Source organism: Lycium barbarum, chromosome 1 (genome assembly GCF_019175385.1).
Source record: "Lycium barbarum isolate Lr01 chromosome 1, ASM1917538v2, whole genome shotgun sequence".
Classification (NCBI taxonomy): Eukaryota; Viridiplantae; Streptophyta; class Magnoliopsida; order Solanales; family Solanaceae; genus Lycium; species Lycium barbarum.
In genome coordinates, this window is record NC_083337.1 from 10,731,604 (window position 1) to 10,803,692 (window position 72,089).

At 34.7% G+C, this 72,089-nt stretch overlaps 2 protein-coding genes and 2 non-coding genes across 4 annotated transcripts; all 4 read left to right on the top strand.

Annotated features, from left to right (window-relative positions):
• Positions 1 to 1,833: 1,833 nt before the first annotated feature.
• On the top strand, positions 1,834 to 40,774 carry LOC132609442 (thioredoxin-like protein CXXS1; the record flags this gene model as incomplete). The annotated part of the gene is made up of 3 exons (XM_060323419.1): positions 1,834 to 1,932; positions 32,029 to 32,151; positions 40,610 to 40,774. Coding segments are annotated over 3 exons (387 nt in total), but the record flags the coding sequence as incomplete, so codon positions are not given.
• Positions 40,775 to 42,244: 1,470 nt separating this feature from the next.
• Positions 42,245 to 42,316, top strand: TRNAH-GUG (transfer RNA histidin (anticodon GUG)). The gene has a single exon. It is a non-coding gene; the product is annotated as a tRNA-His (tRNA).
• A 7,994-nt stretch (positions 42,317 to 50,310) lies between these two features.
• TRNAD-GUC (transfer RNA aspartic acid (anticodon GUC)) lies at positions 50,311 to 50,382 on the top strand. The gene has a single exon. It is a non-coding gene; the product is annotated as a tRNA-Asp (tRNA).
• Positions 50,383 to 56,328: 5,946 nt separating this feature from the next.
• LOC132609449 (uncharacterized) lies at positions 56,329 to 57,846 on the top strand. Its single transcript, XM_060323431.1, has one exon. The coding sequence runs from the start codon at positions 56,329 to 56,331 to the stop codon at positions 57,844 to 57,846; it is 1,518 nt and encodes a 505-aa protein (XP_060179414.1).
• The last annotated feature ends 14,243 nt before the right edge of the window (positions 57,847 to 72,089 follow it).

Genomic DNA, 72,089 nt, shown 5'->3' on the forward strand with positions numbered 1-72,089 from the left:
AACAAAATATCAATTCATGATCAATTATTTATGTGTAATTTTTTTTTTTTTTGCGTTATACCCTTCAACACCCAACTAATTGGAGTCCGCAACTTAAAATACTTCAAAAGTGGGTTTGGGTACCAAAATAATCCATTAACGAATAACGAACAATAAGTTAAATCCTGAATAACGAATAGTAAACTAAATCCCGAATAACGAACGATAAACTAAATCCTGAATAACAAACGATAAGCTAAATCCTTAGTTTCATATTGAACATCATTAACAGAATTTCCGAAAAGGATTAGTTAGTTAACATAATTTTTAGATGAAGGATTAGTTAGTTAATATAAAATTTTGTTCGTTATTACTTTAACTAGATGAGTTAAGTAAATTATAATCGACAATACAATATCATGGATTATTCAAAATAACTAATTAAATCCTCCATAACTTATCCTAGTTAAGTAAGTTCTAATTAGATATTTTTTTTAGTTAATTTCAAGAATAATGAATAATTTAGTATTTACAAATACGACACCTCCATGGATCTCCGTTAATTATTTGTTAATTATGGCATTGTTAATATTTCTTAATTATGTCATTGTTAATATATTTATTTCTGAAATTGTTTTTCCCATGTTATTTACTTGTTTATCTCATGTCAATCGTTAAATAAATTAGTTCATTTTTTTACTAATAATATCTTCTCAACGCTCCCGCGGAGGTTTGATCCCTGGTGGATGAGATTAAAAAAAGTCAAAAGCCAAAGGCTTTACCACCATGCCAAGTTGGTTAAAGTAACAATGTAGACACTTTTTATTATTTTGTATGTTCACTAATGCTATCTAACTTGTTTTCTTAAATTGAATTTGGAACCTTGAAATTGACATTGAAAACATCATTATCACGGGATTATGGAATTGAAATATATTTTTCGCCATTAGATTTAAAAAAGAAATAAATGAAAATTGCACACTAATTTGGGGGAAAATTGAAATTGAATGGGATAACTGACGCTTTTCGAAAATTTGGGGCGGCCAAACAGCCTTGCGGCAGTTCAGACGCATAGATCTGGAAAAAAATACCCAAAATAAAAAAAAATCGCATCAAATGGACATCCGAGCACAAATTTATGACCATTTAAAATTTCACCAACTTACAAATAAATTAGTGCGCAAAAGGTTTTTTAATGGTTTATTTTGGTACCCAAATCCACTTTTTGGGTTATTTAAGTTAAAGACTCCAATTAGTTGGGGGTTGAAGGGTATAACGCAAAAAAAAAAAATTACACATAAATAATTGATCATGAATTGATATTTTGTTAATTGATTATAAAAATAAAGTTATAATCACTAAAAATAAAGTTACGCATTAATATAAAAATAATGTGTAACCCTAAAACATAAATAACTTAAAGCTAATGACAACAAGTCTTCAAACAAAAATGGATTTCGAGCACTTTTCAACCACTAAAACGACAATCCGAAGTTTTGTGTATCCTTGATGTGTTGAGCCTATCTTATTAATCGCACAAAAATAAATAGGGTTCTATATAAAATATTCAAGTTTTGGAGTCTCGAAGCATGATTAATCTATGTCTAAAGTATGTAAAAAAGTGTGAAAGAAAGGAAGAAAGAAAGAAAGAAAAGAAAGAAAGAATTGTTTTTTAAAAAAAGGGATAAACCTTTAACACATGAAAATCATGCGTTAAAGGCTATCAAAAAATTTGACAAAAAAGGGACACCTTTAACGCATGATTTTCATGCGTTAAAGGTACTTTTGTACCCATTTTTTTCCTGGAGTATTTTGGTTCATACCCTTTTTTTTTTGGGTTATTTTGGTTCCGAACTCGACCAAGAACAACATGCCAAATCAAGAGTTGTGAAGGTGGACTCTAAGGAGTCATGGGAGTTCCACCTAAATCAGGCCACTAATCAATGTTCTCATGTAAGTATAACCAAAGTATAACCAAAACCCTATAATAAGCAGAAGCTATTTTGCTTGTATTGTTTCAATTATTTTTGCCTTTAGTTTCTTGGTTTTACGAGTAATGAATTCTTGATTTTACCTAACCATATTTATGGATTTAAGCTTCTCTAATGCCTAGTTTATTTTTCCCACAATAGGGGTCTAAATTTGAATTATTTCGTTTTCTGCACATTAATATTTTTTTCCCTTTTATATAAAATTAAGATGTTATTCACTTAAAACTTAAAAGTACCGGCAGATATGATATTTTACCACTGTTTTGTCTAATATCATAATAAAACTATCGCTAACTACCATCACATAACCACTAACTACACAGTATAATTTTCCGACAAATGACATTTATCTGATCACCCTTGGACCACCGTAGCTCCGCCATTGATCACTAACTATCATTGTCCCTAACTTTTAGAGCATATTGATCAAACACACAATTTTCATATAATTTTATTCAAACTTTTTATTTATTACTTTTTATATAAAGTTATATTACGCATTTCTATGCTAAAAATTAAACATTTTTTTTATTATCCGGTGTTTATTTTTAGATATTATCTCTTCAGGTATTTTTTTAATCTTGAAATTGAAAGACAAACAAACGACCCTCAAATGGCCGAGTCCGGAACCAAAAGGCATTTTTTTTCAACGAATTCAACCAAAAGGACAAGTCAAAACGGGCAATTTGCACGATTTCCCTTATTCGGGAGTGGTCTTTAATTTTTTCGCTAGAACCCCTTGGTTTTGGATTCGAAATCCCGCACAGTTAAAAATTAAAAAACAATTCACAAGGTAGAGTTTGGATTCGTAAGACAGAGTTTTGCCTTCACCTTTACGCAAAGTTTGACTGTTTTGTCTTCAGCCATAAGCCAAAATCTACCGTAAGGCAGAGTTTTGCCTTCATGACCTTAAGGTAGAGGTTTGCATTAAGGCAATTTTTTTTTTTTTTTACTCAATTGGAATTTTGTAAAATTCTGCCTAAAGGCCTAACTTTGGCCCGAATAGGCCTAACTTTGCTACTAAACTCTGCCTTGCGAATTTTTTTTTTTTAACTGAACCGGGATTCGAACCCCAAACCTCATGACATTAGGCGAAGGGCAAAATTTAAATACCGTCAATTTGAGGGGCAAAAATTATAGATCAATGCATTTCAAGGGCAATCCGCACAAAAAAATGTGTCAAAATTGGAACAAACCAATAGGGGTTGTTCGTGTGTATCACTTCGAACTGTAAAATTTCAGACGGCCCACATCAAACGTCCATTTGGTCTTTTATAAAAAAACTAGTATTCATACCCGCGCGATGCGCGGACGATATCAAAGGAAATTAATCATAAAGAAATATTAACTTATTTTTTGATATAATAATAATTTTGTCATATGGCATGGACATATTCAAAGTCAATAAATTTGTGAAATAATAACTATGCGTGGTCCATAATAATAATAAAAACTGTAACGTATTAGTGTATATCTTATTTGTAATATTATATCAAATATATGTTTTTTAATATTTAAACTGTCATTTTGCTTAAGGCTTTTATTTTCTTTTTATAAGTCAATTTTTAAAACTTCTACACATGAAAAAACAAAATTGCTAAAGTGATAAACAACAGGCTTTTTAAGTTCAGAGGAAAAAAAAAGAGAGTTTAAAAGAGGCTTTGAAACTCCAAAGAAGAGAGTTTTAAGTGATATTCATTTTTTTTTTTTTTGGAAAGAGGAAACTTTTTTTTTTTATTTTTTATTCTAAGCTCCAATTGATTGCAATATAAAACAGTCACTCTTCAATTTTGCCTCCATAATATTAACCTCCTCCCTTACTGTATGTGATATTCTATTTATCTCCTTATTTTGATTTTCAATAACTATTTGTCATTAATATAAATAATAAATCGATCACTTATCTCTTTAATATAATATAAATAGACGGTATGGTATATATATTAAATTAATTACATCCGAATAATTTTATGTTTAAACTTCTTTTTGTTGCTCAAAATTCTTTCTTAAATTTATCATTAATATCGTTAAGTATTTTATTTAATTTATTCATTTCAAAGTATAGATACCTCATATTTTCTCCTTTTTATTTATTTTTAATGTTTTGTATTTTCATATTTCATTTTTACATTATTCATTACTTGGTATTATTTCATTGTTATATAATTTTTTGAACTTATTATTTGGCTTAATTAGCATTCTTGTCCACTACTTTTCTTTCAATGATAACATAAATTAACTTGTTTAGCTTGTCAGTATTATTTATAATTGTTAAACTATAATTATTTTTACGTCATAACATATAATCTGTTTGTGCTCTCTAACACAAACAACTATGCAATCTAAACAAAATAGATAAGTCCTTTGGTTATTTTACTCGTGAAGCAAAAAGTCTCTGTATTTAAAAAAATTATTCTATTGATTGGAAATTTTTTGGTGTTTAAACTTACCATTCACCAATAGTATCTTTAACATCTACTTTATTTTATCATTATAAACTAATTCAAAAAGTCAATAATCTCACGTTATCTCTATTATTCTATCAAGACTTTAATTATGTGGTCTTATTAAAATGTTTTTTTTAACTCTATTCAATTATTATCAGGTGATTCTTCTCAAAGCGCGAATTTACAAAGAAGAAGAATTGACAATATGAATTCTCCAGAGATATCAATGAAAAGTTCAGAACATGAAAGTGACCTATGCAACAAAATGGTACAGAAACAATGCAAAGTAAGATTAAAACATAACATTACATGGTAAAGCCACATAAAACCGTTCATTCAGAACGGAACTAAAACAATTCCTCATTATCACAAAAAAGTCATGTCCTTATCCCTTCCGATGGCATTTGTGGCATCTAGAACACGATGAAATAAAAAATAATTAAAAATAAATAAGACTCTTTTAATCAATGTACGGATAAAAAAATTTCTGCTAAAAATGAAAGTGGAAGAAAAACCAATTGTTGAAAAAAGTCATGGTTGCAGAAAGAGTAACTTTAAGGAAAAAACTAAATTGACTTATGTGTTACTGGAAGAGTATACACACACTGGGTAAAGCATTATTTTTCAAAAAAATCACATTCCTTATATCTTTACCAATCACATGTGATATGTTTTTCGAAAATTAATGCTTTACCGAGAGCGCGCACGTATATATATATTCCATTGCAATTTTATAAAAATGAAAAATTTAAAAATACCCTTTAATATTCAATTTTGCTTTCATCAAATGATTATAATCATCACTTCTTTTAGAGACCAAAAGTTATTTAGTGTGCTTTTTCTTTAGTCTCTTTTTTTGTTAAAGAAGCGTTCACGAAAAGCTCACGACATTCATCAAAAAAGATTTCACTTTTTCAATATAAAACCTTGTATTTATAAACCTGCAAAGTATAAAGAAAGAAAATAATTGGGGTCTATTCACACAAAAACAAAGATGAATAGACACATGAAAACGTAAACTGATTTCTCAAAATCCAGATCTGATATATATATGTAACTGCCTTAGCATCAGCAGGTGAGGAAACGATATAAAAAAGGCAAACCTTAAACAGCAAAATAAGAGAAAGGAAGAAAAATTGGCCAAACAAAATTAAAACATACATTCAATGCTAATTGTTAGTAACCTGTATTCAAAAATATACTTAAACAGAAACAAAAGCAAATTTCAGAAACGAAAATCAGAAGAACAGTATCTGAAAATATGTGTAGGAATTAAATCGAGCCCACTTAATGCACAGTGTGTCCTTAAGGAAATTATTCCCCTCAATATACCCGAGGTTATGGAATATATCCTCCCAGGATAGAACGATTTACTCACCGTAGTAGCGGTACTGCAAACTTTGGTGACAGCGAACCACTCGAAGGCTGTAAAATCACACAGAATTTTTATGAAGTGCAAAAGAAGAAGATAGAAGAATTCAGAATTTTTCATTAGGAAAATCTGAAGGGATGACTAGATATTTATAACCAACAATAGGTGTCTGTTAACGAAATAGGTGTGTTTTTTCTGAAAAGGCATGTGCCTTTTCGACAAAAAACATATTTTTCCGAAAAAGGCAAAGGAAATAAAACTTTCATTTCCCATTCACACCAAATACCTAACAATCCCCCACATGAATGGGGAATGGCTCTATGATATAAAAATGCACGGACAAGTGTGTGATTTACAAATAAAGATTAATTGCATCTGGATAAGTAGGTGTCCCTTTGAACTTTCCGTAGTGAACATATGTCGGATATACTCGGTCAATCGGTAGATTTGATATCTTTGAACCGTCGAGCTTTGGTGTATACCTAGACAACCATATGTCACACAATTAACCCTTAACTGTCTATGGTTCTCACGGTTGTGTTCGTTTTAGCCATGAACACCGTCTGGTTTCATGAGTGCGTAGAGCATGAGCCTTTACCTAACATACTCCTTGAAGCGGCTTACACTTCACACTCACATAGGTGATTCCTAAACGTGTCATCTCGTAGATACACTATTTGGTCATATGCCAAAACTTAGAAATCATTAAAAAGCTTTAGCTTTATTAACTCGTTAAAAAGCCTTAAGGCCTTATCCTTGTTTTTTAACATTGTCTGATCACGAGAATGGGTTGAGTTATTTGACAATGTTGAACCGTCATTCATAACTTTGTTTTCTCCTTGAACCTAGCTCTTGGGATCTCCAATCTGCTAGGTAGAGTTACCGCCATGATGACTTGTTCTAGGCCATAATCCCATTCCCTTTGTTGATCTTTCAACTACCTCTCTAATTAAGCCTTTTGTAAGCGGATCCGCGACATTATCTCTAGACCTTACATAGTCACTAGTGATAACTCCACTAGAAAGTAGTTGTCTAACGGTATTATGTCTTCATCGTATGTGACGAGATTTACCGTTATACATAATGCTCCCTGCCCTCCTTATTACCGCTTGGCTATTACAATGTATACATATATGTGCCAACGGTTTGGGCCAAAAAGAATACACTCCAAGAAATTTCGGATCCATTCAACTTCTTCACCGACCTTGTCTAGAGCTATAAACTCAGACTCCATTGTAGAGCAGGCGATACATGTCTATTTGGATGATTTCCAAGATACTGCTCCTCCACTATTGGTGAAAACATATTCATTTGTGGATTTAGATTCAGTTCATCCGGTGACCCAATTTGCAACAACATATCCTTCAACAACCGCAAGATATTTATTGTAATGCAATATAAAGTTTTAAGTATGTCGAAGACTCATGCATCTTGAGTTTACACATCTGATTATTAGCTACACTTGATGTAGCATAATTATAACAATATGTGTGGATAGTTGGCAACAGTTGTGGCCACAACTTTTAACAATATTTTTTTTTCCAACCATTCCACTTCTATTCAGCAGCTGCACATTCAATAATTCAGATTTCATTGTAACACTCAAGTCTGCTTCTTTAATACCCAAGCATATAGTCCAATTGAGACTTGCTGTCACCAATATTCTTTGCAATAGCAAGATTTACATTAATCGGCGTTTAATACTTGAATGGTTCAAGTACCATTTTAACATAATGAGACTGAGACAATGCTAGACTTTAAAAAGTTCGATGGTTTTTAATTCTTGGAATTAAATCGACAACCTCTAAGTCTTTCATATCAAAATTTCTAACAAGCATACGCTTAGTAGCATTTATGTCAGTAATGTCTTTACTCATTATCAATAAATAAACAAACAATGACTATATGATTTAGAGAGTTCTTAATGTAAACTCATTTATCACACTCATTAATCTTAAACCATTTGCCAACATTGTTTGATCAAATTTAGCATGACATTGTTAAGGGTGCTTGTTTTAGTCCGTATAACGACTTAATAAGTTTGCACACCTTCTTTTCGTTACCAGGAACCACAAAACCCTTACGTTGTTCCATGTAAATTGCTTCCACAAATCTCCATTTAAGAAAGTTGTCTTAACATCTGTTTGATAGATTTCAAGACCATACACATCTGTCAATGCTTCTAATACCCGTATGGATATAATCCTTGTTACTAGCAAGTATGTGTCAAAATACTCAAGGCCTTCTATTTGTCTATAACATTTGACAACAAATTTTGCCTTGCATTTGTCAATAGTGCCATCAACTTTCATTTTCCTTTCAAAATTCATTTGGAACTCAAAGGTTTGTCCCTAGGAGCAAGATCAACCAATTCACATGCATGGTTGTTCAATATGAATTCAATTTTCACTATTGACTGCCTCTTTCCAATATTAAGCTTCAAAAGAAATCATAGCTTCTTTAAAAAGTATGAGGCTCATTTTCCAACAAAAATATCAGAAAATATAGTCCAAAGAATATAGACATCCTTTGACGTTTACTATTCCTTGGATTTTCCTGTTATAGGTACTTTCCTTTGTTTCTTTCCAAGATCGTTTAGATCATTCACTAGACGTCGCACATTCCTTTTTATACGGATAAATAGTTTCAACATTATATGATTCAATTACCGTATTAACATGAATGTCAGATTTTCTTATTTGTACACCAAAATTGATATGCTTTACAATTTGTGGCATATCCAATCAAAACACAATCAACGGTTTTAAGTCCTATTTTTACCCTTTGGGGTTTAGGAACTTTCACTTTGGCCAAACAACCCCCACACTTTGAAATATTTCAAATGAGGCTTTCTTCCTGTCCACTTTTCATATGGAATAGATTGTGTTTTACTATGGGGCACTCGATTGAGTATTCGACTAGCTGTAACGATAGCTTCCCCTCACAAGTTATGAGGCAAACCAGAACTTGTTTATAAGGCATTTACCATCTATGTTAAATTGTTCCTTCACAAAGCAACGTCATCATTAAACACGTATGGACTTAGTTCCCGTGAATCAGTCTCGTACGTACTAGTCACCCATTAGTAAAAGGAGAACTAAAGAAACTAGCTCCTGCTCCTTGCATCATAACCACTTTATCAACACTTAAATTATCAGTAAGAAATTGATGGCCTGAATCTCTTTGAGACTGTTAGGGAAACAGGAAACGTGACTGATGAAGAAGGCTTTGCCATGAACATAGATAACATGGACACATTTAATGTCCAGCAATTAATATGATCCTCTTCATATAAATTCTTAGCCACTGAATTTTGCAATCAAAAGGACAATCACAAGGAGTTATAGAAAAAAATGTGTCCGTTCACACTTTAAACCTCCAATTAGAATTTTCCTTTAATTTTCATCTCTATCAGTCAGTCGTACCATAGAATGCAATGAACATCCTTACAATCATAAGTTTTTTTTTTTCACTTAACCAGAGAATAAAGCGGTGAAGTTTTTATATCTTCAAACCTAATACTTTCTGGCACAAATAAACTTAATAAATCGGTGAAGATTTTATATCTTCAAACCGAATGCAGAAACTTATATATACTCGATGAAGTTTTTATATCTTCAAATCGAGTAAACAAATGAGTAGAAAGTTACGAAAACTTTCATCTCAAAACTAGAGTAGGAAATCTGAAGATTTTAATTTCCAAAAAAGTAACTTTTTATTCCTGGAAAAAGATATTTTTTTATCTCAGGAAATAGTACTTTTATTTCTGGAAAAATACTTTTTTTTTCCTTCAAAACAATGAGAACCAATGAAGATTTTATTTCTTCAAACCAACACAATTTACTAACTTCAGCAAAGTTTTGATATTCTTTAAACCGAATTTACTAACTCGATAAAATTTTTATATTCTTTAAACCGAGTAGTAAGTTGGAGTAAAAAATCACACAGATTTTAATCTCCAAACAGTGGAGTAGAAAACCACAAAGTTTTTAGTCTCCAAAAAGAGTATTACCCCCCCCCCCCCCCCCCCAAAAGAGTGATTTTCTTTTCTAAGTAGACTATAAAGAAAAACACTTCATCGTTGGTTCCATACTTCCTGAAAATTATAACTGATGATCTCAATGAATGAAATTTCAAGTTAAGTTGATGAGATAAATTTTCAGCACCTTGCCATGTATTACTAATGTTTCTGCCATAGAATATACTTTGAGATCATCAAATAATAAATATCTACCCTAACATGTATAAAACATGAATTTAATAAATCATAAGGGTAGGAGATTAAATGACAAGGGAGTGAAGAAAATATAACTCAATTTTAATGTCATTCCAATCTCTCCCAACAGTAACCATAACAAACAAATTACGCCCGAAAAGTTGCATCGGTTAATTCATTTGATGACAACTCTTCATATTCAGTTAAACATTTGGAGCATATTAATGGAAGAACATCACATTCACTTAAGATCAAATCTTGAGGCATTGCTCCTCATCTGTCACATCAACCATCCTTTCATTTTTTTTTATTTTTTATTTTTAGTCCAAAGCAGGACACAGAAAAATAATATCATTAAATAAAAGACACATGTGAATATCCAGACACTAAATCAGTCTCCCAACAGACATTTTTTCGAATTTAAAACAAAAACTTTCTTCGTGTCTGTTGCAGCACCAACTAATTTCTTTCCGTTCGGTGCCAAATTTCTTTTCCAAATGTTATTAGAGCATCAACGTCTCAAGTCTTTCAAATGAGAAAGCTCAAATGACTTCCTGGTGAATCGCTATTTTTTGTCCCTTCCTACATTACTATTTTGAAATCATAAAAAGGGAAAGCATCAATATTATAGATGCTTATCCGTATACTGAAGGGATCTTTCAGAAGTTGGTATTGTCCTATTTCATAGACAAAAACTTCCTCTTTCTTGTTTAGTTTCCAATAAACAGAAGAGCGATGAACACAGACTATAAAAATTATAATTTCCTTAAGATTGTTAGTAACCTGTATTAAAAAATATACTTAAACAGAAACAAAAGCAAATTTCAGAAACGAAAATCAGAAGAACAGTATCTGAAAATATGTGTAGGAATTAAATCGAGCCCACTGAATGCACAGTGTGTCCTTAAGGAAATTATTCCCCTCAATGTACCCGAGGTTATGGAATATATCCTCCCAGGATAGAACGATTAACTCACCGTAGTAGCGGTACTGCAAACTTTAGTGACAGCGAACCACTCGAAGGCTGTAAAATCACACAGAATTTTTATGAAGTGCAAAAGAAGAAGATAGAAGAATTCAGAATTTTTCATTAGGAAAATCTGAAGGGATGACTAGATATTTATAACCAACAACAGGTGTCTGTTAACGAAATAGGTGTGTCTTTTCTGAAAAGGCATGTGCCTTTTCGACAAAAAAAAATATTTTTCCGAAAAAGGCAAAGGAAATAAAACTTTCATTTCCCATTCACACCAAATACCTAACAATAATAACTACACCTTGTCTTTGATCATTTTCCATATAACCCTCGTCATCTCATCACCTACAAAAAAGATAGTAAAAGAATAAGAGTTAGTGAATGACTAATTATAAGTTCTGCTATTGAAGAGCTGCCAATTGAAAGTAACATGAAAAGAGAGTTATTTTTGCTAGCTGGGGAGCTGATGCTAAGCCGATATATGGCATCTAATGCTATATCTTGCTATTTAAAAGATTTTCATTCTTAACCCAAGATTAAAGTACATACTTATCTTTTAGTTGAAATTCAACGAAATCCTCTTTCAACTCAAATTAAGAAAAAATTAGCTAAATTAAAATTTTGCTAGCCAGGGATAATGCTAAGCCGATAAAGATAAATTATTTATATTTACAGTCAAATTTTGTCATCATTATCCAATCAATGCTTGTATTACTTATCAATTTCATTTTTCAATATATCAACGTTTATACATGGGAGCCTCAATTTTAACATGTTAATTCAAATTGTAAAACTTTATATATCAATTTAAATTTTTTAACTTTATTAGTTTGCTATAAAAACTGCTAACATTTTTAATAATTACTATTTTTGTATTATATACATTAATTAATTAATGAAAAGATAAGATTGAATGAAATATGTCATTCATTTAAATGTGGAATAGTCAAAATTACTTTTCAAAGATTTAGATAATTATTTTTCACCTTATCCGAATCGCTATTATTAATTAATTTATTATTAAAAACATTCGAGCTGAACTGTTAAACATTTAGAAATGTTTAGCTTCAACAATAATTAATTTGAAATGACAATTATTTCATTCTTATCCCAAGATTCAAGTAAATACTTATCTTCTAGTTCAAATTCAAAAAGTTCTATTTCAAATCAAATTCTAAAATAATATCTTTTAATTCAATTTTATATATCAATTCAAATAAATGTTATTACAATTCTCATTAACTTTGTCTTAAAATTGTCAAGTGGCTTGTTATTAGCTTGTCACTTGGCTTAACCACATTACTTGTACCTCTCCTATTTTATATACTAGTATCAGTACCCGCGCGATGCGCGGACAATGTTGAAATATTATGTTAAATCATTTTAGATTGTGACATGCTTTGTATGAGCATGTTAGATCACATTGGCTTGAAAAACAAATCAACTATTGTTTATCAATAAAATCCACAACCCCCCCCTCCCCCCCCCCTCCCCCCCCCCCTCCCCCCCCCCCCCCCCCCCCAAACCCCTAAACCCATGTAATCAAATCTATATGAAAATAAAGACAACGAATCATATAATAATCAAATAACTTTTATGTTTCATATTTTTCCTTATTACATTATTCATTATTTAAAATTATTAGATTTTTAATATGAATTTTTATTAGCTTATATCATTTGACTAATTATAATTATCGATTGCTCTTCTTATCAATATATATACTGTTTAATGATGAATTTTCTTTATTCTTAACTTTTATTTATTGTTCCCATAAATGTGATCTCTAACCACCCCACCCCCACCCCCACGCCCCACCCCCCAAATCCCCCCATGTTTTTTTTTCTACTGCATTTTTATTACTTTTCTCCATTTAAGAATTTTACCTATACTTGAATATCATATATAAACTAAATTATGACCTTGAAATCATCTAAAATATAAATATAGAACTTATTTTATTATTTTATCATAAAGTTTGCTGATTTTTTTTATTTTGTTTTTGGTGTTACACACCATAAGCAGTTGATTTTTCTACTCTTTTATTTCAAAGTATAAAAAAACTGAGTTTAAATTTAAACTATTTAATTTCTTATTTTAATGTGGTAATTAAAATTAATTATTGAATATTTTAACTCTTGACTTTATTTATTGAGATTTTAGTTAGGTATATATACAATTTAAGACTTTCTCGTCATAATTAACAATATTGGACATTTACTTTTTTAGGTTGTAATTTCATTATTGTGGCTTATTCACAAATACTCTAAAAACTATATTTCTTAGTCTTTTTTTATTATTTATTTTAATTATACTACGGAACTACTCAAGCATAAATGCAGAAATACCGTTTGTTAGTATATAAGATAAAGCACACTCAAAATCAGTAGAAAACTTTCTAACATGAATGTGGTTTTGCAATTAAAATCAAGAAAGGATAAATTAATTAGTTAAAATATCTAGATGCCTGCAAATCTATTTCCTAATCATCCTAAAAGAGAGTAGATAGGAGAATGTGATACAGTAATGATGGAGAAAGGCATCTTTTTGCTTAAGAGCAATATTAATAGAAAAAAATGTGACATAATGATATTTGTACATACACAAATACGTTCACAGTCCTTCTTTGCATGAAAGATCGGGTAAAACTCCTTAATAAATTTTGGTTCTCCATCATACTTGTTCATTTTTAAAATATTCATTTCGCGTTTTTGAGATATTTGTATAGATCAGATCTGTGGAAACTTAAGATTCCTTAGTTACATTTGTAACAAAAGATAAATGTAATATTACTTGTAAATTACAACAAAATAATAAAATAACAACAACAACAATAGTGATAAGTTAAATTACGCATGAATAACATACCTTGGGAATTATCCGGAGAAATCCGATGCTCATTACGTCTAATCTTTTTATCCATTATGGAAATCCTCTATTAAAAAAAAATTATATATGAAGATATAAGTATATGAAAAACTATAATAATCAGTTTATTTACTTGACCTGTGTAAAACTTGATCATCTTACAACTTGGTATCCATTATGTTTTAATTAAATGTCACACAACACTTTATTTAATGTTAATTTTATTCCTTTACACCATGATGTGCCGTGAAATTACGGGATATTCGATGCTAATTCCTTAAGCTTTTGTGACTCTTCAAGCACTTTTGTTGTTACTTTGTGTGTATTTATGTTGTTTTGTAGGATAAGATGCCCGGAGAGCATAACGGAGCAAAACGGAGCAAAATAGAGCAAAAATAGAACAATCAACACTTTCTGGTAGCATCTGCTACTGCAGCATGTTGAACATGCGAGCAGCATGTTGTGCAGCAGATGCTGACAGAGAAATTGGCACAACATGCTACGGTTTTGGCACAACATGCGACTCGCATGTTGCACCTGCGACACAAGATGCGAGTAGCATGTTGTGCAGCATATGTTGACAGAGAAATTGGCACAACATGCTACGGTTTTGGCACAACATGCGACTCGCATGTTGCACCTACGACAGAAGATGCGAGTAGCATGTTATGCACGAGGGTATTATTGTCCAGATTTTGTTCCCGTTTTTGGAATGATATAAATACTCTTTTAGGGTTTGTAAAACATATCTTTTGGCCATTCAACACAAGCTTTGGAGCTAGGGTCTTACACAACACCTTTGGAGGAGAAGATTGGAGCTCGTTAATGATAAATTTCTCAATCCTTTCTTCAATTCCTTGCTTTGTATTGCATATTTAAGGGTGTTTTATTTTATTCCATTACTTGAATCTTGTTTATGATATTATTCATTATCAAGTGTTGGATTAAAACTCTTGTTATGCTTATGTATTGAATGATTTTTATTGCTATTGAAGTGGGTTTTTGTTGATATAATTAATCTTATTCTTTAATGTTTCTTAAGGGATTAGCTAACCCTAAGACTCGCCCATTTACTTTGATTGAGCTCGAAAGAGGAAATCTAGGTTGGAAAGATTAATTAACAAGAATTTGGGTCATTAAACCCATCTAATAACTTGAGCTAGGAATAGGAAAGTTACTTGAGAATTAATTGGTTGTGCTTGATATCACACTCTAAGGCTTGGAAAAGCTTAGAGTGAAATTCATTGATCTGGTTGGAAGACTTTCAATGAGATTTTAGAAACCATTATCTATTAACATAAACCCGCTCTTAGTTGTAATATCATAAAATATATTGGATCGTTACTTGAGAGTTCCATGTATCCAAGCTTGTGGCCATTGATCATTTTACCCGCTTTCTAGGTTAGTTTACATTGCCGCATTAGTTATAATTTTTATCAAAAACCAAAATATTATCTATCGTTTGGATTAGCTTGGTAAGTGAAAGTTCCTTACTTTCTTAATCGCCTAGTATATTGTTCCCTGTGGGATCGACCCCGACTCATAGTTGGGTAAATTATATTGCATACGGCCGTGTACACTTTCTCTTTGAAGAGTGGATTTGGACGTTATCAATTTTGGCGCCTGATAACATCCAAATCCACTCCTCAAAGAGAAAGTGTACATGGTCGTATGCAATATAATTTACCCAACTATGAGTCGGGGTCGATCCCACAAAGAACAATATGCTAGGCGATTAAGAAAGTAAGAAACTTTCACCAACTAAGCTAAAGCCAAACGATAGATAATATTTTGGTTTTTGAGAAGATTATAACTAATGCGGAAATGTAAACTAACCTAGAAAGCAAGTAAAATGATCAATGGCCACAAGCATAGATAATAGGAGATTACACTCAAGTAACGATCCAACGTATTTTACGATTTTACAACTAAGAGCGGGTTTATGTTAATAGATAATGGTTTCTACAATCTCATTGAAAGTCTTCCAACCAAATCAATGAATTTCACTCTAAGCTTTTCCAAGCCTTAGAGTGTGATATCAAGCACAACCAATTGATTCTCAAGTAACTTTCTTATTCCTAGCTCAAGTTATTAGATGGGTTTAATGACCCAAATTCTTGTTAATTAATCTTTCCCAACCTAGATTTCCTCTTCCGAGCTCAATCAAAGTAAATGGGCGAGTCTTAGGGTTAGCTAATCCCTTAAGAAACATTAAAGAACAAGATTAATTAAATCAACAAAGACCCACTTCAATAGCAATAAAAATCATTCAATACATAAGCATAACAAGAGTTTTAATCCAACACTTGATAATGAATAATATCATAAACAAGATTCAAGTAATGGAATAAAATACAACACCCTTAAATATGCAATACAAAGCAAGGAATTGAAGAAAGGATTGAGAAATTTATCATTAACGAGCTCCAATCTTCTCCTCCAAAGGTGTTGTGTAAGACCCTAGCTCCAAAGCTTGTGTTGAATGGCCAAAAGATGTATTTTACAAACCCTAAAAGAGTATTTATATCATTCCAAAAACGGGTACAAAATCTGGACGACAATACCCTCGTGCACAACATGCTACTCGCATGTTGTGTCGCAGGTGCAACATGCTAGTCGCATGTTGTGCCAAAACCGTAGCATGTTGTGCCAATTTCTCTGTCAGCATCTGCTGCACAACCTGCTACTCGCATGTTCAACATACTGCAGCATCTGCTACTCGCAGATGCTGCATGCACAACATGCTGCAGCATCTGCCACTCGCAGATGCTACATGCACAACATGCTGCAGCTATTAGCAGATGCTGCCAGAAAGTGCTGATTGTTCTATTTTTTCTCTATTTTGCTCCGTTTTGCTCCGTTATGCTCTCCGGGCATCTTATCCTACAAAACAACATAAATACACAAAAAGTAACAACAAAAGTGCTTGAAGAGTCACAAAAGCTTAAGGAATTAGCATCGAATATCCCGTAATTTCATGGCACATCAGCGCCGTTGCCGGGGAACAATTTGGCGTATTTGAGTTAGTTTGGGATTTAAGCTTACTTGCTTTTGTCCAAACTTGTGAATATTTGTGTAGTTGTTTTCTTTGCTTGATTTTATTTTTATAAAAAAAATAAAAAAAAATGGCATCATATAATGAAAATTGGTTGGATGGTAGTTGTTCATACTTTGATGACCCTTGTCTTTATTGTGGAGGACTACACTCATGGCAAAATTGTTTGAATTCTCCCGGGGGCGGATTGTGCGCACAATCCCAAACCTATGAGTGGAGTATTTGTGATAGGTGTGGTGGTCAAAATGGTCATTGGGATAATTGTGCTTATTTGTCCTTCCCTTCCCCGAACCTCCACTATGACTACTCTAGTTTTGATTTTGATGATAGTAGGGATATGCAAGTGGAAGAAGCCTCAAATGCTCAAAATGAGAGGATAATGCTCATGTTAGAGACCATCCTTGAAAAAGTGGAAAAACAGGACTTAGCAGTTAAGGACTTGAGGCAAGCAATTAATTGCAATGACAAAGCTATTCACACCTTGGAGGATCAAATGAAATTATTGGTTCAGACTCATAATGCTCAACAACTTGAGGGTGTTGAAAGTAGACAAGAAAGTAGCCAAAACATGAATTTCTCCAAGGGTGGATTTTTACAAGTTTTGAATGACTCTCAACTTGAAGAAGGCCTTGACAAAGTGGAAATTATGAGCCAAGATTGGCTTATGACTCAAGCTCAACAACTTGAAGCCTATGGGAATCATCGTAAAGGCATTTCGAGGATGATGGAAGAATTTTTTAAAATCCATGTTGAGCAAAGTCAAGAGTTGAAGAAACTTGAAATTGCTATCCGTGACTTGAAAGCTGAATTGAATGCAAAAGTTGAGGTATGCAATACTCAACATCAAATAGTCATGGATAGTAGTTTTAAGTTGGTTTCCAATGAAAAAGTGGTCAAGATTGATTTTCAAGAACTAATGATGAATTGCCAACTAACCAATCCAAAAATAATGCAAGATGCCGAGATTGAAGAAATGTTACTAGAGTTGCATAAAAAAGTTCATCAAATAATTTTTGAAGACTCTAGTTCATTTTTGGGTGAGGATGTCAAAATTCATGCAAATTTGAAATTTGAGCGCGTTGGACCTCATTCTAGCCATTTTTCAACATTGTGCTTGGTGAATGATATGGAAGCTGAACCAACTAAGCCTATGGAGAATTTTGGAGATGAAAATCAAAGCGTTTTCATTTTGAAGTTTGCTATGCCAAGAAGACAAAATGGCATGCCTCACTTACGGGCCAAGAAGTGCAAAATGTGACACCCGAGAGTTGGCCTCTCTGCTTTTCTACCACCGCCCCATGAGCGTCATCATAATCTTGATTCAAAGTTGGGGCGAAAATTCATATCCTCCAAGTGGAGGGAAAAGTGGTAAAGGTAACCGTCGTGCCGCGACGTTAACTTAAGCGCTTGGTGGGAGGCAACCCATCGTTTTAAAAATTTTAAGTCGTTTTTGAAATTTTCTTTTTTAGAATAGCTTAGTAGATTATTTTTGACTAATCCACAAAGTTTTAGAATTTTTGGAGTTGTTTTGAGCAGGTCGGGTTTTTAGAGCAACCCGAAACCAGTAGTTGCTGCTGAAAAAAAAAAAGTTTTCAGGTGACATCACCTGCGAACCGTAGGTCATGCCTGCGAGTCGCAGGTGATGACAAAAAAATATTAATTGCCCTCAAACTATTTTATGTTTTGTTTTGATTATGTGCAGTGAGGACACTGCAATGTTTGTAGTTGGGGGTGGCATGTGGTAGCACATTATATTTTGGATATGCATAAATTGTGCCCTTGCCGGGCTTTTGTCTTATAAATGGATATTGTGTGCCCTTGCCGGGTTTGTTTTGTGACTATTGGTATGGTTGTGAATAAACGTTGTTACAAATGGAACTTGCTCAAATTTTTGAAGATTTTGTTTTGTTGGCATGTTGTGGATTAGTCACTTTTGTTAGTTTATTTTCTTTCTTAGCTTCTTTAATTAGTCTTGTAGTTTAGGTGTAGGTGATCCTTTGAAGAAAAATTGTGGAACTCTAGGCTTGTTTGGTACTAATAGAATTAGTCTCTTGCATGTGAAGCGTTTAATTGAGCATACCCTTCCAAGTGGAATTTTAAGTGAAAAGAGAAGCAAGATGCATAGAAGGAATGATTTTTGTGACAACTTCTTGGCTCATTTTGTGACTATTTACCTACTAGATGAGTTTTACTTGGGATGATGAGATATTGCTCTATTTGTTCTTGCTTAGGAAGTAAAATCGATCCATCTTGACTAGTTCATATGCCATGTGTGGTGAGTGTTTGTTGAATAATTCTTGTGTTTACTTTTATCATCTAGAACTTGCCCGGTTAGTATTTCAATGCCAATTTTGATTATGTTGGTTGGAGAGATGACCTTGTGCTATCTTTGTGATTTTTGAAAGAGCCTCTTTAGCCTTTCTAGCCTACCATTGCATAAATAATATCACTAGTAACCCCATTCGAGCCTATGACCTATTATTTGATTGCCACATTACAAGCCTTTACCCTTTTTGATGAAAAGTCTCTCTTTTGAACCTTTCCCTCCTTGAACATGAAATTGTGAATTTGAGGCCAAAAGCCTAAGTTGGGGGTGTTAGTGTTGCTTGAGAATGGTGAAGGTTGGTGTTGTGGAAAAGTCAAAAGAAAGGAAGAAAATTTGAAAAATACAAAAAGGTTGCAAAATATTTGTGCAAAAAAATGTATCTTTGTGAAAAAAAAATAGAAATCAAGAAAATGGTTGCACAAAAAGAAGTTGGAATAATTGCGGAAACTAGTATGTAAAGGAAGGAGTGATGTTTTGAAATGAAGAGGAAAGTGGACAAAATGTTTTTTTAGTGTTCAAGGAGGGCATAGTCACTTGTATCCCAAATACTTATCCTACCCTTCCCTAAGCCTACATTACGAGCTTAAAAAGTCCCTATGTGATCTCCAACCGAATGTTCTTGAGTTAGTGATGATTGAAAATAAGGGCAAGCTTATGGTGTGATATTTGTTAGCACTAGAATTTCTTTGTTGAGTGTGAGTGACTTTGTGTATTTGTCCCTTGCGTTGTTGTTGTGAATATAGTGATTTTGGGACTTTCTTTCTTGTGAGGGCATATGGATTACGATAGAGTGGTGATGTTCAAAAATTTCAAGTTGAGTCAATTGAGCATATCTAGTAAGCTAGTGGTTTTGAGTCACTTGTTGAGGCTTGAGTGTTGTTGCTTTATGGTTTTAAATCTCTATTGCATTCTTGAAATTGTATTTTGAAATGAGGGAGTTATTTGGTTGAAGCTTCACATGCTTGTAGCCTAATTGTTGGTACCAACCAAAGTCATGTTTTTGTGCTTAAAGTGGATCCTCGTTGAGATTTTTGTTTTGATTTGCTTGAGGACAAGTAAAGACTTTAAGTTGGGGGTGTTGATGTGCCGTGAAATTACGGGATATTCGATGCTAATTCCTTATGCTTTTGTGACTCTTCAAGCACTTTTGTTGTTACTTTTTGTGTATTTATGTTGTTTTGTAGGATAAGATGCCCGGAGAGCATAACGGAGCAAAACGGAGCAAAATAGAGCAAAAATAGAACAATCAACACTTTCAGGCAGTAGCAGATGCTGCAGCATGTTGAACATGCGAGCAGCATGTTGTGCAGCAAATGCTGACAGAGAAATTGGCACAACATGCGACTCGCATGTTGCACCTGCGACACAAGATGCGAGTTGCATGTTGTGCACGAGGGTATTATTGTCCAGATTTTGTTCCCGTTTTTGAAATGATATAAATACTCTTTTAGGGTTTGTAAAACACATTTTTTGGCCATTCAACAAAAGCTTTGGAGCTATGGTCTTACACAACACCTTTGGAGGAGAAGATTGGAGCTCATTAATGATAAATTTCTCAATTTTTTCTTCAATTCCTTGCTTTGTATTGCATATTTAAGGGTGTTGTATTTTATTCTATTACTTGAATCTTGTTTATGATATTATTCACTATCAAGTGTTGGATTAAAACTCTTGTTATGCTTATGTATTGAATGATTTTTATTGCTATTGAAGTGAGTCTTTGTTGATTTAATTAATGTTATTCTTTAATGTTTCTTAAGGGATTGGCTAACCCTAAGACTCGCCCATTTACTTTGATTAAGCTCGGAAGAGGAAATCTAGGTTGGAAAAGATTAATTAACAAGAATTTGGGTCATTAAACCCATCTAATAACTTGAGCTAGGAATAGGAAAGTTACTTGAGAATCAATTGGTTGTGCTTGATATCACACTCTAAGGCTTGGAAAAGCTTAGAGTGAAATTCATTGATCTGGTTGGAAGACTTTCAATGAGATTTTAGAAACCATTATCTATTAATATAAACCCGCTCTTAGTTGTAATATCATAAAATATATTGGATCGTTACTTGAGAGTTCCTTGTATCCAAGTTTGTGGCCATTGATCATTTTACCCGCTTTCTAGGTTAGTTTACATTGCCGCATTAGTTATAATTTTTCTCAAAAACCAAAATATTATCTATCGTTTGGCTTAGCTTGGTAAGTGAAAGTTCCTTACTTTCTTAATCTCCTAGTATATTGTTCCCTGTGGAATCGACCCCGACTCATAGTTGGGTAAATTATATTGCATACGACCGTGTACACTTTCTCTTTGAGGAGTGGATTTGGACGTTATCACACCACTAAATTCTAAAATTTTAGGCTTTTGTTTAAGTCCTTTACTTTTCATCTTCTCTGTTATAACCAATTTTGTTTCAAAACTAACAGTTTAAATGATTTTAGTGAAAGTATTCAAATACTTGCAAATCTAATTCCTAATCCTCCTAAAACAGAGTAGATAAAAGAATGTGATGTGGTCATGCTGCATAAAGTAGTCTTCCTGCCTAAGAGAAATATTAAGAAAAAGCTTGCAAATTTTTACACTGAAGTGGAGGTCCTTCCACAGTTTTACACAGAGCTAGCATGGCAATTTGATTATAAGAATAAGGGAGGGCATAAATATGACTCTAAATAGTCTAAACACGGGAATGAAAATTTATTGCCACTATGCTGCATTAAGTGTGTACGGAAAAATAATATACGTGCGTAAAGAAAGAAATAATTAATACCTTATGTGAATGAAACGATCACAAAAAATTCTCTTGAGATAAATTTGAAAATGATTAACAATTAAAAAAAAAAAGATAGTTTACATTGATGTTTGTGTCACTTAAGAGTTAAGAGGTATATATATATAAGAGGTTACGAATTTGATCTTCATGCCAACTCAAATTTGTTAAAATTCAAATTTCAATATCATGTGTTTGTTAGAAAAGATAAGATTCTAAAATACCCTTCTCTTATAATCTATGCATATGATTTTGAAAAAGATATCTGAAATCGATAATATCAATTAATTTTTTTAAAATAATAAAATGGATGTAACAGAAGAAGATAAAGTTGGTTATTATTTGCTACCCTTATTTATTTATTTTTTCACATTTTCCCCATACGTTTTTTTTTCTCTTTTTTTTTTTTTTTACAAAATAAACTAATTTGTTATAATATTTAAAACTGCTATTTCAATTTTAGTCTACTCATACAAATAAAAGTGAAAGAATTCCTGTGAAGAGGCTTTATTAAACTTTGAAACATAAGCAATCTGTATTTTTTATGATTACGTATTTTGTAAGTTGTTTTTTAACATAGGTAATATCTTTTAATTATCTAAATGAACTGTATTTTTTGAAATTTCTCCATGCTCCAAAATTTAAATTAAACGCAGTCATTTTTGTTAGAATAGATATACACAAACGATAAAAAAATTACCGCATATATTCAAACACAATTATCTAAAATTCAACTATATGGATTTTACAATATCCATTAGGATAAGATAAGGTAACCGTAAGAGTTCATTTTGAAAAATGAACTCTGCCGTAAATTTTTGTTTCTTAGATCTCCGTGTAGAGGTTGTTGACACCCAATTTTGTCCCACCTTTCCTCGAAATACCTATTTTTTTCGTTTCCAATATTTTGACGACTTCAAAAAAATAATTATTTGCATTTTTACTATAATTATTAGCTTTTATTAATACCGGCATTTCATTATCCTTTCACTATCTTTACTACCGTCACTACTGCCATTATTATTATTATTACTATTATCACCATTATTATTATTTGTTATTATTATTACCAGTATTTGCGTTACAACATCTTACCACCTTCTGCATACGCATCGCATTTATTTCGCGCAATTAAATGATAGCGTTTATTTATTGCTAAAATATTATTGCACGGCTATTACAGCATCATATAATTTTATTACCTGAGCCATAATAATTACATATTTCGTATCAGGTAAAATTTTGTCACACTCAGCATATGGTTAATTAAAATGGGTCTTTTATTTAAATTCAGGAGCCAAAACTATTTCTTGCACTCAGTCCGTATTTTGATTTATCTGACCCAAATCAAAGCCCAATCAACTCATAAACATTTCGGACCAAATAACCAGCCCATTACCTATTTTCCCAACGGTCCAGCCCAATTCTACTTTTACCCGACCCGGTCCGGTCCAATCCCCTTATTTTACCCTACCTCTTTTCTCTTTCACTCCCTCCCTTCTTCATCTCCTGAGCCGCCACACCCCTTCACCCGACACAAACACCTCTCTCCCACGCTCACCTCTGCCATTCCTCCCTGCCACCCCCACTTCGCCTTGTCCCCCCCACGCCACTGTCACCCCCCACACCTTCCTGTTCCCCACGCTCTTCCCTCTCTCGCCTCCTTCAAACAACTATAAAGAAAGGGGAGAGATTCGAAAGAACGGCGGCTTCTTGGACCGAAAAAAAAACCCCACAGAATCTGGATTTTTTTTTAAAACTCTCCAAGTACTGAGGATTTTAGAGAGAAATCGGAAAACCCCCCTGAAAAAAAAAAGAGGTTCTTGAACCATAAAACACCTCAAAATCGAATCCTACCAATTCCTTCAAACCCTTTGAAAAGCTACTAAGTTTCACTGTTTCGAGTCTGAGAATCGAGAGCTCGGAGTTTTGTGTCGTTTCGAGGTTGATCGAAGGCTCGAGGCTCCATTTCGTTGCACCTGAAGAAGGTCCGCAACTCCCTTGTCTATTCATTTCATATTTTCCCTTTTTTAGTTACCTGTATGCATATGTGTTTATGTGCCAGCTTAGTTAGCAAAAACATGTTTTCCTGTGTTAGTTTAGTTTAATAGTTAAGCCTGTTTTATATGTTAGTCCCAGCTTAATTTATCGAATCCTATATATTAGCTTAGTTTAGTTTTATGCAGTCAAATATGTCTTATGTGTTATTATACCCTAAGATATTAAAAATGATCTAGTTGTTTTTTTTTTTTAGCTGGTTTAGTCAAATATGCCTCAAAAATTATGTTGGCTCTAGTCTGCCTGTATTAAGCATTTATATATTGGTTTTTCTTTAGTTCATCATGATTTGTGTGATGTTCTTGTTATGATTAATCGATTAGCTATTGTATAGCAAGATTCAGATGTTTGCTTTTTTTTTACGTAGTCTGGCTGCAAGGTACATGTTGGTCTAGTTCCTGCCTATCGTTCGCTTAAAGCCTGGTTTTGCTATTGTTTGTTGTTGTTCTGTTGCCAGGATAGATGTGGTGTCTTTGCATGTAAATTAATTTGAAGTGGTGCTGAAACTCTAGCATGACTGTCTGATATTGGTATTCATTTAAGTCTGATGTAGAAACTGTTTTGAGTTGTTTTGTGCTGAGTCATGTGTCTTAATCCCTTAATAGATATTCCTTGCTTGTTTTTTCTTATGCCAATTTGAAGATATGCTTAGATAAAAGCTTAACCCCAAAGTGATCCTAAATTGTTAAGAGTGTGCTAGTGAACTCATTTGAAATATATGGTGGTCTGTAATGCATTGGTACTGGGCATAGCTGTTTAGTTTACATATGTGTTTGTTTGAGCATGTTTTGTATGCCCTTTTGACCACTTATGCCCATTTGCACATCTTTCCTTTTTGCCCCCTTAAGTGTAGAAAGCATATCTCCAGTTCCAGTGATAACATTAAGTTATGCGAAGTCAGATGACTGCTAGGATTGAGCCTCGATTCAGAATTTCTATGTTTGTTGTCTCTAACAAGATTGAGAAAGTTTGTTTACCTTGCTCAAATATAAGAGTTCTATATAATGTTTGGCACTAGCATAAGCTCATCCCTCATGCCTGTCCTCAGCAGCCTCAGCATGCCATCCTCAAATCACCAACATGTACTCAATATGCATGAATTTCGATTGCTAGTATGTGCCTTCACGTAATTATATATGCTTGCATATTTTTTTCCTTTAAAAATGACTTGCTGTTTGAATGCTTGTTTGAATATCCAAGGGTGATATGAACCCTTTTCTATGAATTGAATGTGTTTTAGTTCTTTTTTTTCTTTTTGTTGAGAACCTGTTTGGGGGTTGTTTGGTCGTCTCTTTATGCATTCAAACACATGCAGAAATCTCAAACCTGTTTATATAAAGGGGTTCCATAGTTTGATATCTTCTTTTTCAGGGTGTATTTAAGTATACATTTTTTAGCTTTGGTTGTTTTGCTCAAGATAAAAAATCTGGAAAACAGTCCTCATCCCATTCATATGTCAAAAAATGGAATAACTTCTCATCTTATAAATAACATATGTTGAAATTGCTACTTATGAACTTGAGAGTGAGATCCGACAAGGAATCTCGTGCATATCGGCATAGCCAGTTGAAATATTTCAAAACATGAGTTGATTCTGTGTTTCGCATTGGCTGTTGTATGGTGATTGTTTGGGAATATCCTCAATATACTTATAAGTATTTCAATTTTGTTAAGGCAAGGGGCATACACTTGATATACATGTGATATATGCATCCAGGTGTACATATCTTAGGAATATCATGTATACGACTAAGATTGGCAGAATACATAAGGCCCATATTTTCCTCAGTTTAGAAAACTGAAGCCAGCGAAATTGCTATTGAGTTAGATATTAAATTTTCAAGTATCATTCACTATCATGCCGTCAGATCAGCAAAATATGTATTTGTGCAAGTAATAATATGTTGTAAATATTGGTTTGTTTTTGGGAACTTACAATATATATATGTTTAGCATTCGCTGATTACATGCTAATCCTTTTCTTTTCATTTTTGCATGATCACCACATACGAGTCCGAGAGACTCGTTCTTCGGCCATATTCGGTGTTGGGCTAAAAGCCCAACAGAATCTTCTCCGTGTTCGAGGCCCAAATTTCTGCTGGGCCGAGGCCCAACAACAGCAAAACAGACTGTAGCAACTCAAAAAGGGGGGGGGGGGGGGGGGGGGGGGGGGGGGGGCGCTGAGCCCATGCCCGATTGCAGCATTTTTTTCAAATGGGCTGAACCCATTTAAATTATCTATTCTTCTTCTTATTTTATGCATATTAATTTGTACTATACAACTAACTCTTTGTTTGTCTTTTTTCGTTTTCTTAGTTTAAGATAAAACCTTAGCGAAATTAATGGGGTTTAGTTTTGGTAATGGTTAGTTAATTTAAGGTGAACCAATAATTAATTCCATAAGATTCATTTCCTCCTTGGTTTTCGTCAAAACTATTTATAGCATCTGCAATATTTATTTTCATTAGAATAATTGATTTGCAAATAACGTAACTATATATACTTCAAGTAAAGGGAAGTCATATTTCCAAAACGTCACTAATACGCAAATATAAGCTCAAATATATTTTATATAATTCTTTAAGTTTTGAGCCAATTACGCATATTTTTTAAGCATAGTTAATAAAAGGACAAAGAAAGCTCACATAAGTTGTTTTTTTCTATATGTTTGCTCTTAAATCATAAAATCAATTAACATCTTATCATTTTGAGTTGTTTCAAATATTTATTAAAACATTGCACAAAAACTCGTGTTTTCGTCTATTTATATATTCTATGCAAAATCTTGTTTTCAAAAGCATTATCACTTAGAGCTTTAGTAACTTTTATAAGTTTTTATTCGAAATGGCATTTAAGATCTTCTTTTATACAAACCATTGTATTTTCTCTGAAACAACATTTATATCTCCTTTAAAACTTTAGTAGTATCTATAAGCTATTTTTGTTAATTTTAAATATTATATTTGCATCTTTAGCCCTAATTAACTCACCTAAGTTTGGCCGGATAACCGTAGTTAACGGATTCTAAAGGATGCCTAACCCCTTCCCTTTAGGATAATATAGAGCTCTTACCTAGAATCACATTGGTTAAGCAGACTATTAACAGAGGTTTAGTTTTAACTTTACCTTAGTTAACATCTGGGTGTCCTAATTCACCGTTAAATTTAATTAGGTGGCGACTCCTTAAAATAAGCAAAAATAGGAATCACCAATATGTTGTACTCCGCTTCAACCCGGTTAAAATGGGGTATAATAGAGGTCACTATCTCTAATTCTAAATTATAAACTAATGAAAATTATCTCTGTAAATTTCAAATTTCAAAAGCTTAATCCTTTGAATATCAAGTATTTCTATTGTATCTTTCAATTTAAATTGAACAATTTTAGAAATTATTACAATGCTTACTATGTTTGTCTTAAAATTGCCAAGTGGCTTGTTATTAGCTTGCCACTTGGTTTAACCACATTGCTTGTACTTCTCTTTTTTTATATATATATAGACTAGTATCCGTACCCGCGCGATGCGCGGAAGAATCAAAAGACCAATCCCATATAATTGTGATTTTGCTTACTTAATCACATCAGATTATATTGACTTTAAAAAAAAAAAAAATCAAACATTTTATTTTTTTACTTATTATCCTTCTTATTACCCCCCCCCCCCCACACACACACACACCACTAATATCAGAATGTATCAAATTTATTTATTTTGTTTTTAGCTTTAGCTTTTACTACCTCAATTATGTGATCTTATAAATAGAAAGAGTTTTTTTTTTATCATAATTTCTTTATAAAAATTTCTCATCTCAAATTTAGTAGTCTATCCTTATTTATTTATTTATTTTAAAATAAATTAATTAGTACCCCGCAAAATGCGCCGCCGATATTTAAAAAAAAAAAGAACTAATCCTAGCTAATAAATTAATACTCATATCTAATTTATAATATCATATCAGATTTAATTGCTTCCATTTTTAAGATTTCAGTCTTGTGGAGATCATCTTTTTTTTCTTTATAAGTCAATTGCTAATATCTTTCTGCACGTGAAAAATAAATTAAAAATTGTTAAAATGACTCCACACTTTTTTAAGTTAGAAAAAAACAGTTCTGATATCTAATTTTTATAATCACTATTCACAAATATTATTTTCAATTAAATAAAAACATGCTACACTCAATTTAAAAAGTTTATATTTCAAAATCAAGACCAAAGAATATGTTATAATTATTATCTGTTTTAGATCTGACACACCAATTCGCATTAACTTCACATTGCATTTTACTCTCTTAATTTTATCATCCTACAAATATTCAAATTGAATCAACTTGATAAAATCAAAACCAAAAAAATTAAATTTGAGAACCCCAGCCAATGAGCCCAATCTACTTGATTCCTTCGAATCAATCCAACATTTTGAACAAATATATGCCTCTTCTCACAATGTAATGCACCACAATTCCAACAATATACAGTGCACATCAACGACATCGTACCTTTGCGTGCGACCCTTATCCCGATCCTTCTAATGCAAATGTTGTGTGCATTGGATTGTCCTTTTTATAGTACACATCAATAGCGTGTGTGTATATGTAATAAAAATTCTAAATAAATGAAGCAAAAAGAATATCTAATATTATGTGCATACGGTGATATTTACCATATCTATCGAATAAAGGTAGGCCTCTAGAAAAATTCCTCCAAGTGCTACCAAATAACTGAATGGCTCATATTTCAGAGGCTCATGCAATATTTGGTTTTGATTTCTTCAATCTCCATGGTTTTGCTTTTTCTTCTGATAACACATGATATTTTGAACTTGCAAATCATCTTCTTCACTTGATATGTATTTGCTCCCCGGCCAGAACCTGCAACATAAAGTCCAATACAGAAAAACTTGATAATTATAAATAAATAGAGCTAATAATCATCAACAAAAAGAGGGAGAAGAAACAACTCTTGAAATAAGTATGCTGGCAAGAGCAGTAACATATATTGATTTATGTGTTATTGGAGGGGTGTATGTATAAGATGTAGAAATTCAAATTTGAAAATCATACCAATTGATAAGCTTATTTGAAAAGATATGGTTTTAAGATCATAGTAATCCTTATCTTATATCAAGGATTATGGCTAATTTTATCAAATAAAAAATATATATATGGGGATAAAGAGCACCTACATGCGTATTTCACTAATTTGTTTAATTAATGAATAATAATTAGAATATTTCTTTACATAGAAAGAGAAAGAAAGAAACAGGAAATTAGGAAAAATTAATACTTATTTCTATCTTATTAGTCCTCCAAAGTCATAAGGTTACGTTGCGATTCTATATCTACCGAGAAAATTTTGAGGTTTATCCTCTGAAAGATATTTTATCCTCAATTCAGATTCAAAATTATTTTAATTAATTCAAATTACAGATACTTTTTTATCAGTTTGTTCATTGTCAAATAATTATGTCACTTCATTCATCCAAACCACTGTTTAAATTATTATTATTATTTTTTAAAAAAAAAGGAATTTAGTGCTGTTAGTTTTTATCTTTCAATTCGATTTCAAAAAATTTATCTTCTTATTCAAATTCATTTCTAGTCTCAATCGAGTATTTTTATCTTTCAAACTTAATTCAAGTTAAAACTCTTTTCTCTCGTTTCATCAAATATGGAATTAATCTTAATCGAGTATTTTTTTTATCTTACAAACTTAATTCAAGTTAAAACTCTTTTCTCTAAATTCATCAAATATGTAATTCAACTTATAATTCATTCTTTTAATGATTTAAATTTAATGTTTTATTTTTTTCATAATAACAATTTTTTAAAAAGATATCTTTGAGTTTGATTAGTCCCTTTATCACGATATTGCTACGGATAAGTTTAGCACATTTTTATTTTAAATTAATGTGGATTGGTTTAATAAATAAACTTTTTCTTAACAGATATGTTTGAATTTGAAAAAGCCCGTTAATGTGATATTGTTAAGGATAAAGTATATGGCTTGCTAAATGCGGATAATTATAGCTTCCTTAAAAAATTCAAAAGTTTGTTTCTCATAAAATTATTTTTCAATTTTGGAATTTGATAAAAATTATTAGTAAAAGACTTGGTCCTAATTTTGATTAACTTTGTCCTAAAATTGCCAAGTAGCTTGTTATTAGCTTGCCACTGGGCTTTATCACATTGCTTATACCTCTCCTATTTTATATAGATAGATATAGATATAGATAAAGGTTCACACAATCGCATACCAATTCACTTCCTGCGTAATTAATTGTCTTTTAACTTTGTTTGTAGAATAGTTCACAAACTGAAAACTTGAGTAGAAGACCTGAGACCATAGTCCATAATCTAGCCACTTCTTTCTTTTTCCTTTTCCCATTTTATTTTTTTATTTTTGGATAGAACAAAACAATTTTCTGTATTTCATATATTGAAAAATTTAAAAATAAATAAATGTTAATATTTCTCATAAATCATAGGGCTCAAATATGTTCGGGAAAAAATTGCATTTCTTTAAGTGCATATTTTCGAATAAGTAAAAAAAATAAAAAATAAAAAACAGTATTTGTGATATTCTTATCGAAAAATCAACATATTAATTGGCCTAAATCACTAATCATAAGGCTTCTAATATCCACTAGTGTCCACTTAAACGACATATATATGCAATACACGAAAACAATTACAGTAATATTTCATAAGGCCTTTAATATTTATTAATATCTCTCGTAAATTGAACTCGTCACCAACCTTGGATGCTCAGCTTGTTATTATCATATCTAACTTTTATTTTTATATAATTATTAACTACACTAATAATGAAACTAGTTTTAGAGTACACGCTTTGCGTATGACCTATATTAATAAGTATACACTTCAAAAAATAAAATAAATATTATTAAATTATAAAATAAAAATTTAAGAAAATGTAAATCCTTGAAAATGATTAATGGTTATTATATTTAGCTAGATCAATTATAGAAAAACTTCCATCATATAGAAATTCGCAGACACATAACGTAAACACATATGAGATAAAATTTTAAAATAAAATATTAATGAATAACATTAATCCAAATATCATAAACATTTAACCCTGATTCTATTCCAGCGATAGTTTCTTCTTTCACGTCGTCTCACAAGATAGCTCTTTCTGCTGCGGACTCCAAAAGGCCCATCCCTCCACCTTGGCCATCGCTTATTGGAGACCAAAGGTTTAGGTCCTTAATTTTATGAGGAAAGGACACAAATGGCCATCCGGCCCAGACTATTGACAACCGGATGGTTCATGAAGCTTAAAAGATATTTTTAGCCTATGGAAACTAATTGCATGTCGTAGCCTTTTTCTAACTAATTTCAGTATATGTATAGAACTATATCATTGTTGTATAGAAAAAACATCATTGTTGTATAGAATATGTATTCCTACAACATGTGTTTAGAAACTGTATCATTGTTGTATTATTTGTGTTTAATAAATGTATAATCAACGTATACGTACTAATTATAGACATATTATACATGTTTTGGGATATTTTTTGAAGGCTCAATACGATTTTTTTTCGTCGCATATTTGTTTCCTTTTTGTGGCAAGCTTAGTCGCCACAAAATGTGTAGTTCTTGTGGTGATTCCCTGGATTCGTCACAAAAAACGTTTAGCAACAACAGTATATGCAACGACTTTTTTTATATTTAAGTCTGTCCTCTTATAGTGATTGGGCTGTTGGGCTAGCACTTGTCAATAGTTTGGGCCGAAAGGCCAATTTGCGGCATTAAGCCCAAACATGAGCCATTAAAATTTTTGATGGCTAGGTAGTGTCTTTTTCCCTATTTATTTTTTTTAAAGGGAAAATAAACAAGCATTTAGGTTATGGTCAGTTCACTAAATTAACTAATTTAAAGCTTATGTAACCATTGTGTTGATTTTGATATACAAGTTAGTTTCAAATAATGAAAATGGGTATGTTGTAGATTGTGGCACATTTTACGGCTATTTGGTCTATTCCCTCCGTGGCGATGAACCCCTTTATGGAGGAGTCGGCTTCTACTTACCAAGATATATTGTTTCTCAATATTGATGTGGATGATGTCAAGGTAAGTTATTTTTTGGAAAATTTACTTGTCATAGCTACTTCTAAGACCTATTTATGAATAGTAACTACTTTTTATTTTATTTATTGTTCATAACTAAAATATTTTCTTAAATTACACATCATAACTAGTGTTCTGTATTTCACAGGTTTCTCTTTTAAATTGGTTTTCTCTCACCTCTTAAATCTATTTCTCCCTCACCCTTCTCTTTCTCTCTCTCCGTTCCCTCTCCTGCCCCCAGATCTGTGAGATCTACTTCCCTTGGCTGGCCCCAGATCTATGAGATCTGTGAAGTCTTATTTTTTCTAAGTGGAACAATTCCAAATTCATCAGTATCCACAGCCCCACAAGTTATCAAATTCCTAAAAATATATACTTGAAGCCCCATTTGAATAGCTTCTACTCTTGTTCAATTTCGGGTTTTTTGACGTTTTTTCCGAACTCTGAGTACTATTTTATTCTCCATTTTCTTTAACATGGTCATCTGTTTTCTTCTTGATTTTCATTGAGCCAAAAGAAGCAGATGAAGTAGAAGAATTTGACGAAAAAGAAGAAATGTTCTCAAAGTTGTCAACTTTCTCTTCTTCTTGGATTTTTGGTGAATCTGTGGTTAGTGTGGAAGTTGGAGATTCTCTGAAGGGATTTTCTTTGATGAATCCATTGAAGGATCTTGATCTTGTTTGGTTTGTTCCTTACTTTTCCGACACTGCCACTTCTTCTCCGCGACGGCAGCGGTGGTTCACCGGGCATGGGATTTCTACTGTAAGGATAGTAGTGAAGGCGAAGAAAGTGTAGTGTATCAACACGCCCTCAAAATTCCAACGCCCGTCCACCATTAAACTGCTATTTTGATCGAATTGCTCTATGTTTTTCGTTAATAATTGTTGAATCTCTTCTCTCATTGATAACGGTGCTATTCTACCGCCCCTTCGGCATGAATCCAACGCATAATCCACCTCTGATGAGAGTTGTGGAGCTTCATGCTCACCAAGTGTTTGATAAAACGTTTCAGTATATTTCAGTGTACTGTTTCAGTATATTTCGTTGTATTTTAATGTATTTCTAATTTATGAAACAGTTTCTGATATATTTCATTGTATTCCATTGTATGTACGCATACTACAATTTTATATTTTTTAAACAATCAACCATATTTCATTGTATTCCAGTGTATATTTTTTTGTATTTGGAAGTATTTCTAAAAGTTTGGAATAGAGTAATTTGAAGAGAGAAACGTGGGTTGTTATGGAACTTCAACAGTTATGCGTGCGTGATACATGGTTGATTTAATTTAACTTACCATTTAAAATGAAAGAAGAGAATCTGTTCCATAAATACAGCCTATTTTTACTCTGCCAGATTTTGTATTTCAATGTATTTCAAAAATGCGAAATCTGTCGGATTTTGTATTTCAAAAACGCGAAATACAACCGAATACAACAAAAACTAGCTACGATTTGTAAATATAGAAAAGGTAGCTATAAAGTGTTAGAAGCTATTAAAAGGTAGATGTTTATGTAAGTTTCACTTATTTTTTTCCCTTCACAAAGCAAATAACTTTTAAGAATGAAATCTAAATTGTTTTGGCTAGATCCAAAGCTAATTGGGTTACTCCCTCTTATTCCCTCCTTTCACTTGAACATATACCTTTCATAATGTTCAATACCGTAAAATCAATTTTCGAAATACTGACCCTAATTTAAATGCATGGATTTATCTCATATACTATGGGCCAGTGAGAGGAGATACCATTATTTTTAGTACAAAAATTCCTATAAAATGGAAAATGCGCTACTCTGAGTGTAGGTTGAACTATTAATGTGCATCATTAGAAATAACTAAATGTTTACTGATTCAATTTGAGTACCTCCGCATAATAAAACTCAACAAAAAACTGAAGAATAACACCTGCAAGTGATTGAGTTCATTATTCCTCGTATAAAATTATTGCTTTTAGAGGTATAGTATTATGGTGGCAATTGTTGGTGATAATATAAAGAAATTACAATTACAATTGAAAATTAAAATGAAGAAATAAAAATATCTTCAGCTGAGGCGCAGGTATCTCGCTCTCTTTAAGGAGATTCAAGCCCACTGCAGCAAATCTACCGGTCCAGCAATAATCTTTCTGACTTATCCCCTCCAGGATACAACAGCCCGATCACGTCGTACAACTCAACAAACTCTGGACAAGATGTTGAGTCCAAAGCTCCACCAAAAAGAAGAACACCTTCCTTCAACTAATAAACTCTTTTTTTTTCACTTTTCAGGAACTCTCCAAAATATATATTTTTTCTTTCTTCATAAGGTAAGGATAACAAACTATTTATAGTAGAAAAATATTATCCTTGTAATGAATTGATGAAGAGAAGGAATAATGGTGTATTAAAAAGATGAGAATGTGGAGAGTAAATGAGATAATGGGGAGATGAGAGTTTCAAAAGAAGTAATGGCCACATTAAGCCAAGTAACGTGAGAGATCACTTTTGCCTATTATGGCCATTAACTAAAGAGATTTATTGTGATAAATGGAGAAAGGAGTTTCAAAAGAATTAAACTCCACATTCTTCCATGAACTGAACGTGGTAATGGACCATTTCAATGACACTTTAAAGCAGCACTTTTAATATATTATGATGTAATATTAAAATGCAAATCCTTCAATCCCCCACTCATTTTAATATTAATAAGAGAGTTTACCAGCTGAAGGTGAATTATTATGCGTAATGAAGGTGTGCTCTGCATTGAACCTCCACTTAGTAAAACAATAATCTTTACTCCAGAGCCGTAGTGGTCTCAGACTTGAACTATGACTGCTTAAAGGAAATAAAGAATTATTGCTCACACATAATAATCAAGATGTTGACATGAGCTTTCACAACCAGCACATTATGGCCTTGTGCTATCCCGGTTTCATGAGTGCTTTTGAGAATGAGCCCAATTCTCATAGGAAGCGGCCTACTTCCACACTCACATAGGTGAAATCTGTCAAGGGTGCTTCTGTAACTTAACACCCCACTCATACGAGCTACAGAATATCATTAAGAGTTTATAAACCCAACCTCCACAAACTGTTATAGAATAATGCACTCACACCATAGGGAGGGAATAAATAAAATAGTGCATTTTTCATAAGAGGTCATCATATGATTCGTTTTTCCCCTTGAACCTGGTTATAGGATCTCTAGTCTCCAGGTTGGGTTTCCTCATATACGACTTATGAATTTATGAGCTTCAATCTCATCTCCCTCGATGTGCTCCAGACCCTTTCTCTTTCCAAGGCCTTGGTTAGTGGATCTGTAAGATTATCACATGATTTGACATAATCAACATTGATGGTACCACTTGTCAAATAGGATCTCACAGTACTATGTTTTCTCCTTGTAGGTGTAGATTTACTGTTATAATAACATTTTGGACTCTACCAATCGCAGCGGTGCTATCACAATGAATTAAAATAGGAGGAATTGATTTTTCAAAATAAGGAATTTGAAACAATAAATCTCTTAACCAATTCGCTTCTTCACTAGCTGAAGCTAAAGCAATTAGTTCAGCCTCCATGGTAGAGTTAGCAATAATAGTTTGCTTTTTTGATTTCCAACAAATAGCACCACCTACCAACATAAAAATATAACCAATGGTAGAACAGGAATCACCAGACAAAGTGTTCCAATCTGCATAAGAAAATCCTTCAAGTACAGCAGGATATTTTTTATAAAACAAGCCATAAGATTTTGTACCAACTAAATATTTCATAACTCTCGTTATGGCATGCCAATGTTCATTACCTGGCTTGCTTGTAAACCTGTTAAGTACTCCAACTGCATACGCAATATCAGGCCTAGTGCAATTAGTCACATATCTCAAACTTCCAATTAAGCTAGCATATTCCTTTTGATTTATCACTTCATTTTCACATTGAACGGGAAACAAGTGAACAATTGAATCAAAAGGAGTTACAACATGCTTGCAATCAAGAAAGTTATATTTTTTCAAAATTTTCTCAACATAATGTGACTGGTCATGGAAAATTCCATCACATGTTTTAGTAATTTTTATTCCAAGAATAAAATTTGCCTCAACAAGATCTTTCATGTCAAAATGGCTTCTAAGAATATTTTTAGTTTCACCAATAACATTCATGTTTGAGCCAAAGATCAATAAATCATCAACATATAGGCAAACAATAACATGTGAATTATTCCAAGACTTATGATAGATGCACTTATCACACTCGTTTGTTGTAAAACCATTCTCAATCATGCAGGAATCAAATTTCTCATGCCATTACTTTGGTGCCTGTTTCAAGCCATATATGGATTTTGTAAGTTTACATACTTTTGCTTTCTTGGCATGCTTCAACAAAACCTTCGGATTGTTCCATATAAATTTTCTCATTTAGGTCCCCATTTAAAAAAGCAGTTTTCACATCCATTTGATGAATATGCAAATTAAAAATTTCACCAATAGCAATTAAAAGCCTTATGGATGTAATTCTAGTTACCGGCGAAAAAGTATCAAAAAATTCTAGGCCTTCTAGTTTTTTAAAACCTTTAGCAACTAGCCTAGCCTTGTATTTATCAACAGGACCATCCAGTTTAAATTTTTTCTAAGGACCCATTTACACCCAATTGTTTTACAACCGGTGGTAAATCAACTAACTTCCAAGTTTTATTGGAAATAAGTGATTCCATTTCATCATTTACAGCCTCTTTCCAAAAAATAGCATCATGTGAAGATAAAGCTTCTTGTAAAGTGAGAGGGACATCTCCAACATTAAAAACATAAAAATCAGGATCAAAATCTTTTTCTACTCTAGCTCTTTTAATTCTTCGTATTTCAAAATCATCATTTTCTTTATTTTCAAAACAGAAGTAGAAGAACTAGGTAGTGATAAAATATTTTCTTCAGTCCTATGACCCCCACTATTTTTAGAATCAAATGGAAATTTATTTTCATGAAAAATAGCATCACCCGATTCTATTATTATACTATCTTCAAGACCAAAAAATCTATAGGCTGTACTATTTGAAGCATAACCAAGAAAAGCACAAGTAGTAACTTTTTTACCCAACTTAGAAAATTTGGGATCCATTAGCCTTACATAAGCTAGACAATCCAAAACTCTTAGATATCCCAAATTTGTCTTGTGACCTTTCCACAATTCAAATGGTGTTAATTATGAGGCACACGATTCAACACATAACAAGCAGTTAAAATAGCATCACTCCAAAAATTTGAAGGTGCACTAGACTCAATAAGCATGTCATTTGTTAACTCAACCAAAGTTCTATTTTTTTCTCTCCGCCACACCATTAGACGTAGGAGAATAAGGTGAAATAGTTTCATGGATTATTCCTAATGATCTAACAAAAGAATTAAACTCATTAGACTCATCTTCACGGCCTCTATCACTTCTAATTCTTTTTATTTTTCTACCAAACGATTTTCAATTGCATGGAGATAAATTTTAAAATTTTCAAAAGCATCACTTTTATTTTTCATCAAGAAAACATATGAATACTTAGAAAAATCATCAATAAAAGTGATAAAATATCTATTTCCTCCACGAGTTAAAATTCCTCCAAGTTCACAAATATCAGTATGAACTAACTCTAACAATTTAGTTTTTCTTTCAACTTGAAAATGAGGCCTTTTTGTGATTTTGGCTTTACTACAAGCCTCACATTTTTCAAAATCCTTTTTAATCATTGGGATTAATCCTAAACTACTCATGATTCCCATATAATGATTATTAGTATGACACAAACGAGCATGCCAAAGATTAGTAGAAGAAAGCATGTAAACAGAACTAGTAACTTTATTCATCTCAACATTCAACTTGAACATCCCATCACAAGCATACCCTTTTCCCCCAAAAATACCTTTTTTCACTATTACGTATTGGTCAGACTCAATAATTTGTTTGAAGCCTGCCTTATTAAGAAGAAAACTAGACATCAAATTTTTTCTCATAGAAGGAGTAAAAAGTACATCTTTTAATGATAACACCCTTCCTGAGGTAAAGCTCAACTCGACATCTCCCTTTCCAAGCACTTGAGTAGTGTGTGAATCACCAAGCATGATGGTTTTGGGCTCCTCAAATGGAGTATATACTTTGAACCAATCTTTGTCATAGCAGACATGACAGTTTGCACCAGAATTAGCCCACCATCCATCAACATTTTCAACCATATTTATGTCTGTTATCACCGCCGCAAGTGGCTCTTCGGTAACATTCGCCTGAGGTGTAGGACCACATTTCCGAAACTTGCAAAATCGAGCAATTCGCCCACTCTTGCGACAGACAAAACATGGTCCGCCATTTTGTGCTTGTTGATTTTGTGTTTGGTTAGTACCATCATTATTTTTCTATGGAGGTCTACCATTATTTTTCTTGAATATTTTCTTCTTAGGCTTCATAGAGGTATTTTTGTTAGCATTAGGAGCAGCATTATTTGAAGTAATTAAATTTACCTTGTTTGTGACGGGTTGTAAGTTTCTTTCTTCCGTTTGCAAAACTGCATCTTGGCCCCTTGCCTCTTCTTCCATGCGGATTTGCATAATCAACATCTCAAGTGAAGTTTCCTTTTGTTTGTGTCGCATAGTTTTTTGAAATTCCTTCCCTGAAGGTGGAAGTTTATCTATTATGCCACAAACAATAAGGTCATCTCCAATTTTTATCTCCTCGGACCTTAGCTCTCCAACGATCATTATAAAGTCTTGAGCTTGTTCTACCACTGATTTGTTGTCCACCATTTGGAAACAAAAAAAATCTACTAGCAGCATATTTTTTGCTCCAGCCTCTTCGGTATCATATTTACTCGACAATGCTTTCCAAATTTTCTTTGCAGTTGAGTAAGTTCTATCATAATAATCATAAAAATTATCTAATAGACAATTTAGAAGATAATACCGACACTTGTAAGAATCCTTATCATACTTTTCAATTTTTTCTTGAAGAGAAATAAGTTCTTCATCATTCATGGAAGAGTTATCTACTTTGTTTGGATTCTTCTCAGTTAACACATAAGAAACATTGAGAAGACTTAAGTAGAATAGTATTTTATGCTTCCATCTCTTAAAATTAGTACCGTTGAACCGAAATGGCTTGTTAAGATCTCCCACTTTGACATCCGCGAATTTTTCAATTGTAGCCATTTGAATCTCCTTAAAATTGTTGGTGATAATATAAAGAAATAACAATTACAATCGAAAATTAAAATGAAGAAATAAAAATATCTTCGGCTGAGGCGCGGATATCTCGCTCTCTTTAAGGAGATTCAAGCCCACTGCAGCAAATCTACTGGTCCAGCAGTAATCTTTCTGACTTGTCCCCTCCAGGATACAACAGCCCGATCACGTCGTACAACTCAACAAACTCTGGACAAGATGTTGAGTCCAAAGCTCCACCAAAAAGAAGAACACCTTCCTTCAACTAATAAACTCTTTTTTTTTCACTTTTCAAGAACTCTCCAAATTTTGTTTTTCTCTCTTTATAAGGTAAGGATAACAAACTATTTATAGTAGAAAAATATTATCCTTGTAATGAATTGATGAAGAGGTGGAATAATAGTGTATTAAAAAGATGAGAATGTGGAGAGTAAATGAGATAATGGAGAGATAAGAGTTTCAAAAGAAGTAATGGCCACATTCAGCCAAGTAATGTGCGAAATCACTTTTGCCTATTATGGCCATTAACTGAAGAGATTAATTGTGATAAATGGAGAAAGGAGTTTCAAAAGAAGTAAACTGCACATTCTTCCATGAACTTAACGTGGTAATGGACGTGGTAATGGACCATTTCAATGACACTTTAAAGTAGCACTTTTAATATATTATTTTGTAATATTAAAATGTAAATCGTTCATCAACATATCAAATCATGATTTCCGATGTAATTGGCCCCCCATATTATTCTGTTCACGCTCTAGTTAACGAGATCTGAGCGTGCGGGGGAGTTTTAAGAGTCCCATATCAGATACAGGATGGGTAATTGGTCTTCTTATATGGCTTGAGCAATCCTCCTCCTTTTGAGCAGCTTTTGAGGTTAAGTTAAGCCTAAGATCCATTTCTTTACGTGGTATCAGAGCCAGACTCATCCCAATTCTTTGTTTGCCAATGTTGGGGCCCCCATATTATATTGTGCACACTCCAGTTAATGAGGTCTGGGCGTGCCAGGGTGTTAAGAGTCCCACAACGGATACGAGATGGGTAATTGGTCTCCTTCTATGTCTTGGTAAATATAATACTCCTCCTTTTGAGCTAGCTTTTGGGGTTGGGTTAGGCCCAAGAGTCATTTCTCTACCGAATTCATTATTCCTCGTATAAAGCTATTGCCTTTAGTGATATAGTAATGTGGTGGAACCATATCAAATCAGATAGCACGGATAATGTATCAATTATTTCCACTATCAATATATATGAGTTAAATTAAACATAGTATTCTTGCGATTGATAGGATGTGGCTACCAAATATGAAGTGAAAGCCATGCCAGCCATGCCAACATTTCTGTTGTTGAAGGATGGAGCTCCAATTGACAAGCTTGTTGGTGCAAATCCAGAGGTGGTAAAGAAAAGGATTGAAAGTCTTCTTGCTCAGTCCAATCCCATAGATATTGCCTAGTCAAACTTTATATATTCTCATGTACAATGTTGCTGAAACTTTTTGGATTGTGTGACTTGTATAATATCATCTCCAAATGTGCATATACCCATCTCCACTAATAAGCCAGTAATTGTTACAATTGCTTTTCATGCAAGGCAGCGGGGAGATTGACGATGATGTCACACATCGTATTGGGGCAGGGTGGATGAAATGGAGGCTTGCTTCCAGAGTGCTATGTGACAAGAAAATGCCACCACAACTTAAGGGCAAGTTCTACAAAGTGGTGGTTAGACCGACTATGTTGTATGGGGCGGAGTGTTGGCCAGTTAAGATCTCTCACGTCCAAAAGATGAAAGTTGCCGAGATGAGAATGTTGAGATGGATGTGTGGCCACACCAGGAGTGACAGGATTAGGAATGAGGATATTCGGGACAAGGTGGGAGTGGCCTCGGTGGAAGACAAGATGCGAGAAGCGAGATTGAGATGGTTTGGGCATGTGAAGAGGAGAGACACAGATGCCCCAGTGCGGAGGTGTGAGAGGTTGGCCATGGATGGTTTCAGACGAGGTAGGGGTAGGCCGAAGAAGTATTGGGGAGAGGTAATTAGACACGACATGACGCAGTTACAGCTTACCGAGGACATGACCTTAGATAGGAGGGTTTGGAGGACCCAGATTAGGGTAGAAGGCTACTAGATAGTCTCATTATCCTGTCTTATTAGTAGTCGCATTATCGTAGTTTAATTTCTTGTGCTCTGATTTATGCTATTATCTGTTATTTCCTGTGCTTTGATTATTCTATGTTATCTGTGTCGCTCGCGTTACTTCATTCCCATATCGCTTTGAATCTCTTAGCCTTATCTGACCTCTTTTTATGCTTTTTTTATTGAGCCAAGGGTCTTTCGGAAACAGCCGTCCTACCTTGGTAGGAGTAAGGTCTGCGTACACTCTACCCTCCCCAGATCCCACGTTGTGGGATTTCACTGGGTTGTTGTTGTCGTTGTTACAATTGCTTTTCAGTTCTAAAAGATGTTCAGTAACAAATCTTGAATTACAATCCAAATTGGTTACGTTATCTTCCATTTTATCCTCCAAGTATCCAGCTAGTTGGACTTGCACCCTCTATGAAGTGAGATCATTTCTAATATTCCTGTAGTTCTTATTTATGTATGACTACATATTTATCTTAACAACTGCACTTTTAAAAGCATTCATCTTTTGGATATGTTAGGCCTAAGATATTTAGCATGAAATCTCATATTAAATTGCTAATTGCACAACTATTCTATAGCATTGGAGTTCAAATCTATTACATACACTTTTTATTATAAATACTTTTGTAGCATTTTTCTATTCAATCATAATTGTATAATTAATAATCATACGGGTTACATTTTTATTTATATATTTTTTATTATATCTAGTAGAGAGTTCAAACATTAAGGATTTTGATTATACTAATAACATTATCTAAGACTTGTAAACACAAAGTGGCTATAGTTTAGTGGTGAGAATTCCACGTTGTGGCCGTGGAGACCTGGGCTCGAATCCCAGCAGCCACACATCCTGCTTTTAATTCTTTTTTTTTTTGTTTTATGTATTGCTTGTTTGTTTAATATGGAATTCACTTTTTTTTTTAAAAAAAAAATGAGTTTGGGAGTGGTGGGATCTACTTTTTTTTTCATTTTTTTTTTGGGTATTGGACATGAGTTGGAGGACGGACGATGATCCTCCTCCTAACTCATGTTTCTATAATAGTAAAATTTTAACGTTAAATAGCCCTTGTTGCCTTTTTTCTTCTTTTTTTTTTTTTTTTTTTTTTTTTTGGGGGGCCAAATCCCAGCAGCCACACATCCTGTTTTTAATTCTTTTTTTTTTTTTGTTTTATGTATTGCTTGTTTGTTTAATATGGAATTCACTTTTTTTTTAAAAAAAAAATGAGTTTGGAAGTGGTGGGATCTACTTTTTTTTTCATTTTTTTTTTGGGTATTGGACATGAGTTGGAGGACGGACGATGATCCTCCTCCTAACTCATGTTTCTATAATAGTAAAATTTTAACGTTAAATAGCCCTTGTTGCCTTTTTTCTTCTTTTTTTTTTCTTTTTTTTTTTTTTTTGGGGCCAAAAAAACAAATCATTGTTGTAAACTTCTGATTTAACCAAAATTAAGTTTAAAAGAAAAATTGGAACAAGCTATGTATTTACATAATATTCATTTGGATCATTAACATCCTCTTCTTAATAAAATACTCAAATCAAGCACGAACTGGATTAATTTTTTAAAGAGATGACTTCATTATCACGATTTTAATCATGTTGACAAACCTTTATATTAAATCAAGGATCTTAATTAGCTTATTAAGTAAACAAACAAATAAAATGAAATCGTTAAAGCCAACAATTCATTTTTTTCTTCTCAAAAATCATCATTATTGGTAAATCATAACGCCCCCCCCCCGAGGTTTCTTCTTTAATTTTTGGCAAAAAAATTATAGTTTTTTTTTTTTGGGTTTATTTTATCTGTCTCCCCTCCTTTTTGGTCAGATAAGCTACATGATATGCAAATCACTTATCATTGTGCACTTTCGAAAGCTAATTCAACAAACAAATAGCAAAATGTGGAAAGTGTGATCCACATATGACATAACGTATAAGAAAATCCAAGTGAACCCTTAAAGAGAAAGAGATAAAATTAGACCAAAACAATAACTAGTATATGATGGCAATATATAGGGAAAATACATTAATACCCCCAACGTGTACTCGGATTAATTATGACGCACCCAACCTTTGCAGGCTCCCTATTACCCCCTGACCTTATTTTTTCTGTATTTTTGTACCCCTTTTCGGCCATTTTTACACGATTTCCATTTTTTAGTGTTAGGTGAGATACACGCGCCCAGTCTTCTTCTTCATCATTTTTTTTTTCAGTTTGCTCAGGTCTTCTTGGATTTGACTACTACAAAAAAAAAATCTAAGAATAGAAACCACTGTTGTTGGTGATCTTCTTGAAGTAGCGTGTTTGAGTTTATATTAGTCACGAAGAGATCTAAAAAGTTCAAAAAAAAAAAAGTATCAGCATGTTCTTGGTCTGTTCGTTGATACTATTCCAAAAAAAAAATTGCAAAATTAGCATGTATTGGTTATACAGTGGGGGGAGGGGGGGGGGGGGGGTAATAGGTCGCTGATACTATTGAAAAAAAAATTGCAAAATCAGAAAATCTAAAAATAGTAGCTGGGTGTGTTCGGGTCACTATTTCGGTCTCAGATCTATGCAAATCTATTTGATTTTTGTGATTTAGATTGGGAGCTATTGTTTGAAGTATGAATTTGAGCTGAACCTAAGTGAACTATTAGATTTGAAAATTGAATGTGGGCTTGAAAACGTGAACCACCATTGCTGGTTTCCTCATTGTCCGAAAGCTGCGGATTGAAATTTGGGTGTTGCCCATGTGTTGTTGAAATCAGCTTGTCATGATAGATTGGAGCTAAAACTCATTTTATTGACTGATTAGAGAAGCTTGGAAGTGATAAAGTTTTGAAAACCTCCATTGTTGAAATTTTGAAGAAGCCGGAAAGATGAGCTAGTGTTTTTTGGATTCATTTGTTGGATTGAGCCTATTGGAGAAGGACGTCGAAGCTAGAGAACGTAATAACCATGGAAAGGTGAAAAATTCAAAGCAAAGCAGTCTGCCATTGACGAGCTCCATTGAAGCTTCGAGTTCGAAGTTTCGGGTTGCCACAAACGAACTCCGATTTGAATAGGTAAAATCTCAAAAGAACTGAAACGTCGAGAGGAGTTTGAAACCTGAAATTTGGGGCTATTTGGTTGAGATTTGAGGTGTATTTGGTTGGATTTTAAGCAGTTGTTGTACGAAGAAGATGAACAGTAAAATGCCATGTTAAAAAAATAAGGAAAAGACTAAAAATAGTTTTAAAAAATCTGACATGGCGCTGACGTGGCCATGTTAAAAATTACCCTTACGCGCTGCTGCTTCGTGTTGACACGACCATGTAAGAAATGGCTGAAAAATATAGAAAAGATAAGGCCGGGGGGGACGGGACGGGGACGGTAAGGGACATTTTGGGGTGACGGGTCGGGACAGGGACTTCTTAAAGGGGGACTTTGGGGGGACGGGGACTTTAGGGGGACGGGCTTTTGGGGGACTTTTTGGAGGGCCCGTCCCGACCCACTCCAAGGGGGGACCGGGGGGGGGGGGGGGGGGGGGAGGCTTTTTTTTTATAAAACTTAAAACTTAACATTCAAATTGATAACTTATTAGCTAATATTAAATTTTCAAGTCTTTATAAAAAATTTAAAGACTTGGATTTATTTTTAGGTATTTATATTTTATAATAGGAGAAAATAATTTCAAGTAAGAACTATTTATTTTTTATAACTTATAACTTTAAAGTCTTTAAATGTATTTAACAACGGCTATTTTTTGAACTTCTAAGGGCTATTATTTTTGATTTATTACATAATATTAAATATACTTTCAAGTCTTTATAATCTTTATAAAGACTTGCATTCTTTTTTGTAGTTATGTAAAGAAAAATAATTTCAAGTAAGAACTTTATGTTTATTTATTAAAAATAGATCTTTTAAATTTCATAAAGCTTGACTCAAAGTCTCAAATACAAGAAGATCACCTAATCTACACAGCCACCTTCTACGAAGGGTTCTGTTTCAATTAGGCCTCTAAGTTACAATAAGATCACCTAATCTACACAGCCACCTTCTAGGAAGGGTTTTGTTTAACTAGACATCTAATTAGTTAATTAAAAATTATCACACTAAAACTTGTACGGTTCCATGTACATTTTTTCTAATTTTCGTATCGCTTCCGTTGCATTCAATTTTGGAATTGTCTATCTCCTTGATGGTCCATAAGTTCCATGCCATCATCGCTATTAGTGTTGATTATCTCTTCATATTCTTCTTCTTCTTGACGGGTTAATTTTGGTAGCCCACGATTTCTTCTTTCTGCGTTGATCCAATCCCTAAATAAGACAGAAATCTCCAAGATATCTTGTGCAAATGAATGTTTGTGATCTCCAAGTTGAAATCTTGCTCCGCTAAAAGCTGCCTCCGAAGCTACTGATGATGATTGAATAATTAGGATATTTCGAGCCATTTTTTACAGTAATGGAAATGCCTTGCCACGCTCCCTCCACCATCCTAAAATATCTTCATTGTCGTCGTCGTCCACAGTGATGCTTTCCAAACTCTGATCAAGATAAGATTCAAGATCAATTTCATTTTGAGTATTACCAATACCAAGCCATGCAGCATCCATTGATCTATCAAATTTTCTATTGCCAAATTTAGCCTTATTTTTTTGTGAAGGACGTTGATTTCCACTTCTACTTTTTTCATTTTTATAATTATTATACATTAATTTAGCTTTTAATTCTATGCTACATTTACACTCTTCAACATTTGGATGTTCATTAGGAGGAATATCTAACTGCAAATAAATTTTGTCAACAAGTCCATGAGCACCTCTTAATTTTAAAGATGGGTTAAGTATACAAGCAATCAAATAAATATCGGGAATAGGAAAAAAATACTTTTTAAATTTGAAAATCATTTCATCAATGGCTTCCTCATGTTCGTTTAATTCTCTATATTCCGCAAATAGTTTTATAAGCCCACAAATATAAAATAACATTTGTGCAATTGTAGGATAGTATTGACCGGAAAATTCTTTTGTTGCAATATAAAAATTTTCTAAAAAAATACATAGTCCTTCAATTTCATTCCAATCACTATCTTGTATTTATTCATGGGGATGATAATGATGTGCATTAAAAACATATTGAAGGGGTTTTTGATATTCGTGAGCAACAAGTAGCATTTCATATAAAGAATTTCACCTAGTACAAACTTCTTTTGGAATTTTCCTAACAGATAAATTTTGCTCAACACAATATTTTTTAAACAAATTAATTCTACTATGCTTATGAGCGCTAAAAACATATTGACAAGCATATCGTATTTTTTGTAGAGAGCCCTCAAATAAATCAAGACCATCTTTTACAACTAAATTAAAAACATGGCATGCACATCGGACATGAAAAATATCAAAGTTAATTGGGAAAATTCTTATATCCATAAGTTCAGCACTCTTAGTCATGGAAGAAGCATTATCAAATGTAACAGTTAATACTTTGTCAACAAGACCATATAATTGCAAAATGTCTAGAACATTTGTAGAAATATAAGAACCCATTTTTTTCTCATCAATATATTTATAACCAAGTATACGCTTTTGCATATTCCAATTATGATCAATCCAATGTGTCGTAACACATAAATAATCATTACCATTAACACTACGACCTATATCAGAAGTGACAGACACTCTAGTATCTAGGTGATGGAACACACAACGCATATATTGACAATAATCACTTTGAAATTTAAAAATGTCGGCTCTAACAGTAGATCTAGGAATGCCTTGAAAAGTAGGATTATACATAGCTCTAATATAATGCACAAAACCGGGGTTAGAAGGAAAACTAAAAGGCAAGCCACAAACCGCAACCATTTTAGCTAGTTCTTCACAATCTCTATGTTTACTATAAGCCATTTGAGTAACAACAGGGTTAGAAGGATTTAAAGTTTGTTGGACCATATTAGATCCCCAACGGATCCACCGGGAGCGGCACTAGTAGCGCCGGTCGATATGTTTTTAAGTCCGGCTGCTAATCGAGCATCTAAGTATGATTTTTGAACACATGTTATCAGGTGTCTAGCTAAACCACCCGTCCTACCTGCCCCTCTACCGCTTCCGTGTTTTTTAATTTGTTTACATTTGTGACAAATAGGCTGAGTTTTAGTATCATTAAAGTCATGAACTTCCATACGACACTAGTTCTAGGATGTTGCGCCTTAGTCATACCTCGAGCAGGAGGTTTAGGGGGACAACCAGCTCCAGACTAAGATGTAGTCTGAGTTGGAGCTTCGGTAACGGGACTAGTAGGTGTCTCATTTAAATCTAATTCCTCGCCTTCTTCTACTTCTAAATTTTCCAAATCATCAAATTCTAAACCTTGTGGAATAGGAGAAAAACCGGGGGGACAAAAAATTCAATTTCATCAACACGAGTGAAATCCTCCGTATTGTTTCTAAATTGAATTTTAGATTTACTAGAAGAACCAGATTTACCCTTACTACTACGGCTAAAAGGGTTAGGGATTTCGACAGCTTTACCTAGGACCGGGATCTTAACTTTTTTAGACATATTATCAAAGTATAATAAAATAAAATATGAAAATTAATTGAAAAAAAGACGCAAATAAAATGCAAGAATTAAATAAATTAAAGGATGGAACGAGTGTACCAAACGTCTACGTAAAAGCAGACGTTACCGTAAACGTTGAAATTGAAATTATGTTACTCGAAGCTTGAAAGTTGCTCCAAAATTCAAATACTGCCCACTTCACCAAAATAATAATAATATTTCACCAAATATATGAGAGAGATATAATTGATAATAAATATTAGAGAGAGAGATAATTGGTGGATGATTTGTGTGAAAATGAATAAAAATGAAGAGGTATTTATAGTTTAGAATTTGGATTAAAATGCAATTTATTAAACTTTGGGGGTATTTTTTGTTTGGGGGGGGGGGGGGGGGGGGAGGGGACTCCAACGGCTGAAAATGAGACCGTTGGAGTCCCAATGTTAATGGAAATTCCAACCAGCGGCTGGGCCCCACCTCCAACGGTCAAACGCTGACCACTTTTAAAAAAAATTAACACTTAACGTTTTCAGGTGGGGCGGGACTGGTCAGCCGGTCCAGTACCGGGCTTGACCGGGCATCGCCGGGACTTTCCGCCCCCTACCCATCCCCTTCCCCCTCTGCCCGCTCCCCCATCATTGATCGGGACGGTCCGGTGTCGGACCGGGCCGGACACGGGGCGGGACCGGGAACGTCCCGTCCCCTCTGACACCCTTACAGGGGGGTAATAGGTCGCCCACAAAGGTTTGGTGCGTCATAATTAATCCGAGTATACGTTGGGAGTATTTATGTATTTTCCCCAATATATATTATTGTGTGATGGACCAGATACACCAACAGCAGCACTTGAGATATGAATGGAATGTCATCAATTATAGATGGTTACAATTGATGGTCAGCCATTACTTGAAATAAATAATCTAATTGAAGTAGTTTCAAGCAACTCCTAATTATGGCCATGGTCAGCCCATTACTTGAAATAAATAATCTAATTGAAGTAGTTTTAAGCGACTCCTACTTCTACATACCCTACCAGCCGCCCATAACCTTTCCCTATAAGAAGGAAGAAGTAGTTTTATGATCTAAAATGCCATAGCTATTAAGAGGCAAAGGGAAGTGAAAAATAAATAGGCTACGCACTTCACGTGTAAAAAAATTATTTACGCTGATAGTAATCAATATTTGATAACTCCTAACAAAATAGTATGATCAATTACACAAATGTGGAAGATAAGAACATGCACCAATTGACTAGCTCCAATTAGTTTCTACCTCACTCTAGCTAGGCTAGCTATTTAATTTGTCAATGCAACCTTAGTTTCAAGTTTCAACTTTAGTTTTCTTCAATGGCAATTGGCATCCTGACTTATTTTCTTTGAATTCCACAACGAAATTGTTTTTTTAAGAGGAAGCACCAAACAGCTTGAATTCCAGCAACAAAATTGTTTTTTTAAGAGGAAGCACCAAACAACCCAGGGTCCGGAGCTAGCTCTTTGGCTACGAGTTCAGCCGAACGCAGTAACTTTGGTTCAATACTGTATTTATACTAAAAAAACACTAAATGTGCACAAGTTATTAATCTAGAACCCAATAATTTTGAAGGACTAGAATATCAAACCCATTAACTTCAAATTCTAACTCCGGCCTCTGAAACTGCCTTTCCTGAAAAGTGGGAAATTGTTGTGAAGGCAACACTCATCTCCATAACATGCGCCGTGAGCCCTTGCCTGCCTTTGTTTATCATGTGTTGTTTGGTTTAATTTTCCAGTCAACTATCTATATTTCCTATTTTTCTATTTCTTTTTTGTTTCTCTAGTATAATATATATTTTTGCTTTCACCTCTTTATATCAATTTTTGTTGGTTAAAAGATATTTTGGGAAATATACGTATTACTCCACCGGTTTCAACCAAAGTGACATTTTTTAACAGGGGACGGAGTTTTTTTTTTTTTTTTTTTCTAAAAAAAATGAAATTTGTGGTCTTAAATATGCTATGAGATTTCAGCAACTATAAAATCCTACCTTAAGTAAAGGGTAAACTAAAAGTTTAAAATTAAATTACTCTAAAAGTAATGTGTATAATTCGTTTTTGAACGGACTAATAAAAAAATAATGTCCAACTAAAATGAAATGGAAGGAGTACTATATATTAACCCTTAATATAATTATTTATAAATCATACCCTTCTTACCCACATGTCATTATTTTTTTAATTACTATAATTACATTTTAGGCCCTTAATATATTTCATAATACACACTTCATTCCTATTATATTAGATTTTAGGAGCTTAATACGATACCATGTCGTTGTAGTATAGTGGTAAGTATTCCCGCCTGTCACGCGGGTGACCCGGGTTCGATCCCCGGCAATGGCGTTTTTTATCTTTTCTTTTTGAACAAATATCTTTTCTTTTTTAACAAAAAAAAGACAGATCGGTGCACAAAGCTATAGGTCAAAAGGGAATTATCTTTTTGAACAAATATCTTTTCTTTTTTAACAAAAAAAAGACAGATCGGTGCACAAAGCTATAGGTCAAAAGGGAACCTTAATTCGATTAATTTTCCTTGACCCCCATTTCAGCACCTCTAAAAACATGTCATTATTTTCATGTTTTATCTTTTCTTTTTGAACAAAAAAAAGACAGATCGGTACACAAAGCTATAGGTCAAAAGGAACCTTAATCCGATTAATTTTCCTTGACCCCCAGTTCAACACCTCTAAAAACATGTCATTATTTTCATACGTCTAACTTTATTTTTATCTTTCACTTATGTAACAATAAAATATAGAATGCTTAATATGGTTTGAAGTTTTAAGAACATATTTTATGATTGTATTAGAGACGAGATGAGTCAGTTCAAATCCAAGAATTACCTTTATAGAACTATACCAATAAATTTAGATTTAAAGACATCCAAAAGTTACTCGACCGTCTCTCACAAAGCCTCTAAATTTGTTAAGCAATTTATTCTGATTTTCTTAACGAAATAGAATAAACCACCAAAAGATATTATTAGTGGTACAGTCTTCCACATAGTATGTATATTTTCAATTTTCATTACACCCTTCCTCTTTCCCTTGTAGTTAAAAAAAAAATATGATTGCATAGAATATACTAACAGATTAACAGTTATATTTGGTGAAAACTACTCTGTTTAGGATCAAAGTCAGATAATCATGAGCATCACACGTTTTTTAGAATCAAATTCACTAGTTTCCATATGAGTGAATGACCTATACATGCATAACAAAGAAAAGTATTTACAAAATAAAACGAAATTTTTCAGTTTACAAAACATAGTAATAGATTTTTACAAAATATGTACGAAATTTTCATTCAAAGTTTTTTTAAATAAGTTTTATTTTTTAAAAATATTATTTTTGTTTTTTTATTTTTTTAAATATATTTTTTTTAAAAAAACTAATTATTATTTTTGACACGAGGCTTAAAAAATCGTTCAAATTTTTGTGTATAAAATGTATAGGTTTCTGCGCCAAGATATACGCAAACTCAGCACTTCATGCGAAAGCCCAAGCACGACTACAGGGACTGGAATTGGCCTTCACCAAAAATCTTTACCCCTTGATCATGGAAGTTGTCTGTCAAACATTGATAAGAGCGCTAAATCAAGAAAGTACTATTGATAAACACACAAATCTATTGCGTGATTGCAGGTTCCTAATGGTGGGAATGGATACAAACACAGTCAACCACATATTCCGGGAGGCGAATGAAGTGGCACACCGACTAGCAAGTCACGGCAAAAAGGACTGATTACCATGTGATATCTATGGGAGAATCTACACTTTGGGATTATGCCCCTATATTTTTAGTCTATTAAACAAGGACAGTTTAGAGATAGCATCGTTTAGATCTACCTTTTGCTCTGTACCTTATTCATGTACTCTGTTATTTGTACTCTGTTTTAATTCAGTAAAATCTTTAGTTCAAAAAAAAAAAACACTCTAAAATCTTAATTTTCAAACAATGAAAAAACCACAATTTCTTAAAACAATATTTTTATCATACTGTTCATGTTATATCAATAAACTTTATCAGTATTATAATTAAAACGTACTCCTCTATGAATAAAATTAAAATTACTTTCACATAGCCAAATAATAAAATATGATAATTTGATACATAATACAAAAGACCAATGACAAGTGAAAATGTAAAAATCAGCTATGTAGTTTTAAAAGAAATACTAAGTGATATTCACCCCCACAAATTTCTTAAATAGTAAATATGCAATACCATGACTTGTTATTTGAGTTATACCAAATCTTCTTATTTATAGAGATGAAAAACTATTATCATTCATTTTTTAAGAATTATAAGGGTTAACAATTTTAATTAAAGAATTTAACATATAATTTGTGTGAGAACTGTTAGGCGAGCCGCGAGCCACGAGCGTTGGGCGTTAGACTTGTTTAGGGCGTAAGCGTCACAGGAACTAAGCTCCGCACGTGAGCCCCGAAACGTTTTACCAGTGCCTAGCCCCGAGGCTGAAACTGCCTTTTAAAACACTGGTTTACACTAGGTGAAGTGACTAAACAACCCAACATAAGGTTATTCGATTATCATCATTTTTTGAACGGACTGTCCTTCAAAGGCGCTGGTCTTTAATTTTTGTCCCTCAAATTGCTGGTCTTTTATTTTTGCCCTTCGCTTATAATAGTCGCCAAAAATATCCTGAGATTCTGGTTCGAACCCCCGCTCAATAAAAGAAAAAAATCGCAAGGCAAGACTTCACAAAAATTCTAGCTTAAAAGGCGGAATTTGTCTTAAAAGTCTACCTTAAGGCGGAGTTTGCCTTTAAATTCTCCCTTAAGGTAAAATTTAATTATGTCTTATAAGTAGAATTCTGCCTTTTTTGTCTTGCGAAAGGCCTAACTTTTGCCCGAATAGACTTAATTTTGTTACGAAATTCTACCTTGTGATTATTTTTCTTATCGTGCCGTGGTTCGAACCTAGAATCTCGATGTATTTAGGCGAAAGGTAAAAATTAAAGACTAGCAATTTGAGGAACAAAACTGAAAGGTCACCCCGAATAAGAGCAATCGGGCAAATTGCTCGATTATCATTGGAACCAGATTGCTGGCGAAAAGCACAAAAGGTTTCAACTCTAGACGCGATTCTTACGTTGCTCTCTCTACAATAAAGCAAACTTTTTTTTATTCGATATTTGGTACTTTAAGTTTAAGGCCTTGAATAATTTAAATTTGTATAGGAAGCCTGACATAAAGCAACTCGCATCAAGTTCTACAAGGAAATTACATTGCTCTATACAATACAATACCTTGTGAAGGTGCTAGATTTAAGATGAAAATCATTTGCCTTCTTCACTATACCTAATTTGGTAAAGAACTCGAGGCAATTTATGGAAAAATTACACGACTGAAAGATAAAGATGAAAATAAGTATTCATTTTGCTTCAATTTATGCGATGACATTTGATTGAGTACGGAATTTAAAAATGGAAGGAAGACTTTTGAAATATGTGGTCTAAAATAGGGTGATTAATCTTAAGATAACGGTACCCTGTGGTCTTCAAATCATGGGTCCGCCTTTATTTCTAGTAGGGTGGTTAATTAATGAAGCAGAAATGAGTGCTCTAAAGGGTATAATTAAATATACGGAAAAGGTCCATATATGCCCCTCAACTATTCGGAATTGCATGTATTTGCCCGTCGTTTAAAGGTCTGTTCATTCATGCCCTTAACATTATGTTTTGGTTCACCCATGCCCTTGAGTTAACGGAAACCTAACAAAAATATTGAAGGGCAAATTTGTGCAGTTCCGCATAGTATAGAGACATATTTGATCCACTGAAATTCCTAAATATTATGGCACAAAAGCAATAATATGACACAAAATATCATTGCATTCCAAAACATAAAAAACATTTGCAATTACAATCCATACATCCACCATTACATTACATCTAAATTATACAACTAAAAGATCAAATGCAATTACAACCTTCTTTTAAAAATTGTTTTCACAAACAAGAGCACCATTTTACCTTTTCAAAAGATTTGTTTTACTAATAATAATATCTTCTTCTTTTTTCAATATGTTGATGACCTGGATAGTTCTTTCTAGATATATTTCATCTTCCCAGTCTCAATAGTTATACGATAATGCATGTAACAATTGTCGCACAAAACATAAACATAAAAAAACAAATCATTACAGATCTGCCACAAAAGAATCACAAGGAAAAAAAGATAACTTACATTAGACTTATGACACATGAAAAAACTTCTCCCGTGGTGCTGAAATTTTGATAGCAATAATAGAGAGAATATTACATTTTAGGGATTTATATAGTCTTACATAAAATTTAATTTCGTCTGGCCCTTTCGCGAATTCCACGCATAACATAAATTTAGTAGAATTATTTGTAGTCCATGATCTGAGATGGAGTGACAAACCCTTCCACAACTATTTGAAGAACTCGAAGCTTCCGTCATTTCATAAACAAGTGAAAGAATAAGAGAGCAAAGTGTGGGTTGCACGATAAGTGTGGAGTTTCAAAATGCAGTATCAAAAAATCATTGTCAAGCATAAAGTGCACTACAAAAAAAAATCTAAGAACTATTGGTTAATATGCAGTTGTTTCGTGCATTATCGTGTAGATATTGGGACTGGAAGACGAAAAATATCTAGAAAGAATTATCCAAGTCATTAACAAATTGACAAAAAAAAAAAGATATTATCATTGGTAAACCAAATCTTTTGAAAAGGTAAAATGATGCTCTTGTTTGTGAAAACAATCTTTAAAAGATGGTTGTAATTGCATTTGATCTTTTAGTTGTATAATTTAGATGTAATATAATGGTGGATGCATGAATTGTAATTGCAAATGTTTTTTATGTTTTGGAACGCAGTGATATTTTGTGTCATATTGTTGTTTTTGTGCCATAATATTTAGAAATTAATGGATCAAATATGCCCCTATACTATGCGGAACTGCATAAATTTTCCCTCTAATATTTTTGTCAGGTTTTCGTTAACTCAAGGGCATGGGTGAACCAAAACATAACGTTAGGGGCTCAAGCGAACCGGCCTTTAAACGACGGAAAAATACGTGCAATTTCGAATAATTGAGGGGCATATATGGACCTTTTCCGTTAAATATATCTCAACAACAATATATAGCTAGCGTAGGTTCATAAGTTAGGGTCTAGGAAAGAAAAGAAGTAGCATACCTTATTCCTATTTTTATAGGGTAGAGACTGTTTTCAATAATCTCTCGGCCTATAATATACTGTATACGGGTAAAACCGAGGACACAGGCACGCTCGGTTTCCCATTGCGATGGTTATAATTAGTCACAATACGATCGTCTCACCGGGAACAAGACTTCGAGCTCGGGCCAGGATGAGGCGATAAAGGAAGGGCGATTGACTGCCATTAGCGGGAGACCGAAATATCCGTCCTCACCTGGATATTTCGGCATCAATCTCGGCAATACAACTGTCACCAGATTTACTTGCTTTATTTAGAATTGTACTAGAGTTGAAACTCCTCTACTATATAAAGAGGAGGTTATCATTCATGAAAAGGGTTGGCAATAGCAAAGAGAGAAATAGTTTACATCAACAATCATAAGAATCTTATTAAATCAATTTTCATCTGTTCTTAAGTTCATTTTTTATTATACCTCGTGAGAGCTTGTAACAAAAGGGCATCGACCTCGGTTTCTATACCCGAGGCCATACGTATTTACCATTTGGTTAGATCTGCTTCTCTGTTAATTTTATTGACATATCTCGCTATTTAATCTTGAATTGAATTTAGCCACATATCTTTGGCATCAAGTACAAATTTAATTGTTCTCCATTTTAAGGTTAAACAGTTTGGCACCCACCGTGGGGCCTTAGATAGTAGTGGCAGTTCAATACAACATTCTGGTCACACTCGATATTTTACACTTGTTCTTTAGGGTTTGATTTCAGGTATACCGGAAATGTCGGATTACCATTCTGCCAACTTCCAAGTGGCCATCATGAGCATGACGACGGGGACGTACCAAACAACAATGTGCCCCTCGTTAATCCTGTTCAAGTCGGATTATCGGTGGGCAACGTACCAGCCGGTGAGAACAACGGGGTCATGCTGCAATAGCTCCAAAACCAGTTAGACATGGCCATGGCTCAGTTACAGGCCCAGTAAGAGATCATAGCGCAATTGAATAATCGGGGTCAGGCACCCGATGTTGCCCCATCAGAACAGACCCAGGATATGGAGGAAAGACATGCCTCGCGGGGTAACGAGAACCACCCCGGAAAAAGTACTGAATTAATAAGAATGCTCAAAGAATTGACCAAGCGGGTCGAATCCGGTGAAAAGAAGATAGAGGCGAACGATAAGAAGGTGGAGAACTACAATTCTAGGGTCGATCAGATCCCGGGGGCTTCACCAGTATTGAAGGGACCAGATTCAAAAAAGTTTGTTCAAATGCCATTTCCGCCCAGTGCGGCACCGATTAAAATCCCCAAGAGATTTCGCATGCCTGATATCCCCAAGTACAATGGGACAACGGACCCAAACGAGCATGTGACTGCGTATACATGCGCTATTAAGGACAACGACCTCACCGATGACGAAAGGGAATCAGTGCTACTTAAGAAATTCGGGGAAACTCTGTCGAAGGGGGCTATGATTTGGTATCAGAACTTTCCCGAACACTCGATTGATTCATTTTCCATGCTCGCTGATGCTTTTGTTAAGGCCCATGCCGGGGCCATCAAGGTCGAAACTCAAAAATCGGACTTGTTCAACGTTAAGCAACGAGATGACGAGACCCTCCGCGAGTTTGTAGCTCGATTTCAAATGGAGCGCATGGACTTACCTCCAGTTACTGACGAATGGGCTGTTCAGGCTTTCACCCAAGGGCTCACCTCGAGGAGCTCGATCACATCTATAGAACTAAAACAAAACTTGATAGAATACCCGCCAAACACCTGGGTTGATGTGCACAACAGGTATCAGTCGAAGATCAGGGTCAAAGACGATAAGATTCTGAGGGCCGCTTCAGTATCATGGCATTCCAGTAAAGGAGGTGATCGATTAACAAGGGTGATAGATCGAGATTCCAGATCGTCATATGATAGATACCGGCCTTACCCGCTCGATCGAAGGGGGAACGGGCATAACAACGAATTGAACAAGAATGATAGGAGAAACAATCGAAGGAATGATCGAGGCCAAAATAACTATGGTTTGGTAAACATAAATGTTGTTGATAGAGCTCCGAGAAACAGAGAAACTCCAAGGTTATCCGAGTATAACTTTTGCGTCGATGTAGCAACCTTAGTGGCAGCCGTTATCCGAAACAAAGAAACAAGGCATCCGAGGCCAATCCAATCCGACCCGGATGAGCGGGATAAAAGTCTTATTTGTAAGTATCATCATACTCACGGCCATCGAACCGAGGATTGTCGACAGCTGAGAGAGGAGGTCGCCCGTCTGTTCAATTTGGGGCATCTTCGAGAATTCCTAAGAGAACAAGCGAAAACCCATTTTAAAAACCTGGATTCCAACAAGCAGGATAGGCTGGAAGGGCCCCAGCAGGTGATACACATGATCATGGAAGGAACTGACGTTCCCATTGGACCGGTTATGAAGTGCACGAAAATTTCCATAACGAGGGAAAAACGTATCCGAAACAGTGACCCCGATGGCCCCATCACGTTCGATGACGAGGACATGGAAGGCATCACCCAACCGTATAATGACGCACTGGTAATATTTGTCCTTGTCAATAAGTTTAGAATTAAACATGTGCTGATTGATCCAGGTAGCTCGGCTAATGTCCTCCGATAGAGAGTTATCGAACAGCTGGGACTACTAGATCAGATCGTGCCGGCTATACGGGTCCTCAATGGATTCAACATGGCATGCGAAACGACGAAGAGTGAGATCACTATACCGATCAGTATGGCAGGAACAACGCAGCAGACGAAATTTTATATGACAGAGGGAGATATGGGATACAATGCATTGCTGGACAGACCGTGGATTCACCTCGTAAGAGCGGTGCCCTCGACTATGCATCAGGTATTGAAATTCCCGACTCCAGAAGGTATCAAAACCGTCCGTGGTGAATAGCAGGTCGCAAAAGAAATGTTCGCGGTTGAAGAATCTGTTAAGAATATAAAGGCGCCATATCGGAGTGAAGGGAAGAATGTCAAATAGCAATCACAGATCCCGATCTCGGAATCTTCTGAAGATCGGAACGACGACACGCTAGACGAAGAGTTAAAATTCGGAATACCGAGAAACTTTGTGGTGCCCGATAATTCTGACGTCACTAAGTCCACTGTTGAAGAACTCGAGCAAGTCATATTGTTCGTCCATCTCCCAGAAAAGAAGGTATACCTGGGCACGGGGTTAACCCCCGAGCTCAGGAAAGAATTTATTGAGTTTTTTAAAATTAACTCAGATTGCTTTGCTTGGTCTCATTTAGACATGACAGGTATTCCACCGGATGTGACCACACACAAGTTGAGCTTGGATCCAAGTTTTCCCTCGGTCAAACAAAAGCGAAGGCCACAACCCGAGGTGAAACATACGTTCGTGAAGGACGAGGTAACCAAGCTCCTTATTATAGGGTACATTCGAGAGGTAAAATACCCAGATTGCTTAGCTAACTTTGTAGTAGTGCATAAAAAGGGGAATAAGTTTAGAATGTGCGTAGATTATAAAGATTTAAACAAAGCATGCCCGAAGGATTCCTTTCCTTTTCCTAGCATCGTTCGCATGATTGACGCTACCGCAGGTCACGACACGCTGAGTTTCCTCGATGCGTATTCCGGGTACAACCAAATACAAATAGACTCGGAAGATCGAGAAAAAACCTCATTTATAACTAGGTTTGGCACATATTGTTATAATGTAATGCCTTTCGGCTAAAAAATGTCGGTGCCACCTATCAGCGTTTGGTTAACCGAATGTTTGAACAGCAAATAGGGAGATCCATGGAAGTTTATATAGATGACATGGTCGTTAAGTCCCTGCGAGCAGAGGACCATTTGAAATTTTTGCAGGAAACTTTCAGCATATTGAGAAAGTACAACATGAAGCTGAACCCGAAAAATGTGCCTTCGGGGTCGGATCGGGCAAGTTTCTCGGATTCATGGTATCAAATCGGGGAATCGAAATCAACCCGAATAAGATAAAAGCAATCGAAGATATCACCGTGATAAACGACATTAAAGAAGTATAGAGATTAACGGGACGGATAGCTGCCCTGAGCCGATTCATCTCCAGATCCTCGGATAAGAGTCATTGTTTCTTCTCGTTGCTCAAGAAAAAGGTCGACTTTGCATGGACCCCCAAATGTCAGACGGCTTTGGCAGAACTCAAAAGATACTTGTCAAGTCCACCTCTACTCCACACACCAAAAGCGAACGACCAGTTGTATTTATACCTGGCAGTGTCCGAGATAACGGTAAGCGGTGTCCTGGTTCGAGAAGAGAAAGGTACGCAATACTCGGTTTACTATATAAGTAAAATCCTCGGTGACGCCGAAACCAGATACCCATATCTGGAAAAACTTGCTTTGGCTTTATTAAGTGCATCTAGAAAATTAAAACCTTACTTTCAGTGTCATCCCATATGCGTCGTAACGTCGTACCCCCTAAGGAACGTCATGCATAAACCCAAACTCTCAGGCCGACTAGCAAAGTGGGATATGGAGATTAGCGGGTATGATATTGAATACAAACCCCGAACTGCCATCAAATCCCAAATATTGGCAGATTTCATGGCCGATTTTGCACCGGCCATAATCCCCGAGGTCGACAAGGAGATGCTTCTTACCTTGGGGACTAGCACGGGAGTCTAGACCCTTGACACGAATGGTGTGTCTAATGTGAAAGGGTCCGGGTTAGGGATCGTTCTCAAACCTCCCTCGGGTGACACAATAAGACAATCTATTAAGTCTGTTGATTTAACTAACAACGAAGCCGAGTATGAGGCTATGATAGCAGGTTTAGAACTGGCTAAAAGCTTGGGAGCCGAGATCATCGAGGCCAAATGCAATTCTCTCCTGGTAGTCAACCAAACGAACGGAACCTTCGAAATCAAGGATGATCGAATGCGGAGATATCAGGAAAAATTGCAGGTTATCCTTCGCCGGTTCAAGGAGTGGACGTTGAAACACGTACCCCGGGATCATAATAATGAGGCGGATGCCCTGGAAAATCTGGGATCCTCGGTAGAATCTAATGGATTCAATTCGGGAGCTGTGGTCCAGTTGACAAAATCCGTCATAGAGACAGGCCACGCCGAACTAAACTCGACCGGCCTCACTTGGGATTGGAGGAACAAATACATAGACTATTTCTAAACAGAAAAGCTACCATCCGAGGCCAAGGAATCAAGGGCCCTCCGAACCAAGGCAGCTAGATTTTGTTTGATCGATGGCCAGCTGTACCGAAGGTCATTCCACGGCCCCTTAGCGAGATGCCTAGGATCAGGAGATACCGATTATGTTCTGCGGGAAGTTCATGAAGGCACTTGTGGAAACCATTCGGGAGTCGATTCATTGGTCCGCAAGCTGATACTACTGGAATGAGATGGAGGAGGACGCTAAAACCTTTGTTCGAAAATGTAACGAATGCCAAAGGCACGCCCCGTCAATATATCAACCCGGGAAAGAGCTCCATCCGGTCCTCTTCCCATGGCCATTCATGAAATGGGGCATGGATATAGTGGGACCTTTGCCATAGGCCCCAGGTAAGATGCAATTTATTTTATTTATGACTGATTATTTCTCTAAATGGGTCGAAGCACAGGCACTCGAGAAAGTCAGGGAAAAAGAGGTCATTGATTTCATTTATGACCATATAATCTGTCGATTCGGGGTACCAGTGAAGATCGCGTGTGACAACGGGAAGCAGTTCATAGGTAGCAAGGTTAGCAAGTTTTTTGAAGAATACAAAATCAAGAAAATCTTATCAACCCCGTATCATCCGAACGCGAATGGTCAGGCCGAGTCTACCAATAAAACCATATTACAGAATTTAAAGAAGAGACTGGCCGGTTCTAAACACCGATGGAAGGAGGTTCTGCGCGAGGTTTTATGGGCTTACCGCACAACGGTAAGATCAAGTACTGAGGAGAGCCCATTTTCCCTTGTATACGGAGCCGAGGCCCTGATACCCGTCGAGGTTGGTGAGCCAAGCTTAAGATTTCGTTATGCCACTGAGAGCTCGAACCATGAAGCAATATCCATCAATCTGGATCTCGTGGACGAAAGAAGGGAAGCTGCTCATATCCGGATAGCCGCACAAAAATAGAGGATGCAAAGGTATTATAACCGGAGGACCAACCTCAGACATTTTCAAATTGGGGACTTGGTACTAAGGAAGGTCACATTTCATACGAAGAACCCTCATGAAGGGAAACTAGCCCCGAATTGGGAAGGATCATACCGAGTCACTGGAATAACCGGAAAGGGTTCTTATCAGCTCGAGAATGAAGACGGACACCAGCTGAAAAATAACTGGAATGTGGCACACTTAAAACGATATTACTGTTAAAGGTACGCATAACTTTTCTTTTGCGTTCTTCTCTCTTAATCTAACCATGCAGGGATACAGCCCGAGGGACAACGAAACAGCACAGCGGATACTCGGAAGTCATGGACTTAGGACTGAATGCACGTGCTGCACTCTTTTTCCCTTCGACCGTTTTGTCCCGAAGTGGGTTTTCAGCAAGGTTTTTAATGAGGCAGCTCCGAATAGTGTGCTACACATGTAAAGCATATCAATCAAAGACCGGAGATCGGGGACTGCACGTACCGGGCTAATAGTACCCGAGCCCTCATACTTCGGACTCGAATACTAGGGGACTATTATACCATGGGTTAGGTTAAGTGATAACTATGTAAAAGCCAAGGGATGAACAATAGGATCAGATGCAAGGACCAAACGATCGATTGAATCGTGTCCACTTAGTTTGTTCTTGTCGTGGCAACAATTGCGAATGCATCTCTGGCCGGTTATTTCAATAAAAAACTTACTTCGATCAAAAGGATCCGATGTTGCCAAATACCGAAAAACTATGGCATAACAGTTAAAGACTACGGTCTAAACTATGGCGTAAACAGTTAAAAGACTACGGGCTAAAAAAACATATGCAAGCTCGAAAGTTGCGACCTAAAATGGTTAAAGACCATGGTCCAAAAAGGCAAAATCGTCATGATCGGGTCTGTCTTGCAAATTATGAATAAAGCAACGACTAACGACAACACGAACTAAAACCCAATCATGTGACGTTACCATTTGAATTTTATCCTGGCCGAAACAATATGGCAAATTATAATGAAGGCATAAACCGAACAAAACATTGAACCGAGGAGTACTTTGCAAATATCAAATACAAGTTTTTGATTCGTACATACATAAAGTAGATTTACAAAGGCTTTAAATAGTGGCCTCAAAACAAAGGTATAAAAAAAAAAAAAGGGACACAAGGTCCCGAACCTAATCTTCATCTGACCCCTCGGCCTCTTCATCGGCCGACTCGAGGTCGATATTTGAATCCTCAGGGTCGAACGCAGCCTTTGCTTCCGCTTCAAGCTTCTTGTCTTCCTCGATCAGAGCTGATAAATCCACACTAGTGGCTTGAACTTCTTCGAGGGTCTTCCTTCGGGACAAGCACCGCTCGTACTCGGCTCTAAGATTACTGGCCTTTTCGGAAGCAGTCACATCGGCCTTGTACTTCTCTAACGTATCATCATAACCCGAGATCTGGTCAAGAGCCTTTCCATGCTCAGTTTGCAGATCTGTGATAACCCGATTCAATCGATCCTGTTCCAATTCGGCCGCAACAAGTGATGAGCTAAGGCCATTCATTTGTTCCACCGATGCCCGAAGTTGCTCCCGGAGAACATCACGTTCGGCCACAGCACCGATGGTCATTTCGTGGAGGGCATCAAACTCGAGTTTGATCCCATCAAGCTCTGCCCGGAGTTGATCAATATGGCTAACATAAGCTCAGGCCTGAGAAGCAAGGGCATTAGCATCGACTATTAAAGATTTATTGTAAACTTAGAAAGCCTTTACCTTCTCTGCCAACTGGTCACGTTCCCGTTTGGCCTCGGCAGCTTCGTTTCGAGCCGCTGCTAAATCCGATTTAAGGATAGAAAGATCAGGGAGAGACGAGATATATTGCAACTTCTTCTCATATAGATTCATGAGCTCGTCCACTTCCTGACTCTTATTTTTGAGCTCCTCCTTGAGTCGTCCCACTTCGTGACTAAGCCGGTCGAATCTTGCATGGTGAAGCACGGAGGCCTATAAGGAGAAAAGGAATAGTTATTAAAATGAGGCATGAAATTAAAGGCTGAGTAAAAAGAACATAAGGACGAGACTTACCCGATTCAATGCATGCTGAGCCTCGTTGAAAAGGCACGATTCGCTGACTTCGGCCATTTTCTTACGGTCCTCTTGGGACACCAGAGGGTACAAATAGCTGGACACCCCAACAGGACCCGATAACATGTTCATATCGGCCGACACCTTAAAAGTGATTAGCCTCTTCCAATTCGGGTCGATACTAGGGGCAGGAAACAATTTCTCCAACCTGGGACCGAAATTAACCCCGAAACGGTCGGCTATCGGGATGGGCAAATGCTCGAAACCCGACATACCCGGAGCGGGTATTTCATAAACCCCATGACCGGCCGCCCTTTGCTCGGTCACCTTGCTTTTGGCTTTTTCATCATCGGCAGGAATATCCACCTATGGCGGCGGAGAATCCTGTATGTAAATTATCATTTCAGATGAGGCCACAGCTTGTATCGGAAGGACGAAACCAATACCGTACAAAGGCAGAATAGTAGGTACCTTAGAGCCAGATACCGATGAAGTTGCCTTTGATCTAGCGGCTAGGGCTAGCAATTTTCCAGTACTTCGAGTAGAAATGTGATCGGAGGCCCCGACTTTCGACCCGATAATCCTTGCGTCTGTCGACCTCGAGTTTCCACTCGACCCAACCAGAATTCAACTTGAGCTTTCCACCAATGGTGGAGTGATTGCAACAGAATCGGTCAAATCATGCTCGAGGGGCTCGTCAATAAGACGATGCCCACCCAACGCCTGGTCATCGTCGTCAGAATGGTCTAATAATTGGGCAACAACCTCAGCGTCCAAAGCACGGGCCGAGATATCTTCCGATGAGGTTTCTCGAATAACAACCTTCGATCCTTTCCTAAACTGGGAAGGAGCTCGAGATGATTCGGAGGATCTTCTTTTCCTCATTTCAAATAGGTCTCCCAGACCGGGAGCTTCGACATCCTGCTCATCAGCTGAGGTCTCAACAGTGTCCTGGCCTCGAATTCTGGTGGCCTTTGACAAACCTATGAAGCAAAGAGAAGAACAGTCATTACCTAACTAACACAGAGTAGAAAGGACGACGCTCTAAGGGGAAGACTTACCATGGGTCCCGGCCTCCCAACGGGACCGGGATAAACGCCTCCAGGTACGTTCGGTATAAGTAAGTTGGGAACATATTTTCCCAATCCACTGGTCGAGGTTAGGAGTCGCACCAAGGGTTCGGATAAGCGCTGTATACACACGAACAAATAAAAAGTTCAGTATCGGTGCAGGCACGCGGCTGAATTGTATCGACATAAAGTTACTTACGTTTTGGGTTCCATTTCTTGGGAAACGGCAATTTATCAACGGGGATCAAATCCGCTGTTCTGATTCGGACAAACCTGCCCTGCCAGTCTCGGTCTCTATCTTCGTCTAGACCGGAGAAGGGCCTTTTGCAGCTCGTTTTGAAAGTTTTATAATTCCCCCTCTAAAGACACGGGGGCTATATAGTCGAAGTAGGTGGTGCACCGTGAACGGAATGTTCACGTTTGTACCATAATAACGGAGGAGCACAACGATCCTCCAAAATGACGGGTGAATTTGGGCGAGGGTGATCTCGTACCACTTGCAGAAATCGACCACCACAGAGTCGAGTGTGGTGAAGGTGAAAGGGTAAGTATAAACACTTAAGTACCCTTCCACGTGGGTCGTTATGGATTCATCTTGGTCGGGAATAACGACCTTCTTACCTTTCCACCCATAATCTTCCTTGACTTGTTCGAGTTTATTCGGGGGTATCGTGCACAGATAGGCTGATATTTTGACACCTCGACCCCTCTGTTGAGAAGGTTTCTCGACTTTGAAGTCCCGAATGTCGAAAAGTCTTGAGGAACGAAGTCAGTCAGCAGTGGCTCTGGTTTAGGAGCCGAAGACGTCTCACCGACCTTAGCCTTTGAAGATTTGCTCGTCATTTTGAAAGTATGAAGATAAGAAGGTTTAAAATGAAGGTTTGAAGATTGAACAGGGAATTAAGAAGAAGATATGAAGATATGGAGGTTTGAAGGTTTGAAGATATGAAGATCAAAGTAATCAGAGCACACGAAGGTAAAAATTCCCTTTGGTAAAAGTCGGAAAGTGAAAAAAGAAGGGGAAAACTTGCTTTTATAGAGTAGGACCGAGACTCTTTACCTTCCGCAACCGTTTTCAGATCCAACAGGGCTTCGACACGTGTCGATTTTTGACGGATGTGATAGATGTGACCTTGATCCTATCTAATCATGGGAAGCGTACGCGAGAAGGAACCGGGGCGTCCGCTCAACCAACGGATCGTGCTTAAACAGGTCGACCTTCTGAAGAGACCTAGATCGGGACCTCGTACGAACACTTCCATGATCGAGTAAAGCTTCTGATATATTTCGCAAGGGATGTTGTTTCGAACCGGTCGTGGCTGAGTTTAATAATAAGATGCTCGATTATGGTGGCCGGTAGCAAAACATGTCGGATTCTTTCGGATTATGGAATAAATTATTACTGATCGAATACCACAAGAGCATATACAAAGGTTTGGGTACAAACAATACACATGGAATGCTCAATAAAGTCCAATAACAACCAATTTGGAAAACTACATTAAAGATCTTTTCCATTTCATAAAAATTCTGACTATGCCGGATACATCAGTACATCAGAAAAAGCAGAAGAAACCCTACTCTACGACCAGTAATGGGAAAACAAAAGTAAGGCAGCCACACCCTTAATCAACCTAAAAAATCGGAGGATGAGATCTCCGAGTCTATCCACAGGATGCGGAAATGACGGGTGATACCAATTAGATGTCCCCGTGACTTGCACCAGAGGTGGACGACCCAGGGATATCCAATCCCAGTAAATCTTCCTCATCGAGCACAATCACTGGTGTAGTTTCACCCGAAGGAATTTCCCGACGAGTCCCCATAATATGGCGAGTTCGAACTCGAGATCCAACCCCCGAATGCACAACGGAAAAACTTCTAGCCTCCCTGCATCTAGGTGGCGTCGATGGAGAATTCTGATACAAGGAGGATTCCCCAAAAAGATTTAGCGGCTGGGTAATAATGACCCAGCATCGGGCATAGTGAGATTTGACTTAAAAGTCCCGTCCTAGGTAATTGGAGGCGGCTGCTCAGTTTATTCAGGGTCCATTCCCCGCCGTCAGTAACTGTACCTCGAGAAATGGGGGAGGGGGGGGGACTATCTGTATACGGGTAAAACCGAGGACACAGGCACGCTCGGTTTCCCGTTGTCATGGTTATGATCGGTCACAATACGACCGTCTCACCGAGAACGAGACTTCGAGCTCGGGCCTGGATGAGGCGATAAAGGAAGGGCGATTGACTGCCATTAGCGGGAGACCGAAATATCTGTCTTCACCCGAATATTTCAGCGTCGATCTCGGCAATACGGCCGTCACCAGATTTACTTGCTTTATTTAGAATTGTACTAGGGTTGAAACTCCTCTATTATATAAAGAATAGGTTATTATTCATGAAAAGGGTTGGCAATAGCAAAGAGAGAAATAGTTTACATCAACAATCATAAGAATCTTATTAAATCAGTTTTCATCTGTTCTTAAGTTCATTTTTTATTATACCTCGTGAGAGCTTGTAACAAAAAGGTATCGACCTCGATTTCTATACCCGAGGCCATACGTATTTACCATTTGATTAGATCTGCTTCTCTGTTCATTTTATTGACATATCTCGCTATTTAATCTTGAATTGACTTTAGCCACATATCTTTGGCATCACGTACAAATTTAATTGTTCTCCATTTTAAGGTTAAATATATACCTCATAAAATGAAAATTAAACTAAATTTCAAATAAATTACAGTATTCAAGACAAAATGTCTCAGTGCAGTAGTAACAGTGTGGTGTTTAGTGTTCAGTAGAGGTGGCAACTGGTTTGGCCTTACCGGTTTTAACCGGTAACCGGACCGGTTAAACCGGAACCGGAACCGGTAGAACCGGTTAACCGGTTCCGGTTAACCGTTTAATGATTTACCGGTCCGGTTCCAATATTTTGGAAACCGGAACCGGTTAAACCGGTAAAACCGGAACCGGACCGGTTAAACCGGTAAAAAATTAAAAAAAAAAAAACTAAAGTATATATAGTATATAGTACATATATATAAGTATATATAGTATATATAGTATATATATTAAGTTATACACATATATAAGTATATATAGTATATAAGTATATATATTAAGTATATATAGTATATAGTACATATATATACATATATATAGTATATATATTAAGTTATACACATATATAAGTATATATAGTATATAAGTATATATAGTATATAAATATATATAGTATATATATTAAGTATATTTAGTAGATATGTATATATAGTATATATATTAAGTTATACACATATATAAGTATATATAGTATATAAGTATATATAGTATATAAATATATATAGTATATATATTAAGTATATATAGTAGATATGTATATATAGTATATATATTAAGTTATACATATATATATATATAAGTATATATAGTATATAGTACATATATATATATTAAGTTATACATATATTTAGTATATATATTAAGTTAGACATATATATAGTATATATAATAAGTTATACATATATATATAAGTATATATAGTATATAGTACATATATATAAGTATGTATAGTATATATATTAAGTTATACATATATATAAGTATATATAGTATATAGTACATATATATACATATATATATATATATATATATAAGTATATATAGTATATAGTACATATATATACATATATATAGTATATATATTAAGTTATACATATATTTAGTATATATATTAAGTTAGACATATATATAGTATATATAATAAGTTATACATATATATATAAGTATATATAGTATATAGTACATATATATAAGTATGCATAGTATATATATTAAGTTATACATATATATATAAGTATATATAGTATATAGTACATATATATAAGTATGCATAGTATATATATTAAGTTATACATATATATATAAGTATATATAGTATATAGTACATATATATAAGTATGCATAGTATATATATTAAGTTATACATATATATAATATATTAAGTATATATAGTATATATAGTAGATATGTATATATATATATAGTATATATATTAAGTTATACATATATATATATATATATAGTATATAGTACATATATATAGTATATATATTAAGTTATACATATATATAAGTATATAGAGTATATAGTACATATATATAGTATATATATTAAGTTATACATATATATAAGTATATAGAGTATATAGTACATATATATTAATTATATATAGTATATATAGTAAATATGAATATATATTAAGTTATACATATATTTAGTATATAGTACGTATATATTAAGTATATATAGTATATATAGTAGATATGTATATATAGTATATATATTAAGTTATACATATATATATATATATATAAGTATATATAGTATATATAGTATATATATTAAGTTATACATATATTTAGTATATATATATATTAAGTTATACATATATATAAGTATATGTAAGTTATACATATATATGTATACGAAAAGCACTATTCTGTATTGCTGACTTGCTGTTAGGCTGTTAGTCAGTAAATATTTAAACTTTAATTATAAAGTTGTATAACATATGAAAATATAGCTACAATATACAAATAAATACTATAATATATATATATAATACAAAAAACAAAAAAAAATAGATTTTAACCACTCCGAACCGGACCGGTTCCGATTTGAGGTTTAAAACCGGTAACCGGTTCCGGTTTTTTAACCGGAACCGGCCGGTTCGTTAACCGGTTCCATAACCGGTTCCGGTTGGAACCGGTTGCCACCTTTAGTGTTCAGTGCAATGACAAGAAAAAGATGAAGAGAGATGGAGATGGACCAGGTGGAGCTGTCAAAATTCAACAAAATCCATATTCATAGTTAAGTGATTGATGCATGCCAAGTAGTCAGTAGAGTCAACATATGTCCTCTTCCACCTCTTGCCAAGTTTTGTTTTCTCCTTTCTATTTCTGTTTCACATTTTGAATTAATATTTAAACGAAATAACCACCGTTTAACTTTTTCCTTCAATAAGGACGAATGCGTCTGTCTATGGACCAATTTTCTGTTTTGGACTATTTATAAAACCATGAAAAGGATCACATATGTCTTTAAACTATATCACACATGTCTTTAAAATATGTAAAATTATATTGGACGGAAAGTGTTAATATTATAGCAAAAATATATCCTTACTATTCAATACCTTGTCCAAATTTATCGTTAATTATTTTAACTGCACCCATCAATTAATCTAATTAGATAATTAATAAGGCGAAAAGGGGCCAAATATACTCTTAAAAGTATGCAAAATTTAGAAAGATATACCTGTCATTAATAGTAAAGGCATTATAGCTCAATTTCACAGAGTTTAAGGATATATTTATCTCTTTTTCGATAAACCACTGTCAAGGTGCACTATTTTTTGTTTTACAATTAAAACTATACAATATAATTAATACTCCCTCTGTTTCAATTTGTTTGAACCTATTTCCTTTTTAGTCTGTGTCAAAATGAATGATATTTTTCCTAATTTGGAAACAAATTCACTTTATGAATGATTTATAGCCACACAAATTTTCAAGACTTATTTTGAACCACAAGTTTCAAAAGTCTTCTCTTTCTTAAATGTCGTGTCCAGTCAAATAGGTTCATATAAATTGAAACGGAAGGAGTAGTATCAATATACAGTTTATTTTCTACGTTCAATTGTGTAGGATAAGTTGCTATTCGTGCTATATATTTTATAAATAAAGTAATTATAGATTATTAGTCACTCCTTCTTTTCACTAATTTTTATTAATTTATTTAGAAAACAATTTTTTATACATAAATTTAATTTTAAACTTAAAGTCTTTTTATGATCATAAAAATCTAAAACATATTTAAGATTATAAATTTTGAAATCCTTATATCTCTCTTTAATTTCATATCCAACAAAAAGTCGTTACAAGCATCATCGCACAAAACAGAGAGAATATAAAGGCAGAAATAAAGCAAAAATAACTTTTGAGCACTTGGCCGAATAACAGTAAAACAACTGCTACGTGGATGATGAATTCTTCATTATGTATTCCTTTTTTTGTCTCGATAAATAGAGGACTGAAGGGTTAATTTTTAATCTTGATATAAAATAAAGACTAAGCTTCAAATTAAAAGGCAAAAGATATACGGAGAGAGAGATAGGAAACAGTAGTACTATATCAATTGTTTCTTCTAACTTTTGTTTTGTGTATATTCGTTTCTATATTTTCCAATACAAACAAGTTCCTCTATATATAGAAAAGGAAAAAGGCTTTTAAGACAAGTCATAGTTGAAAAAGGCTTCTAAGACAAGCCGTAATGCTTCTAGGACAAGCCATAGTTGAAAAAAGCTTCTAAGACAAGCCATAAAAACTTAATGACCAAACTAACTTTGTGGCCAAGTAAAATGGACATACAATATAATATTTACAACACTCCCCCTTAGATGTCCATTAATAGACGATGTGCCTCATTAAAACCTTATTAGGAAAAAATCCTGTGGGAAAAAGTCTCAATGAAGGAAAAATAGTACACATATCTAGTAATACGCTTTGAGAGTTGCCTCATTAAAAACCTTACCAAGAAAACCCAATGCGACAAAACTTGGTTAAGGAAAAAAGAGTACAATGTGTATTTCACTCCCCCTGACGAAGACAAAGATTCAGATATCGGAGTCTTCGCATTCCAATCTTAAATATCATCTTCTCAAGAGTTGAAGTTGGCAAAGATTTGGTGAACAAATCTGCAGGATTGTCACTTGAACGGATTTGTTGCACATCAGTATCACCATTCTTCTGGAGATCATGTGTGAAAAATAACTTTGGCGAAATATGCTTCGTTCTATCTCCTTTTATGAAACCTCCTTTTAATTGAGCTATGCATGCAGCATTATCTTCATATAATACTGTGGGTATTTTTGTATCACACTTCAAGCCACATCTTTCTCTGATGAAATTTATCACTGATCTCAACCACACACATTCTCTACTTGCTTCATGAATAGCAATTATCTCAGCATGATTTGAAGAAGTAGCAACAATGGGCTGCTTTGTCGATCTCCATGATATAGCAGTACCTCCGCATGTAAACAGATAGCCTGTTTGAGATCGAGCTTTATGTGGATCAGATAAATAACCTTCATATGCATAACCAACAAGATCTGTACTACCTTTGTTAGTATAAAACAGACCCATATCGCTAGTTCCCTTTAGATATCGCAATATATGCTTAACTCCATTCCAATGTCTTCGTGTAGGAGAAGAGTTATATCTTGCTACCAAATTAACAGAGAATGCTGTGTCAGGTCTTGTAGCGTTAGCAAGATACATAAGTGCACCAATTCCACTAAGATATGGTACTTCAGGACCAAGAAGCTCTTCATTCTCTTCTTGAGGTCGGAACGGATCTTTACTCACTTCAAGTGAGCGAACAACCATTGGATTACTTAAAGGATGTGCATTGTCCATGTAAAATCGTTTTAAAACCTTTTCGGTATAAGCAGATTGATGGATAAAGATCCCATCTGTCAAATGTTCAATCCGCAAACCAAGACAAAGTTTTGTTTTTCCGAGATCATTCATCTCAAATTCTTTCTATAA

Bases quoted from the DNA above. Each gene is read 5' to 3' on its own strand.
- LOC132609449 (XM_060323431.1), top strand. From the start codon at position 56,329: ATGCTCAAAGAATTGACCAAGCGGGTCGAATCCGGTGAAAAGAAGATA.